This window comes from Macaca nemestrina, chromosome 6, assembly GCF_043159975.1.
Source record: "Macaca nemestrina isolate mMacNem1 chromosome 6, mMacNem.hap1, whole genome shotgun sequence".
Classification (NCBI taxonomy): Eukaryota; Metazoa; Chordata; class Mammalia; order Primates; family Cercopithecidae; genus Macaca; species Macaca nemestrina.
In genome coordinates this window covers 141688845-141751483 of record NC_092130.1, presented here as the reverse complement: position 1 = coordinate 141751483, position 62639 = coordinate 141688845, and the positions used below count along the sequence as shown (strand labels likewise).

At 40.0% G+C, this 62639-nt stretch overlaps 1 protein-coding gene across 1 annotated transcript; it reads right to left on the bottom strand.

The window, feature by feature from the left end:
• Positions 1-3329: 3329 nt before the first annotated feature.
• On the bottom strand, positions 3330-55651 carry LOC105473110 (DAB adaptor protein 2). The gene is made up of 15 exons (XM_011726751.3): positions 55291-55651; positions 24970-25162; positions 24012-24151; positions 23133-23231; positions 21238-21369; positions 20643-20723; positions 19878-19904; positions 19579-19632; positions 19083-19145; positions 13077-13730; positions 11910-12072; positions 7471-8103; positions 6819-6928; positions 5848-5918; positions 3330-4315 (listed from the first exon to the last, which is right to left on the bottom strand). Exons 2-14 carry the CDS (start codon positions 25058-25060, stop codon positions 5853-5855), a joined length of 2313 nt encoding a protein of 770 aa, XP_011725053.2. The 5' UTR covers positions 25061-25162; positions 55291-55651; the 3' UTR covers positions 3330-4315; positions 5848-5852.
• Between the last annotated feature and the right edge of the window lie 6988 nt (positions 55652-62639).

The following is a 62639-nucleotide window of genomic DNA, read 5'->3' as shown; positions in this document are numbered from 1 at the left end:
CCAAGTGAATAAAGAGTTGAGAGAAAATTCCACAACCAATATCACAAGGAAAACTTAGTCATAAAGAATTTCAGAGTTGGGCTTTTTTTTTTTTTTCCTTCCATTTTTAACAACCTCATCTTTCATCTCTGCAGAAGGCCAGCTTCTTTGTCACTGAGCAGCCCACACCATGGTCTTGCTGGAGACAAGCACTTGTATGATTTCAGTACGTGGTAGAGGTTTAGTAATTAAATACAGGACACAATTTCAAGCAAGGGCAAATGAGGGGCTTGGCCACTCATCAGGTGAGATGACAAATGGCTGGCCCTTGTCCATCAGCATTGCTATAATTACGACGTGTTAACAGAGCTGCTGCCAGTACATAGCCTTGTACATGTCCCTGTTGGTCATATCGGCCTAGAACATGAGTTTTAATTATTTTTAGCAGAAGGGAATTAGCTCAAAACATATCATTTCTCAGCAATAATTATTTGTTTTGTTATTTAGCAACCTCCTCAAATGGTAATAGCTTAAATATTTACCAGGGGCTTTGGGGCAGCTCCCATCTTTTCCTGGATTTTGTATTAAACCTATTCCGGGAATATGGGTCAGAGTCCTCACTCATCAGGTTATTCCACGGCCAACCAAACTCCTGAGTTAGCTACATCCTCTGTTCCCCCCGCCCCCTGCCTTTTTTTTTTTTTTTTTTTTTTTTTTTTTGCTTCCACCTCAGGAAAGACACAAAATTACCCTCTGGCTCTCTCTAGACACCACAGTTAATATTTTGATGGTAAAGTCTGAGATCAATGGATGAAAGGATCTCTCTACTACAACACACACTGTTATAATAAAATACTGTGAAAAACACTCCCTTAAGAGTTGGGGTAGAGTGCAGCTTTTTTTAAAGCATGGATGCCAGTCTTGCCTGAGTAAGACTTACACCAACAGATCCCACCTCAAAGGATTATGAATGGCATCAATGGAATAACGTTATCTTGCATAAATGGTAAAGTACTTCACAGATGCAAGATTATCTTGGGAAAGTCTATACTTCAGCCCTTTGTATTGCTTTTATGTGAGAAATTTAGGGGTATGCTGGCTGTTAAAGTTCAGCTTTTAGCTTAGATATATTTGATATGTAAAGGAAACTCTCTTTCCAAGATAATAGGGTCACCATGAAAAGCGGAACTTCTGGCACACAGGTGTGAATACCACTGCTTATTAAATAAATTAGTTATCCCTTGGTATCTGTGGAGGATTAGTTCCTGCAGATACCAAAATCTGTGGATACTCAGGTCCCTCATATAAAATGGCATATAACCTAGGTACATTTTCTCATACACTTCAAATTATTTATAGATTACTTATAATAACTAATATAAATGCTGTGTAAATAGTTGTTACACTGGATTGTTTTTATTTGTATTATTTTAATTGCTGCATTATTTTTATTTTATTGTATTTTCGATTCACATACTTTCCAGCTGTGGCTGGTTGAATCTGCAGATGCGAAATCTGAGGTTAGGCGAGCCGACTGTATAAGGAACAGGTGTGTTTCCACTTTGCAGGGACACTTCAGTAACTGCCGCTCTCTGCTTGATCAACAGTAGTTCGTACTGCACTGAAAGGAATGTCCTCCTCTTGTACACACCAGCAAGTTAACCTCTGGCAAGATCTCACAGATTAAGCCACGTGGAGATAACACACAGGCTCAATGGGTTAGACGCACTGCAGAGCACCTGGATAAGCTAGATAATTTGTGCAACATGTTCTTATCAGCAGCCTTCTCTAGCTCATCTGTGGCTTACTTTTCAGTTCTCCTGGAACCTGCTTTTGTATGGAGTGTATTTCTACTCCACCTCACTATTGTTAGAAAGAGATCAAATGTTTCGGTCAAGGAGAAAGGTAAGGCAGAAATAAGGAACATTCCAAAATATTATACACCGATAATCCTTCCCCAAAATGTTGTCTTATTCCTCAGAGAAGTTAGGTTTAACACCAAGACTTCTACATCCAAGCAAAGCCCACCTTGGGATTCTCTTTCTTGTAGTGGCAGGTCTTTTTCAAATGAATGAGCACCTTGAACTTTTATACTAGGTGAGAGAGTTTAAGAGTGTCCTAATGCTAAAAACATCTGTTCATCAGCCCGCTCATCTCATGCAACAGCTCTCCAGAGGGGCCTATGCCAGCCTAGAGCAGTCCACACAGTTGTGTCTTGGTGAGGTCAAACATGACTGAATAAAAAACAAGAGGCAGCCAAGGGTAAAAGGCATGAACCAATAGTGCACTAATGAGTGATTTTATAGTGGATGTCAGCTGAGGTTGTTCTGGTACAGGTCTACTAGTCTTCCTTACACTCCCAGAAAGGGAGTGTGTGTAGGTTTGAGACAGAAGAAGGTGCTGAAATAGATCAGATGGTAATTTACCCATGGTCCTATTTCATGGATTTCCACTTTCTCTTCATTGTTGTGACAATCCAGAATGTATTATAGCTAACATTTTCTCCACTTCAGACTGGTTTATAGCTTGCCTCTAATATCAACTCAAAGCAGGTAGAATAAACCGATGGTACCACATGATATTCTGCCACTCCAGTTTATTGAAATGAGTAAATTTATAGCTTTATTTGCATACAGAAAAGTGCATGAGAAAATAAGTATGTACAAAACAGTTGTGTGGCTGATCATGACTTTCAAAAATTGAACTACCTAGAAATAGTTACCTCCAGTTTACCACATTTAGGTATTTGGACATTTAAAGTACTATTTCAAGTCTGTGTTTATAGTGACTGAGTAGGAAGCTGATAGAAAATTATGCCATATATGATCAGCTATTACCATTAAACATAAAACCACAGGACTTTCTACTTGGGGCTAGTCAATAGAGGGTCATGTGGCCACTGTCTTGTTTAGCTTCTGAGCATCACCCTCTTCTTCCCCCTCAAGGTAACATTGGATGTGGTTGATGAACTCCCACAAGAACCTGAGCATTAAGGGTCAAGAGACAACATTAAAAACCCAACATAAACAAAACAAAACAAACTTATTTTGACAAGAATAAACCCTTCAGAACTGTGCTCACAACAGGACTGAAAATGAACTGGGAACGTTTCCAAGTTACGAGGAGAAAAATATTGTAGACATTAGATTTTCAATGGTGACCCCAAACATTTGTTCAACTTTTTCCTCCCCACTTATCTTCCTACTAACGATGATGAGATTGTGGCTGCAAGAAGGTTTTCCAGTTACTTGTTAAAGGCCTAGCACGACCCCAAATAAGCACCTAATGTGTTTGGCACAATCACATTTAGCTGATATGTTGCTCTGCAAAATAGAGTCCTTTGTTGCTGAGTTGAGTTCAATTTCTCTTGAACATTAACTGCTCTTCTGGAACTTCAGCTCAAGAGAAAGGCCTCCTCTTCCACAGGAAGGATATAGGTTGTGCCCATTTGCAATTCTAGTTCTTGGGACTAGCAATTACCGAGAATGAAGAGAGGCTCCAGAGCTGTCTGTGAATCATTAGATTTTTTTTTTTTTTTTTTTTTTTTTTTTTGCCCTGTGAAAATCTCTGTTGCTTGTGAAAGAGTGGTAATGCTACTTGAACCCAGGAGCAAAACTGACTGAAAAAAGAATCAGGAAGAAAACGAGAGGAGAGATGAATAATGCTCTTCCCTCATTTGCAATGGCTAGCAGGAGATGGGAGAAAAGGACAATCTTGGCCTTGGGAGAAATTGATCTTCAGAAAGAAGAGAAGCTATCTTTTTAAAAAGGTCCTTCAGTGGTTAGATTCCAAAGTGTCTAAGGAGAAGTTGTAGTTGCTTCAATTTTACTTTAGAAATTCTCTGTAACTGACAGTCTAAAGCAAGATTTCTTTTAAGAAGGTGCCTTGTTCTACTATAACCTTTAGGTTTTATGCTCTGAAACAGAACCCCCGAACAACTTTGAACAATAAGGATTTGAAAATTTATTCAAAACACTATGAGATGAAGGGATGTGGTGGCTGCGTCTCCCAACCAGAGGGTAGAAGGCAGGTGTTCTAGAATGTTCCAGGGACACAATAGGCAGGGTTCAGTAGGAAAATTACTGTACTTCATTTACACTTAAGCTAGAGAGTTTAGGATCTTAATTTAATTAAAGCCATAGATTCAGTTTAGCTTTAACCTAGACAGAAAGTGAAAAGCATTTTACAGGTAGAAGAGGCAACAAGAAATAAGGCAACAGATAATATGTCAAAGCTGGAACAAAGGCAGAAATCAGGGCATGTCTGGCTATCAGCTTTGTTTTTGACTACTAAGGCCAACCTTTTTATTCCTCCGGATGGTCTGCAGACCAAGTTCCTAGAGAGGTATGGAGAAGAAAGAAACCCGTGGTTAGAATTTTTGAACTGAATATCAATGTATTAAATATCAAGTCATTATTAAAGATGTCAGTAATAGTATCTCCTAGGGCTGATGTGAGGATTGACGAAGATGATAAATGTAGAGCATCTAATAAAATGATTAGCGCAAGTGCTCAACAATGTTAGTTATTTTATCCCATGAGAGTTCCCCTTACCCAATCTATTGATGTAGCAGGTTGACCTAAACTATCCTTCCTTCATGACCTAAAGAAGAAAGGACTGCCAAAGAGAAGTCTAGTTCATTCAATTTAGTCCATACAATCCATCTTGACTCCGAGTGTTGTTTACTCCTTCCATAGGTTTGGGTGTATCTCCCCTTGAGTGGAAGGTGAGAATGAGTCTCTAGTAAGACTTCTAGCTCTTAAATATCTACTCTACTGCGTTATTACCTTTAGAATCACCTGCACTCTTGTTAAAATGAAGCATTTCCTTGGCACCAAAGAGAAATTCCTTAGGGCTGCGGTAGGACCCAGGAATTTGCATTTTTAATGATTTACCCAGTTCTCTGAAGCAGTTTATGGAAAGGTACTATAGGAAACACAGACATTGTAGAACTGGAGTTGAGGGAAAATGATCCAAATGCCTATAAGCTCAATCTTATTGTTCTTACCACATTTAAGATATTTATCTATTAAAAATAATTACATTCTAGATGGGCCAAATCATAGTTTAGTAGTCCTGTTTGGATGAGACAAGATTGGAAAAAAAAGGGGTTTTTTTTTTTTTTTTTCATTATTCCTATTGTTCTACCCCTACCAGCTGCCCTACCTGCTCTAAAATGGGGAGCACCTTCTTTTCCCTACTAAATTCAGTCTTTTGAGATGAGAACAAAGTTGCTGTCACCTTCTGTTGAGAAAGAGCTACACTGAGCCCTTCCAGGGTTTCAGCTGAGGGTGATTCAACCTAATCACTTTCTAAGATTAAGTAGAATCTTAGACAGAAGAATCAACCTTCAGACTCATTTTGAGCTCCTACTGCCTATGAAGGAGATCTTTAACAGTTGTTAAAACTTTTAGATTTAATACCATCAAGAGGAGTAATGATCATAATCTGTTTTGCTGACTTGTATGGTGGCTTCAGAAGATCTTCAGAATCTGAACCCTTTATAGGAAACCAAATTATTACTAGGTTGTTTTGCAATCACTTCAATATGAAAGTTAAAAGGTTAGAAACCTGTGATGTGTTGAGTTTTACTTCCCACACAGAACTGAAAAACCAAAAATGGGATAAGATAAAAATCCACATCCCCAAGGGTTTATTACTATTTTTTGATGTGTTTAGGAATTCTATTCTTAAGTGCCCAGCCTAGTCATTATTGAATGATCTAAGTATAGATTTCCATGTTGATTATTCTTAAATTATAGATATTTACCCTCTTTCCAATTCTAAAATTAAAATTTCACTCTTTACTCCATGTCACCCTTTCTCACAAAAACCCCTGAGATAGACTTATTAGGATCTTCTACTTACAGAATTTAGGCAAAAGGATTTCCAAATGGATCCCTATATATCTCAGAAGATACAGGTTGAGGAGAAGCCACCTAAGAAGATAAATCATCTAGTCAATAAATACAGTTACAGTCATAAGAAAAAAAATTTACAATGAAGACTTCCAAAATTCTTTTAAAACTCGCTTAGGCCATAGGCCAATCGGCCAATCAAACATTATACGGGGCTTACAGTGATTTGTTTCCATCTGCTTGCACGTGGCAGTGTATATTATTTACGTGAAAATCAAGGTTCAGATGCATTTCATTTGCCTCCCCCAAATGGGAAGTATTATTTTTATAAACTATAGAAATATTATTGGAAAATTAAGAACTTACATTTTTGAAAGGTTTTCAAGATGGTATTTTGGCTCAATTTTCTCCCGAAATGCTTTCATGGGTCAGGTTAAGTGAGATATGAAGAATGTTTTCTATGTGATATTTCTCAAATTCAGAAGATAATAGTTCTTGTGCAAATAATCCTTCTCCAGTTTACATCAATGTTTATACTGTGAAGGTTCTTGGTGACAAATCTTAGCCAAACATGTTTTACCATCAAAAAGTTATTATAGCCAGGTGCGGTGGCTCATGACTGTAATCCCAGCACTGAGGGAGGCCAAGGCAGATGGATCACTTGAGGTCAGGAGTTTGAGACCAGCCTGGCCAACATGGCGAGACCCCATCTCTACAAAAAAAATACAAAAATTAGCCAGGTGTGGTGGCATGTGCCTATAGTCCCAGCTACTCAGGAGGTTGAGTCAGGAGAATTGCTTGAACCCAGGAGGTGGAGGTCGCAGTGAGCTGAGATTGCACCACTGCGCTCCAGCCTGGCCGACAGAGGAAGACTGTCTCAAAAAAAAAAAAAAAGCTATTATAAAAGCAAGGTTAATTCAGGAGGCCAGAGCTCTATGTGGCATGTACTTTGGAGAACAGCTTCTAGTGGTTGATACTTACAGAGGCTTGTGATGAACCAAAAGAGTCTTTAAAGAAAGGGTTCTCAAATGCATTGTCAGCAGATTTGGTAACTGGCAGGGAAACTTGTCTGGGTGCTGGCTTTGGTGGTTCTAGAAGGCAAAAAATCCAGGCAATCAGTAGACAAGCTTTCCCCAAATACAGGCCAGTCCCTGAGTCAGCTTATCTTTGAAATTTAGTTCCATACTTTTGAAATTTACATCAGTGGAACAAAAATCAACACCAAATACTAGGTATCCCAATAATTATTATCCCTCTCAGAAGAGAAAGCTATGCATATTTATCTGAAGTGGGAGAGATTCAGAATCCCCTCACTTAAAGTTTTGGAACATGGATGACGCCTTATTATACAGCCCTCCAAGAGCCACCAGTCATCACATTTCAATAGCTCATGGCAGCCCTCTTAAGATTTATCACTAGAGGGCAGCATTGGATCAGTCCTCAGAAATGACTAAGGTAAACAGTTATCACCAAAAGGTAAATGGTTAAGTTGTCTCCATAACCCTTGATTGCCAACAGAAGCAAAAGCAAGGCTATTGATGGGTGGGAGAGGGTTCATTTGGGGGACTCATTTAGGTTCATGTGGCAGTGGAGATAGTTGTTGGAACAGTAGGCAGAGTGGTGAGTGGCTTACCATTGATCTTATTCAATAGTTGATTAGCATCAAAGTCATCATGGTCTGCATTCTCCTGAGGAATGCCAACCTTGCTGTTGAAATAACTGGAAAAGGCACTCGAAGTCCCAGAAGGAGTCTGCTCTCCCTTCCGGGCAGGCACAGCAGGTGGCTGCCGCAGTTGGAAATCCTTAAACATTTCTTTCACATCCTTGATCTCTTTATCCCCAAGTGGGTCTAAGGCAGTGAAGGCATCACTGGAGATGTCCTTGGGAGGGCCAGCTCTGGGAGGTGGCTGAGGAGGAGTGGCCAGGAGAGAAGAGTGCATGGACTGGGGCTGAGTGGACACAGCAGGAGCTGGAAAAATATTGCTCTGAAAAGGATTCCCCAAAGGGCTTGTTGTTGACCAAGCATTGGGTGCCGCAGATGCAGAAGGGCCCCAGACAACAGGCATTGGAGGGGGAGTTGAGGCTGCAAAGGGTGAAGGCTGATTCCAACCTGGAACAGCTGGACTTGTACCAAAAATGACAGGCTGACCAAAACCTGAAGGTTGACCACCCATCATGGCTCCCGGAACAATTGAAGGGGACTGATTGAAGACTAAAGATGCTGTGTTCCATGGTCCTGCCTGAGGGAGTGTGACAGTTACACCACCTGAAGTAAGAGGAAGAAAAATACTTATCAGGAGCCAAGCTTGAAGAAGATTCTTGAATTTCAGAGAGCACAACTCTCTGGGAAGTCTCGATGCAGCTAACACCTCCACTGAGTCCTGAGGCTGATGTGGGAAGAAGAAAGACTCTGAGCGATTAATCACTGTAAAAGTTAGCCAGCTAATCTATATAGTGAGCATTCAAATGCTGGTTGCATTTTGAGGCCCATGTTCTTCCTACCATGTCTTTTTAACTTTCCTCATTAGAGGTACCTACTCATCAAAAAAATAAGCCTTTATCATACAGACACTAGTTGTCTGATACATCACAAACAACTAGAACAGAGCCTGTTAATAGCAGGGACTTATTTGTTAAGTGAATATATTTTTATGCACAAACCATGCTGATTATGATGTAGTTAATTAAGATAATCCATTGGACTCTCTGAGTCATGGATTTGATCTTTTCATTTGGCAACTGGCTCATGTCTGGAGTCTTATGGAAACCAGCGGTCACACATGTGCAGAAGATCTCAACATGCTTGCATCCTGAAGAAACCATTTCAAAGTTTCTCCACTTTTTAATGCTGCCAACGCTGATACAGCTATATACATAAAGGGAAGATAAAGTTTGGCCGATGCCAAGGGAGTTTTAGGTGTTTATATATAAAAATGGAGGAAACGATGTTATCCTAGGAGGACTGAAACCTACTTGCTTTGAGCGTTGGAGCATGGCATTCTTTAGTTATGGAAGTTTTCTTCAGACCTGGGTTAGGGATGTTACATTTCCAAGAGGGAATACTTTGAAAATGGTGTTTAGGAGTGATGGAGCACGAGATTCTATCTTTGAGCTTCTTAGTCTGAGACATTGGTATTACCTGACTCCATTTTCATCAAGCACGCTGGCCATCTGGCCGTGGGCACACATGGTATATTCACAGAGAGTGGTGGGTTTCAGAACAGGACATTTCACTTAATCAGCATGCTTTTTGGAGGTGAGGAAACTGGGTGCAAGGATATTAATTAAAATTCAGAAGGTCATAGTCTGGTGGTAGAGACTGAAAATCAGGCGCACTGGCTCGAAATCCGACACCCCATTCTCCTGTTCTGCCTACTTGGCAGCAAGACATGGGGCAATTTTAATTTTCAAATGCTATGTTAATTCAAACACTTATTTCACAGATACAGAAATCAGACTTCATTTTCACTGAAGAATATACCCTTTCATAACAAATGAAGAGAAAGTTCTCTTTTATTCTACAATACAGGCTCTAAAAATGGGTTTAGTTTGAACAAAGTTATTGCTCATATTTTAAAACACGCTCAGTTAAATTGTATTAACGGAAGCCAGATCATTCACTAATAATTTCCACCAGTTAGATGTGCAAAAAGGAAGGTAGAATTTTGTCATCTTTCATGTTGGATAACTTGTCTTCACTTAGGAAAATATCGTATTAGTGAGAATGGTATTCGTAAAAGAGAAAAATATTAGGGCTGGGGGCAGTGGCTTACTCCTGTAAACCCAGCACTTTGGGAGGCCAAAGTGGGAGGATCACTTGAGCCCAGGAGTTCAGAACCAATCTAGCTAACTTGGAGAAACCCTGTCTCTACTAAAAATACAAAAATTAGCTGAGTGTGGTGGTGCACGCCTGTAATCCCAGCTACTAGAGATGCTGAGGCACAAGAATGGCTTAAACGTGGGAGACAGAGGTTGCAGTGAGCTGAGACAGCACTGCTGCACTCCAGCCTGGGTGACAGAGTGAGACTCTGTCTCAAAAAAAAAAAAAAAAAAAAAAGAGAGAGAGAGAGGGAAATATTACATTTGCCAGGAATTCAAGGCTTTCTCAGTATATACTTATACCAGTCTTCATTCCTACCCACCAAATTCCCCACATTGTGTTTCAACACATTTAAGGCCCAGCTGGACAAAGTAGGGGCAAGGACTAAGGAAAAAGGGGACATGGGTATAGAACATTAATTTTATTACCTTCTGAAGCTAGATTAAAATACAAGCAAGTTGAAACTGAGGGCTCAGCTTTCTACAATACCCTCTCCCCACCCCCCAGATCTCCAGGGGAGACAGTCCCCCAGCTGGTTCTAGCGGAAGCCAGACCTACAACCTTCCATGGTTTGGCTGAGGATCCCTGCTAGTGGACAGGGACTATACTGTAGAGCTCAGTTTGAGTCCCATGTCCAAACTTGGAACAATCATCAGTATTCTGCAGTTGTATACCCCAAGGCCTCCACAGGGGCACCTAGCCAAAAAGCTTCACTTCGTCTGAATAAATAAACAGTTATAGGGTCCAGCTGTATTTTCAGGCTGACTTGTTAAATATTGGCTGCAAAAATTCTTAAGGGCATTGATATTAGATACAAAGCTCTGTGATGTGATCTCGCTGCAGACATTGCATTGCAAGTACTCTGGTCTTCTGTGAAGGAAGGGTACCAACCAGCTCCACTTGGGGGTGCAGGGAAAAGAGCAACGCAGAAAAGGAGAAGCCCCCAAGAGACATGAAGTCTTTAGAGAGAGCCTCTTGATGGGGTAAATGCGAACAGAGACCTGGGACAAGCTGGCTTTTCATACCCTCGCTGATTTCAGCCACTCAGCAGTTGAGTAACAGTCCTCCTCTGGCCACCCTATTCTAGATATGATTAAACAGACTTCTTGTAAAAGAACCAAAATATTTTCCTTTGTAGGAAAACAACAGAGACAGAGAGGAAAACAAAACAAAACAAAAGAAGGATCCTGATGACTGACTGCAGGAGGCAGAGAAAGCCAGGATCCCTGGTCAGATTTTATCAAAGGAGAGGAGAGTCCTTCCTCATCTACAGTCCTCCACCTCCCAAGCCAGAGTCCATTTGAAGTTTGTAGACGTGCCAAGAGCAGAAAAATAAAGAGTCCACAGCAGGACAGCAAAAACTATTATCAGGGTTTCTGAAAACTGTACCATGGAGTCTGAAAAGAAGTATAGGCTATGGACAAAGAATAGCAAGGCTAGCCCTCAGTCAAATGGACTTTCTCACTGTCCTACCATAGAGTGATCAGCAGCTCACACAAGCTAATGACACATTTAGGAATTAAGAGCATCAATGCATCCTAGATGTCTGATAAAATTCCACATCTTCCCTTATTTCCCTGCTTTTTTCAACTTTGGCTTTCTAGGACTTATGTTCTAGCTTCAGTAAAACACTCAAGCTAGCCAAAATATTGGCAAGGAGCTCCTATGGCAGAAGCGTTCAGAGACTGATTAGGATGTGTGCCTGATCTACCCTTACCATATGCCTAGGAACACAGCTGGGCCCAGAATCTAGAACTTTCACTCTATGACTTATTCTTGCTTCAGACTTAACTTATATCCTTCTTTGGCATATATTCCTGCTAAGAGGGCTATGTGTTGAAAGGGCATAGGCCTTCGATCTATTATGGTAAAAGACATGGAAGACATGCATGTTGCTACAGTTGACAGACAAACCTCTCTTATGTCAACCCTGTTTTGTTACTGAAGCTGGTCTGAGTTTAGGATCCCTTACAATTGTCTCTCAGGAAACCATGACCAGTTGGTTCAAGTAATTACAATATTGAAAATGAATGTATTGTCTCATGCTGCCTTGAGGAGCCAAATGTGAGTACAAGTCAAGAATATCAAATGGGTGTGGGGTTGTATAGGAGTAGAAGTGAGAGAAGGGCTCCCTGGGATGCTCAAATCTTATGCTGTAGAACCCTCTAGGAGTATGAAATGTCTTCCGATGCATCATCATTTTATGAGCAAAAGCAAAAGAGTCATACTTAATTTTATCTCTAGGCACCTACCTAGACCCGCCAGGGGCCCCACTGGGGCAGGAGCACTTGTTTTGAAGAGATCCAGAGGGTTGGGCTGCAGGGCTGTAGGTTGTCCTGTGGGTGACGCCTGGCCTGAAGGTTCTGAGACGGGAGGAGCAAAGATGTCTGATGCAAGCAAGTCATTGGCTGAAGACTGACAGGACAGGGAGGGAGGGAGAAGCCTTAGTTACTCACTAACAGTGAAATACAGCTTCATTTTGTCTCCTACTCTATACCCCAATTTGAGAGCCACAAAAAGGAAAACTTTTTTCTTGACAGACAAACAACAACAACACCTACTACTACAGAAAAAGAGTCCTCCAAAAAGACACAGATTCCTACAACGGATGGACTACTGAGTCTTGGTGTCTGATACTACCTAGGGCTTGCAAAGTGAAATCTACTATACTCATTTACACAGTCACATTGGTCTGGTCTCATCAGCTAAATGCTTGAAGCTGGGGAAGCAAGTGTGTAAAAGGGGCAACCACCAATAAGCGTCCTAAATATTTTTGATAATTCCATTGGATTTTAAGTCAGTCTACATAGAAATCATAGGGTCTTAATCCAGGCAAGCCTTCATATTCTTAGAAGAGGTAAAAAAAAGACATCTATGGGAACTGCATTTTAAGCTGCTCTTAAATAAAGCTGAGATCATAGTGGTAACAGTAAATACATAAGCTTTTTCTAAACTTATGTATTTAGTCAGTATTTAAAAGAGGAGATAAGCTCGAGAATTTTACACCACCACCATGGACATTAATGTAATATGATGGGTGTGCAGGGCGTGCGTTAGTGTCAGGGAAGTACAAAGGGAATCACAAGGACTCTCACCCTCCCAACCCAGAGCATGATGATCAAACTTACCAGAGGTATAGAAGCATAGCAGCATTAAAAATGGAAAAACTTGTGTTTAGTTTAATCATAAGTGACAAGACATGCACACGGAAAGCAGGGTGTGACAAACACTGCTGAGAAGTTTAAACACAGTGGCAGTTAGAGGAAAGTACTCCTGGAGAACCAAAGTGCCTTATCCCACCTTCTATTTCACAGCCACACAGGAAACTACGAGAGCAGCAGGAAAGAGAGCTTGCATCACACCACCCTTTGGTACCGAACATGCACTCTGCTAATGGATATGTGGAGAAGACAATTCACCTTAGCAGTCCTTCTGCCTCTTCCTGGTTTGGTACTTTGTGGAGGTGGGATAATGGCTATGGAGTCATGTGGTGAGGACTGGACAGAGCTTTCCAAGTCCTGCTTTACGCCATTCTGTATGGACAGTCCTTTGGGAGGGCTTCCCACAAAAGGGTTCGGGGAGGATTTGACAGAGAAGCCATTCTGTTCTCTTTCAGACACCCCATTTTGAGTTCTCACTGCTGGCTGGGTTTGCGAACTCGAAAAGGGCCATGGGCCTGCCTGAGCTTCCTGTTTGCCAGTCCGGTTAGAGATCTGGTCAAATTGCTGACCAAAGTAGTCAACATCACCATTCAGGGGCCCATTACTCAGTGGAGTAGATGAGCTACTCAAATTCTCTTTCTTCTGATCTGGAGATTTGAGAGAATCAAACGAAGAAGGTGTCGATTGGTCTGGCTGTGTGAAAGGATCATCACGGAAAGGATCAGGATTAGGGGTGGGAAAGAAGTTGAGATTGGCAGAAAAGGCATTTTCAGGCAAGAAGGATGCCTGAGGTTTTGGTCGAGGAAGAGAACAGGAGGTGATGCCGTTTGTTAAGAATGGATTTTCTCTTAAAGAATTCTGATTGGTGTCGATTTCAGAGTTTAGATCCACTAACAGGATATCTTTGCTTTCCTATCACATTTGGAAAGAAAAAAAAAAGAAAGTGTTAGTTCATGTTGTGACTTCAAATGAGAAAATTACATAAGATGACTAGGATTATCAGAATTTCTATTTGAATTTGGTCTTGATAAACCAGTTGATCATTACCTCCTTCCATCAACCCCTGTAGTCCATTACTCCCTAGCTATAGCCTGGGTCCTTTCTATTACTCCCCAGTATCATGCCCTTTTATTTAAGTCTCAACATCATTAGGTGAAGTCTTACTGTTGCTTACTTCATGTCTCTGCTCACCCTGGTTCACACATACTGACTGGCTTAATTCATTATGAGCATTGTTTCAATTTGTGACTTTGAAAGTCTTGAAGGGAATTGATTGTGAGTTACTCTAAATGATTATCAAAGTATGTTGAGCTTGAAAGTAAGTGGTTTCAGAAGCCTAGCTCAGCTTCCTACCTGATACACACACAGTCCTCCTCTATTGTAACCCCCAGAGTCATGTAGGATCATCTCTCTAAATGAGAACATTCATCAACTAATACATTCATATTTTATAGTTCTGGCTGTAATGAAATTTAAGGTCAAATGCATTTCCCTAAAATCAGTCCAGTTCTTTCCTCTAGAGGTGGGAGAGAGGCTTTTCCTTTATGTCACGGCCTTCAGGTATGCCTCTTAATATTAAGGCTCTTGCTGAAGCTGATAGCCAAGTAGGATCTCATCCTCATCATCCCAGTCTCTCCTCTGGACTTACCCTTTTTGTCTATGTCCTCTGAAAGAGCTGAAAGAGACACTCAATACTGACCTAATTTAGTCAATCACACATTAAGATCTCCTATTTGTACATCTTTTCATAACATTGCTTAGAGTTGCCTGTGTTGTGACAGTAATCTCATTTATTTAGTGGTTAAAGTCAACCAAAAACTGATCTTTAATTTATATACAGTAGTCCCTCCTTATCCTCAGGGAGTATGTTCCAAAGCCCACAGTGGATGTCTGAAACGGCACATAGTGCCAAAACCTATATACAGTATATTTTTCATATACATACACATGATAAAGTTTAATTTATCAGTTAGGCACAATAAGAGATTAACAACAACAATTAATAATAAAATAAAACAATTATAACAATATGCTGTAATAAAAGTTATATGAATGTGGTCTCTCTGTCTCTCTTCTCTCAAAATATCATATTGTACTGTACTCACTTATTTTCAGACCAAGGTTGACCACGGACTTATTTTCAGAAAGTGAAACTGCAGATAAAGGGGAACGATTGTACAAGGTAGACACATGGGTTTAAGAGTTAATTTGAAAGACATATCGAATATATAGCTCTACTAATTCTATCCCCTCTCTATCATTTCTCTGGTGTGTCAATTTTTTGAATTTTCAACTGTTCAATAGAAATTTCTCAGCTTAAAAGCAGTAAATTTGATGAATCCGACATGTCTTTATTCCAGTAAAAGACAGAATTGTAACTCACCCTAGGATAGAACTTTCATACTGATATCACTTCCTTCTGCTTGACTTTGATCCATTAAATACTTAACTATGCTACCCAGAGAAGAATATAAATGATAAAAAATGCCTCGCTGAAGTAGAAGTTATAGTAGTTACCTTGCATTATCGTGGGCAGAATACTAAATATTTTGATCATTGTGGAAAAAAACAACTTCAAAGGAATATAAAATTTGCAAATTAGTGAATACAAAAGAGTTCACATAGAATTCCTTGGCTTTTAAAAGAAAAAAAATACCCAATTTTTTAGAAAATTTAAGTCCTTGGCCGGGCGCAGTGGCTCAAGCCTGTAATCCCAGCACTTTGGGAGGCCGAGACGGGTGGATCACGAGGTCAGGAGATCGAGACCATCCTGGCTAACACGGTGAAACCCCGTCTCTACTAAAAAATACAAAAAACTAGCCGGGCGAGGTGGCGGGCGCCTGTAGTCCCAGCTACTCGGGAGGCTGAGGCCGGAGAATGGCGTAAACCCCGGAGGCGGAGCTTGCAGTGAGCCGAGATCCGGCCACTGCACTCCAGCCCGGGCGACATAGCGAGACCCCGTCTCAAAAAAAAAAAAAAAAAAAAAAAGAAAATTTAAGTCCTATTTCATGGCCACAAAAGAGGCAGCAAAATCAGACCTAAATGGCACTTTACCTTTTGGATTTTTTACTCTGAGGCATAAAAACACAGTTTTTATAAGCCAAAGCCAGGCTTTCTCTTTATAAAAGAAGAATTTGTCACAAGAAAGAGCTTATAATTAAAAAAAAATTTAATCAGAGAAATGGTTTGGAAGAGCTATTAATCTAGGGATCTTTATACAATCTAAAGGTAGGATAAAATTTATTACAAAAGCTTGTGATTTCAATATTTATTTATTTGTTTTGAGCCACCTCTGGGTTAGAACAGTTGACTGTTCACAGCTGTTCTCCTTTTCAAATACTTCAGAAGAAGTCCTTAGGACACCAAACAGGAGCCACAATGTTAGACTTCTGAATAGTCACCCTATAAGTAAAATGTATAAGGCTCTCCTCAGGCTGGGTTTGTTATTAATCCAAGATTAAAAGTGTAGTTCACAGACTACAACTGAGAGGCCAAAGACTCCTCATCCACCTCCTTGGTCAGAGCCTCATTCATTCTTTGTCAGACTGTCAACACTGCATCCAGTTGGCCACTGTTTGAGCACCTGAGCCTCAGGCACTGGAGATAGGCAGTAGGTTACAGAACCTACTCGTAGGGAGCTCCAGTAAGTGGGCATAAATCCTGAGTTCCATAGCCTAGCTCTTCTCTGGGTGGCTAATCTCACCTAACCATTCCAGTTTGTCAGACTGAGGACTTCCCTACTCAAAGCCTTAAGTGGCCTCCTGCTGCTCCCTATATTAAAATAAGCCTCCTTAGGCCAAATTTTCATCATCCACAATAAGACCCACGTTGTTTCTAGCCCAACTACGAACCTACTTTCCTACATATATCAAAGACCCAACTCAATTCAGATTCTTTACAAAGCTTTTAGCATTGATTTTTCTGTCTGCACATTCCCTGTTGCCACCCATGTTATCTTAATGGCATGTATACAAGGACATAAGTGACACTCTTGCTTTGTATCCTGATCCCATCCCTTGTACCAGATTTAATTTCCTTGATCATAGGTCATGTCTTATATTCTTCCCATAGTAACTGTGCTTTCAAGTGGTTAAGTTGTTAAAGTTACAGAATATGGGTTTTTATGTTTTTCTTTTTCTTTTCTTCTTTTGAGATGCAGTGTGGAAGGAAAATGCTCAAGGGGCTTGCCAATAAAAATTCTGTTCTAGGGGATACCACATAGCTTGCAACATGAGCATTATTTCAAATTCATAAAACTTTTCTGTATAAATTTGAGGGGAGTGACAACCATCTAGGACCAATAATAAAGTCTAGGCAATTTAGATTTCTTTCTCTCTTTACATGTTTCAAAGCAATTGTTGAAAGAGTTGAATATTTTTAAACATGCTGGCTTTGCCAAGTAGAGATAAATCTATTTTTGACCTATGACTATAGAGTCAATAGATAAGAACATGTTGTCAAAGCTTAACCAGCACATTAATTAGATCTGTTAGCCTTCCTTTGGTTATCAGAGTATATATTTTGATGGTATTTTACTTTATTGTTAGTTTAGCTAAAACTTGAATTCCTATAAATAAAAAATTTTTAGACTGCATAAAGTCTAATGAAAATGAGACTGAAGTTTATCCATATTGTTTTCCATTTCCGTTTTTAGAACATTCTGGAAGTCTACAGAAGTAGATTATAAGGCAGTACTTCCTTGCCTGTTCCACTGGAATTCCACTTCATATCTTGAGTGCTTTGCTCTCTTTGAATATTACTGATTTATTTTGAAGAAAGCATCACTGATGGAGGAAAGGGCAAAGTTGACTACAAATCAAAAGGACCTCAGAGTTAGGATGGATCTGTCAGGATAATCTAGTCTAGTATTTTAAAAAGTTTATCCTCAGAACTATAGCAAACATTATGAAGAATGTAAGGTTCTATAGGCAAGTGAGTTAGGGCTCACTGCTAAAATGAATATTAAACAGGCTTCTCTCTTACAGGTATTTTAGAACATTACCATGCATTGTGATTCTCATTTGGTTAGGGTCAGAGAAGAATGCTTGAAGTCCCTGCTCCTCTCCATCTCATTTGACCTGAAAGTTTTATGCAGTGAGGATTCACAGGCCTCAAATTCTTTGCAGAACTCCGAAGTGAGAATTTTACCCAATCTTTGATCTGTTGCTTGAACTCCTGTAACCTTGGTCACGTAGGCTTCCATGTTAATTTCCTGATGCAAGGGAGTCCTTTCTAGACATTGCCCCCCATTATTCTATACTAATTCTCTTTTTGTGTTTATTGCCTTCTCATCTTTTATGTTCAATTCTAGAAACTCACTTCCTCAGAAGCATTATCTGAATTTCTGAACTAGATAAATACCCTGTAAGTAACATCAATTGCTAATGATGTGATTAGTTTTAGTGTTGGTCTCCCTGCCAGAGAGTAAATTCCATGATGTCATTGATGTTGTGCATTTTACTGCTATGCCTTGCAAATAGCGGGTGCTCAGGAAACTGTTATATAAATAAAAGAAGTTGCAAGAAGTAATTCAAAATGTCATGGACATGAGGTATGTTTTGGAAGGTCTGAAGACTTAGGCTTAAGCCTTGAATCTGGACCTCTTTCCTGTTTTTTTTCTTCTTCTACTTCTTCTTCTTCTTCTTTTTCCCTGAACCACCATTTTTTTTTTTTTTTTTTTTTTTTTTTAATTTGTAAAGGAAAATACTGTTCTATTCTTATAGGGTTGTTACAGATCATTCAATATTGAGCAGACTGGATATGGTATAAAATCCTGTGAGAATGGGGAGCTTTCTAACAAGGACAAGCTTTGGTGGAATATAACTGAACCTCTTGTTTGTTTTAAATCTTACTTCACACCAAATTTATGCTGCTAAATTGCAACTGACAGAATGCAAAAGAAATGAAGAGGACAGGAGGCTTTATGATTACCCATCTAACAATCATACTTTCTTCAAGTAGGCTTATTCAAGGGCTATTATTCAGCTCCTCCTTCTAATCCTAAGTGATACCATGAAGGACTACATTGCTGACCTATTGTTCAGGTTTAACCTGTAAGCAATATTAATATAACTGAATTAGTGTGGATAGGTTCCCATGGTGACTTAAGATTCACATTTATTCTAAAAACCATTGACACTTCATTTGCAAAAATCAACAGTCACCTTCCAAGTTTCAATGAAATGCTTAGGATTTCTGGTTATTGCCAATTTGAGTTATAGATGTCATTTTTATTACATTGCAAATTTAAAAACAAACACTTACTGTTGGACTATTTAGGTCAGGAGGTGTAGACATGTCCCCAAACAAATCCATCTGGTCAACACCCTTAAAAAAGTATTTGAATTAGATTCAGATGTGTCTACTAAAAAAGATTACTTCGTATATTGTTGTGATCATTTGTTTCCTAAAGTTTAGGAAAGTAGTTGTCACAATTTAATTTCCATTTAATTAATAGATTTCATATTAAGCTATTTAGGTCAAGAAGTGTAGACATTTCTCAAAGCAAATCTATCTTGTCCACATCCTTAAAAATGTTAGATTAGATTCAGGTGTGGCTACTAGAAAGATTACTTTTCTAATCTTTTTTTGACTACTTTTGTATATTGACATAGATGTTACACTAACATTTTGAAAAATAGTTGTCTCAATTGAATTTTCATACAGATTCAATGCAGATTTGGTATCAGCAACATCTACAGGAAGTAGAAACCACGTTCAGATAAATAAGAGCTGTCAAACATCACATATTAATACATACCAATTTCAGTTTGTTAGTTTGGTCATCTAGAATCATTAGGGCTTCGCTCCCATTCTGAAAAGATAGCAAATATTTAAGGATTTAGTTGAGCTTTCTCTATAAAATGTATTTGTCCACTGTATTACCTTACTAAGCAGCAATGGTTTTGGTATTCATCTTTTAACTAAACATCTTTCATGATCAAAGTGGTCATAAACACATAGGAATAAGCGAGGTGGTAAGAGTGGTTGGGCAGGTAGCAAACAGGGGCTTACGCGCATCACACACATGATTAACAAGAAGTAAAGATGCAATTTTACCTCAACTGCTTTGTTGGCTTCCTCTATCTAAAAAGAAAGATACATATTCAGTGATCTTCGTATTCATAGTGAAAGGGAGTTAAATACAAAAACAAGTATGCCTGAGGTTCACAGACATAAGGCAAGAATAAGTCTCATATATTATTTCTGCCCTCCATTCCCCTCCCCTTTTCATGTCAATATTAGGTTTGAGTAGAGGTACTGGATTTAAACTTGGTTGTCCTGTATATTTCCTAGAATTAATATGAATCTTGTAGAGAGAGAAAAAATAAAAGCCAGGGGGACTGGAGATTAGAAGTGCCTAACCATAAAAATCTATCCATTTCCCTACTGGGAAGAATAGACAATACATATAGAAGCCAAATTTTCAGATAGATCATATTTATACATAATATTAAACACAGTCCTGAATACAATTTTAAGCTCGTTTGTTTGTTTTTGTGAGACAGACTCTCGCTCTGTCGCCCAGGCTGGAGTGCAGTGGCACAATCTTGGCTGACTGCAACCTCTGCCCCTCGGGTTCAAGCAATTCTCCTTGCCTCAGACTCCCGAGTAGCTGATATTACAGGCGCCTGCCACCACCCCTGGCTAATTTTTGTAGTTTCAGTAGCGATGAGGTTTTGCCATGTTGGCCAGACTGGTCTCGAACTCCTGACCTCAGGTGATCCACCTGCCTCTGCCTCCCGAAGTGCTGGGATTACAGGTATGAGCCACTGCACCAGGCCAGCTTTAAATTTAATGGAGCATTAATCAGGTAGTACTTGCCTTTTTCTTTTCTTCTTCCTTTTTCTTTACATTATAGATAACTTGAAAAAGGTCTTTAAGATCAACAACTAATGGTTCAGCCTGCAGCAAGGGAAAGCACTGTTATCAGTATTTTAATTTTAGTATTTTATTTCCTTTGTCTCACATCAGTTATAATTCATACTGGGATTTTTTTTAATCTTAAAACTCCTTACTTCCCTCCCCTGGCTTATTTATAGGGGATCACCACCAACCCAATCCTCACCCTTAGGTACATAAAGGACAGCAGGGTTAATAAGTATTTAGACAAAATAAGAGGTATCATGATCATTTTCAAAGTCCTTTAAGGTTTCTGAGAATAATTCACCATTGTTCTGAAATCGATATTCACTTTATAAGAAGGTCCGTTCTCACAATCCTGTGGCACACAGTAGTACATGGCTATCGATGACATTTTTTAAAGATTCCACAGGCCAATAAAAATAGTCATTATCTGAATCATTATTTAGCCCTCCTACATCCAATTATTTCCAGTAAATTTTCTAGTTGAGTGACAGACACTCCAATGTCCAACAGAGGACAAGTCCCCAGGTCTATGGCAAGACTTAGAGCTCACCTGTTGCCCGGTTTTTATGGCAAAAAACTGATGTTGGCCCTCTCCTCCACACACGTAACCAAATGCCCGGTTGTCTGTCACGTCACGGGCAATGAAAGAAATCTTATTTACTGGATGTTCATGCTCTATTACCTTTAAAAAGAACATAAAGAGTAATTTATTAAGAAAACCAGAATCTATTTGCAGGCTAGCACACCTAAGCCTCAGACACATATATGAAGACATATATGAAAAGGTTAAACCATTTGGAGAAAGGTTAAAGAACTAAAAAGTTTCTGGTTGAAGGCTAGAGCATTACTCTTGCTAGAAAGGACTTCAAAAGAAAGAAGAATAGAAAACAAAAGTGGGAAGAATGTTCCTTCTGAAAATATTGATACTTTACTCTCCCTGCTTTAAAGACATGATGCCATATAGCAAGGAATGACTGAGGATTAGAAGACCAAGTGAAGAGGAGACATTTAGCCCTTAAGCCAAGTCAAATAGGCCGACTTTCCCAATTCAAACACAAACTTAAATGAACAGCATAACTAAGCTAGAGGAGTGTTCACAGGGATTCATTGACGATGACTCAGAGTGGCCAAGGAACCATCCTATGTGTTATTGGAACAGTATTCCCAGTATATTCTGCAGGATACCAAATACTGTCACCGAGTATTTCTCAGCCCCACCTAGACAGCCTAATACATAGTAACATAATGTAGTAATAACTACATTATGTTAATGACATAATGACTATGTCATTAACCAGGAATTATAAGGGGTGGGGACTTAATTGGCTTAGCAGTGTCTTTTCTTCTATTTTTCCCTCCTTTCTCTTGATCCTTTTAAGCAGGTAACAAGGTTCAACTCTTCAGGGATATTTGTAGGTGGCAGAGTGTGTCTCGGCTTTTGGTCCTGAATGTCTAAGGCCACTGAAAAATTTTTAATATCTTAGAAAGTTTGAGGAGAGAAAGAAGGGTGAGAGAAACATGCCACCTTTCTCTGATGGGCTTGGGAAAATAAGAGTTGAGAGATAAGGGCGACTGATGAAGAGAGTGGTGCCTGAGGACCCCAGCACCAGCAGGCTGAGTGGGGTCCACTAGGGTGCCAGGGCCCTAGGTTTGCATAGTAGATAATGGGCACTCTAGAAAGGGATGAACAGTAACTGGAGGTCTCCCCACAGTATTGTGATGCAAGAGAGTATTTTATAGCAATGGTAATGAGCCACACACATTTTAAAATAAATCACAGAAAGCTTGACGTATGATAAATAGCTTTCTGATAAGGCTTAAAAACAAAGCAAAATAAGTAAGACTGTTCATAAGTGATAGAACAACAGGAACCAACAAAAAATAAACAAGGTTACATCTGTGAGGTGAGAAGACAGGGAAAAAATAAATGAAAAAGAGGTAGATGTGTTACGGGTGAGGTTCTAGCTTTAGGTTAGCTGGTAAGTTCACATGTAACCAATACATAAAAGTGTCATAAACTAGGGGTTAAAATTAATCTAGTTCTGTATACCTGAGGGCAAAAAAATATATATATAAAGTTTTACTTTATAAATTATATATATTTATTTATATTTTAATATATATTTAAATATTTATATTGTATAAATTATATATATTTATATTTAATTTCAAATATATATATATTATAGACATAATGTGTAGCTAAGCCTATTAACAGACTTAATAGACTTAGATTCACATTTATTATAGAACACAAATTCAAAATAAAGTATCTTGACTTTCACCCCCATTCTGTTTTCTGCCTGTTCCTTCTGAAGATGTAATATCTGCTGTATTTTTTCCCTACAGAACTTTGAGAAAGAAGAAGGGGAGCCGAAATTCAAGCAGCAAATTGTTGGTCAGACTCAGGTGGTCAGAGAGGTATCAGCAAATGTGAATTCTTACCCCAGTTTTCTCATCAATTATTTTTATCCCAGAAAGGGAAATGTTGACCCAGATCCTTTGTTTGTGTTGTCCCTGAGACCGACCAGCTGCCGCCATTCCCTGATGAGGGTGGAAAAGCAAGAGAAGTTGAATTTTTAAAAACATCCTACAATGCTTTTAATATCAAAATTTTCCAAGTCAGTCAGCTTTGTTTTCAAGCTGGTTTGCCATCGATGAAAGAATTTTGCACTTTTCATCAGGGACAGCAGGACGGCACGGAAGACGTTGAACCAGCGCATCCCTTAGTTAGCTGTGCGAACTCAGACAAGTCACTCTAAATCTCTTGGCCTCACAATAGTCATTGGTAAAGATCAACTAGAAGATCTTTAGAGATGTTTCTTCTAGGCCTTGAACTACTGAACAAGTATTATTTATTTAGTCAGTTTCACATAGTGCCATAATACTAAATTTTAAAATTCAAAAAACGGAAAGGCTGACACTACGGAACACCAGTGTCTAAACAGAATTCTAAATTTTATCATAACAATTCCCAGGTCTAAAACAGGATAGTCCGTGCTCTCCACATATAGTAAGAGAAACAACGTACACATTTGCACATAGCTTTTATAGGAATAGAAATAGGAATAGGTTTAGTTCGTCCCAATGTTGAGTTTGCCAGGCATCTAGAATCCTGTTATACTTGATAAAATTAGGTCTCTAGGACATCCCTCCAAATATGCAAACACTCACGGCGTCTCAGAAAATGGGGCACTACTGATGGATAATGTGATTAAAAGGGGTTTTCAAGTAACTGAACATAGGTCAACAAGAGCTTCTAATATAATTCCCTCTCTTGGACTTTCGCTTAACATACAGATAAAGCATTCATTTCCTTTTTACCTTTAGTTTCATCATAGAGTCTTGGCTCATTTTATCCCCTCTTGCGTCTGGCACATCATCAATACCAATGAGCTTGGCCTTATATTTTACACCATCACCTTTGAACCTTGCTAAGAGATATTCGTCTGTCTTTTCAGGGCCTGAGAAAAGAAAGGAATACAGGATAAAGAATGCCAGTTCTAATTATGACCAAATATGCTCTAGGCTCTCCAAAATTTAAGTGGTATAAATCCTAATTATACTACAACTGATCATGTATATAATATTCTATCCTGTCGTATTCTTACTTCCCTTGAGCAAAATCATGTTCCACAATCAACTGTGTATGGAGTTGGGGTGGGGAGAAACTAAACTCTTAGAAGTACAAAATTGACAGCATTATGGGAAACTTATGGGAATATGGGAGGTGGGAGTTGGGGACATTGTTCATCATAGCTTTTTTTAAGTCTTTAAAAGAATATAAGGATGATAATATACGTATTTTTAATGTAAGAAAAATAAGGTGCCAAACAATTGACCAACATTTTAAACTATCAATAAGGCAGAAAGGAATTATGCCTAAGTTCTCTTAAAAATTATTAAGATAATTATCCCATCTTTATATTGTCCTTTGCTCCTTTTACAAGGTCTGTGTAGTCCCATTCCCAAAGAGTTCAGTAAAACCAAATGGTAAATAAAAAATAATGAATGATTGCATTATTAACTGAACAAGATGCCTATGAGTATTTCCCAGCTGGACCTAAGTGGGTGTAATCGCAGGTTTCCAGAGATGTCTTATTACAAGTGGGATGAACCAGTCTCTTCTCCCAAAGTACAACTTTCCTATTAGGAGAACTTGAGACTAAGCTGAGGTTGAAGGAAGATAAGAGCCAGCCCTTACTTTATTCTGAATCTCACATTTCTCCAGCAATAACCACCTTTAGCTCCCTTCCGTGGCTTCAAGAGGATTTCTCCATACCTTTCTTTTTTTCCTTCTTTGAGGGTGCTTTTGGTGCGGCCTGTTGGTCGGGCTGACCGTTGGTGGCACCGGTCTCCACTTCGTTAGACATGGCAAGAAGGCAGGCAGCAAACCCCAGTACCAGTGAACACTTGGTGACACCAGGCGATCCCCGATGGAGAAGTCTCAAATAAACATAACCTCCCACAGACGCCTGTAGGCAGAATTTAGAGGCATATTGAGATCAGAACACAGCAGACCCAGACTTTATGCCAGAATAGGCTTACAACTAGTGACTTTCTTTTGTAGTTCTTTGGACTCATTTTGTTCCTTCTCCTGCTGTATTAGACTGAAGACTGAAAGCAGGGGAGTGGGTAGGGCCGTTTCCTTTGTAGTTTCCAAAATGGAATATGTGTGCCTATTAGGTTTTTCTTTAAGCACTTGGTATCTGGTAACGTTTAATGATTATCTAGCTAAGCAGTTTTTATTAGAACTTTGGCATAAATATCAAGTATTAAAGATAGGGATCGAAAACTTGCTAGGTTTTATTGCAAAACAGAAATAAATTGAATGCTGAGCCTGGTGAGATTGCAAATGCCATTTGAGATTGGGCATTATAAATTTCAGTTCTTCACAAAACTGCTTAACTGTAAAGGCGGTGACTAGAGTTATGAACTGTATCTTATTCACATTGATAAATTTGTTTTAAGTATTAGGATTCTGCATATGATCCCCAGGGCTATCCAAGCACTATAAAAGACATCCTTTTTTGCCATTAACACTTATTTGTACCAGGGAAATAATGGATTGAGGGGGTGCCAATTGTGCAACTCATCTAGTACATTTTTATGCGATTATTCAGCATCACCATCCTCCAAACAGTCTGTCCTGCGCTCTCATAACCTCTGCCCTACCCACAATGTATCATAGTAGGAGAAACAGGAAAACGCAGTCATTGTAAACCACACAGAAGTGAGCTAACTTTCCAAAAGGTTCTCTCACTTCCCAGGAGCCAATGTTTCCATATAGCTGTAGAGAGATCTAGAGTGAGTAGATTAACTTTCTACATTAACTGATGACCAAAGGCAAAGAAAAGTCATTCATTGTTTTGTAATCGTTTTAAGACAACATGTGGGCTGGTACACTAACCCCTTCACAACCCAGCCTTCACTAAAAGCCCTCTTCATTCTGTGCCTATACTACCCATTTAAGTGAACATTTTAATTGAAGGACTAAGCCCACCACATGAGAATACCTGTCGTTTGTTAGATACTTAAAGAGTATCTAAATAAAAAGTAAGTCTCAAGTTTTCACTCAATTTAAATTGCACTTAGCTTGTTTACAAATGTCAACATGTTTTCATAGGGGTCAGTACTTAATTTCTCCCACCGTGAGTTTTAAAATAGTCTTTATAATCTGAACAGTCTTTAAATATATACATTCATGCAATCTATGTATGAGTAATGTTATCTGAATTGTTTCATTTGGAGATTTAGTAGTTAATTTTGCTCAAAGACACCTGGCTGGTTGGCAATCAGGGAGACAGTCTGTTTATAGATCAAAGTCTTACACAGCAGAAGACTCAAAGTTATACTTAACTCAGGACTTAGGTGGGAACCAGGCACTACTAACCTTTTACTTGTATTAACTCTAAAAGATTCATAGTAGTCCTGTGAGTATTACTGTATCACAATATTTCATTTTCCAGAGGAAGGCCAAGGCACAGATATATTTTTTTTCTTTTTCCTTTTCCTTTTCTTTTCTTTTCTTTCTTTTTTTTTTTTTTTTTTTTGAGACAAAGTCTCACTCTGTTACCCAGGGTGGAGTACAGTGGCACCGTTTTGGCTCACTGCAACCTCCACCTCCCGGGTTCAAGTGATTCTCCTGCCTCAGCCTCCTGAGTAGCTGGGATTACAGGTGTGCGGCACTACGCCCGGCTAAGTTTTGTATTTTCAGTAGAGACGGAGTTTCAACCATGTTAGTCAGGCCGGTCTCAAGCTCCTGACCTCGTGATCCACCCAACTCGGCCTCCCAAAGTGAAGGCACAGATATTTTAAACGACATACCTGCTAAGTGATATAACCAGGTTTGTAACCCAGACTGTCTGGCCCCAAACCAGAGCTCCTCAACACTGCAGTGACAAATCTCAGCTGAGAAGCTGTATTCCAGCACAGCTTCACGTAGTCCTCTTGAAATACACACGTCCATTGCATGGTTTACACACAAGTCTATTTGCTTGTCTGTCCATACACTGGACTATAATCTCCTTGAAGGTAGGAGACTCATTTCTCAATGTCTGGGATATAGATGGCATTCGTGTAGATGGTAATGAGGACAGTGGTAGCTATGCACATTTTCTTCCTTGCTTGTTATGTGTATACACTGGTATGTATTACCTGTTTTCTTATCTCTCTATCTTCTCTTTTAATGCAAGTATTTTTGAAGTTAAATGTACAATTTTGTCTTTAGGCAGTGCATTATTCGGATGGGACTGTGACTGAAGTCTAGGAGTGGTTAATGTAGCCCAAAGACACTAACCGTTTTCCAGAAATGAATGTGATGCCTGCTGGATCTTTGCAGCTTCCCAGTTTGGGGAGAAGGTGAGATCATCTTTCTCGGAATGAAAGACAGTTGCACCTTTTTAGATGGAAACATTTGTGTGGCTGTCAGGGGGAAAGTTGAAAGGTGTGGAAGGGTGTATGTGGATGCTGAGTAGCTAGAGGGGTGATCTGTGCCATTTATTAAGTTGTCTCAGCTTCAGAACTACCTCTATCCCTGGTTAGTGAAGCTGGAGCTAGACTGTGCAAACATTCCTGCTTTGCCTGCTTTGCCTGCTGGCTGCATGGCGGCTCTGCCAGTAAGGGGCGCTGGAGGGAAACTGCCAAGCTGGAGAAGGGACACGGACATGTCTGCTTGCTCCACATGGACTTCCTTATGGCTTGAGGCTCCTGGGAGTGTGACTCTAGTAGAGCTTCTTCACCCCAGCAGCAAGAGTTTCTTCCTACAACAGCCCCTGAATCCAGTTTTAACACTTGCAGAACTAGCCTCATCATGCCCATCTTGGAGACACCAGCATTAGTCCTCTGGTGTACTCTCTCCAGGCCAACAGGTCCCAGGTCCTCAGATACAGGGACTCCAGTCCTAGCTGAGCAGTACTCCCTTCTCACAGGCCTCAGTAGCAGCACCATGAGATCCCCTCCTGCAAGCTTTATAAACTTTGACGGTTCCAATGTCTTACCTTTGTCCACTCAGCCCTAAAGGTGGTAGCTGCTTTCTGTAGTTTACTTAACCAGTGATGACTTGGTCTTCTCTTCTTACTCTCTCAGTTTTCTAGCTAACAACTTTATACCTAGTTAACACTTAATATCTGCAGTCATACAACCACGAACAAGCCTGATTTTGGAAGCTAAGCAGGGTCAGGCCTGATTAGTATTTGAATGGGAATTAATGCTTAACATTAAAATCTTTTAAAATAACTGATGTGGACTGAACTCCAGCTGACACAATGGTAAGGCTAATCTGTTTTGATTTTCCAGATCAAAAAACTATTCTTTAAGGATACCCTAAATGTGGCAGATTCAAGTGTTTCATCTGAATATTAATCCTTATATGCTTTTAAAAACCATATTATTTTGGCTTTCAAGGCTATATTTATATACTTCAATATCTACTTTTTACTTCCTAGGCCCAGAACAAGAACTGTAACAATATATTCCAAAAGAGAATACATTCTATTTTCTTCATGGGAGGCCACTGAAGTGTATGTGACTATACCTTCAGGTCTGTCTTGCTTAGTTCAGTATTACGCTGAGTTCATCAATGCATGTGTTGATAGCAGCGGCAAGATGGCCCAGAACTGGGTTAGAATCGCTGGCTGAAAAAGTGATCTGGGCTTAAGAGTTTGTTGCCCATCTTTGAAGCTGGATATGATACTTTACTGCAGGGTATTATTTCTGACATGAAAAGACTTAGCTCATTAAATTTGGCTATTTGTATTCTAACATGAGTCTATTTTAAAAGAATTTGAGAAGTGCCACAAAGAACTTTGAGGGGTTTGGGGGGAGGGAACGGTGGCATGTGGGTTTAGTCATGAAAGTAATACAAGACATAGCTTAAGACCACATATCAAATCTAGCACTGGCAGACTGGGCCAAATGGAAGCGTTCTAAGGTGAGTGGTGTTACCTTGCTATAAGTTTTTATAGCAAAAATTTCTCTGTTCAGATACTTAAATATAGCTTTTCATAGCATTGGAGTTGTTTTAAAGGTATTTGTTTTCCTTTGACTATATCCTTTCGCCATTTGGGTATGAGCAATTCCAAGGGACAAGGAAGAAAAACATGAGGAAAAGTTTAATAATATAAATTCCCTGAAGAAAATGGATGTGTATGTTGAGTTGCAATAGCCAAGGGTAAGTCTCATTGTAGGCCATACAATTGAAAATGTATCTATCTTTACTTCCTGAAATGATCAGAAGGTAGACTCTGCCCATAGACCTCAAGACTACAAACCCCTTTACAAAAAAAATGTTCAAGACGTATTGCAAGATTTTAACAAAAGTGTACATCCAGTTATGCACATACCAGAGTGATAATTTACCTTTTTCCCAAGGTTTAAAGAGCAAGTCCCCATCACAGACTTGTCAAATAGGCGAGTTATCATCTAACATGCAGTAGATAGAAGGCAGCTCGCTTATAGACTTAGATCCCTCAGTAGAGAATAATTGGTTTAAACTTAATATTCAATATTCAAATGCATTACATTTGATTACCCTTCCAAACTGGGGCTCTGTTGAAGAAAGTGTCTAGCTTATGTTAAGCAACGAGGTCTGTTTGAAAGCTCTAGGATGGTAATAATCTCTTATAAATGGAAGCAAGCGAGTGTAGCACAAGGAGGAAGTATACAATTTTCTCACTTGTTGGGTGTAGTCTCAGGTCCCTTCAGTTCAAAAAGTGCAAAATTAGTCAGGAAATACACCCAAGGGGTGTTATCACAAGGCAAGGATTACAAATTAAAGCTCAAAAACACATAAAAAGGCTCACAAGCACAGTTCCCCATCTAAAAATAGGTAGTTTGTTATCCTGGTTCTCAGGGACAGGCTGTTTCCTTCATTGGAAGATTGAAAAGAGAAGTAAGATGACACATGTAAAAACAAAGGAGGATCTAAAGTTACCCTATAATCCTGACTCCTTTTTAAGGCCTCAGATAGAACAGAATGCTGTAAAGGAAACTCTGCTATATTAATAAAATTAGCTTCCATTTAAGTGAAGATCTCTAACTTGGATTTTGGACTTAATACAAATCTCCCTGAAAGAATGCAGAGAATTCCCCCTTCTGTGGTACTAGCATCAGATGACTACGAGAGATTCTGGAGCTTGCAACATCTCTCCTGGTTTCTGAGAAGGCGCTGAGAAATTTATTCTGGAAGACTGCATGAGTCATCTTAGAATGACTATGGACTTTGCAATAATAAAAATCAGCTATTACTTAGTCCTTAGTGATTCATATAAAATGTCTAGTGCTTTCAATCCTTGAATTGCCAGCATGGTGGACAATGATTAGTCTAGGCTTTGTGGGGGTAAAGTTAGCTGACACTTCTTATATATCCTTACCCTTTCTACCAGTAGGAATGTGTTGGCATCAGCAATGGTACTGCTTAATGATTCCAAGGTTTTGAAGCAATATCACAATACAAGTGTCAACCATCCTCCCCTGTGATACCCCAAGCCTACCTTCTTACCCTAATTATACAGAGCAGGCAGGAAAAGTGCTTTGTCAGTCTCAAAATGCTGGTCAAAGGAATAACTTGAGTTAAGGACTTAGTGGTAGCTCCATTGCAGAGATGGTGGGGAATTTATTTTTAACATTAAGAGGAATGGTACAAACACCTAGTATACCAACCATTAAGAACACTTATCCCAAAAGGCCTATGAAACAGAATGTCTCTCTTCTTGTTTTGTTTTTTTTTGAGATGGAGTCTTGCTTTGTTGTCCAGGCTGGAATGCAGTGGCACAATCTTGGCTTACTGCAACCTCTGCCTCCCAGGTTCAAGCCATTCTCCTGCCTCAGCCTCCCGAGTAGCTGCGATTACAGCTACCCGCCACCATGCCCAGCTATTTTTTTGTATTTTTAGTAGAGACAGGGTTTCACCATGTTGGCCAGGCTGGTCTCGAACTCCTGACCTCAGGTGATCCACCTGCCTCAGACTCCCAGAGTGCAGGGATTACAGGTGTGAGCCACTGCACCCGGCCGAATGTGTCTCTATTTTATGGATAATGAAATGGACACAGCAACACAAAATCAATCCCTCATAAGTCACTGGGTTCAAAGTGAGCATAGTCTGTGTTTCCTCTTCTCTTACATACACTGTCTCTCTTGCCTTTTCTTGAATCTCACTGATTTTAACCTGTATTTTATAAGCTACTTTCAAAAAGTCATCATCCCGCTGACATTAACATACCATTAATTTTTCAGAACAAGCCACATAAAATAGACACAGGGAAAGGAATTAAGGAGACTCAAGAAGAAAGCAACATGAACTTATTTGTTTAGAATGTCCAGTACTTTGTACTGGACAGAGAATGTGCTTCCTTGTTTCTTTGAACTTTCTGCCTGCCTCAGCTAAAGTGCAGAATTAGGGTGACATGTGAAATATTAACCTCTAAGACAGACCTCGGGGTCCAAGAGGGCAGCAAACAGCCTTCACCGCTATCTTCAAAGTGGCCCTTTAAGAATAGGGGTCATTACCAGCGATGCTGTAGCAAAGTTAGACTGTTTCTGACACTTTATGCAAATCCTTCCTCCTTTAACTGCTTGTTTGGATTCTTATGCTTTTAGGAAGGCTCTTCTACTTTGCAAAGACCAAATTGAGCAGACAGGAAGATTTTTACAGCCTGTTTCACTGAGGAATGAGACTATGCTAATGTATACTGAAAAGGAGTCCTTAGAAGATTTTCTTGTAAATGCTGACACTGCTGTAGGGGCCTCACTAACAGAACAAGCCCGAGTCAATGAGCTATACACAAGTTATGCATTTACAGCAAGGAGGCATCGTTGCCTTTAACCTTTGAAAATGATATGGCAGGACTTAGAGGACTTATTAAACCTTGAACCAAGATGCTTTCCCTGTTTTTCGAACCAAGTCAGACCAGAGTTAAGATTCTCTTATACAGTTAATTTTGGGTAAAGGTGGGATAGCATAGCAGCTAATAGCTCAGGCTTGGGAGTCCCACCCACCCAGGATTCATCATTTCCTTGCTCTGTGGCTTGAGGCAATTTATCTAATGTTTATTTCTTCACCTGTAAAATAAGAATATAGTTTGCTGAGCCGTTAGGAAAAAAATCAGAAAGAACTCACGTAGAGACATCTGCACCTGGCTTAGAAAGTGCTTAACAAATGGTAGTTGTATTAGTCTGTTCTCACACTGCTGTTAAAGACATACCTGAAACTGGGTAATTTATAAAGAAAAAGAGGTTTAATGGACTCACAGTTCCACATAGCTGGGGAGGCCTCACAATCATGGTGGCAGACAAGAATGACAGCCAATTGAAAACGGGAAACCCCTTTGAAAACCATCAATCTCATGAGACTTATTCACTACCAAGAGAACAGTATGGGGAAAACTGCCCCCATGATTTAATGACCTCCTACTAGGTCCCTCCCACAATACATGGGAATTATGGGAGCCACAATTCAAGATGAGATTTGGGTGGAGACAAAGCCGAACCATATCAGTAGCTACTATTAAACCAAAGCTAGGTCACAGAAGCTATGTGCTGTGCAGTCTTGTGCTCTTTCCAACATTGCATTTCCAGAGTAAGTGTTTAAACACTTTTAGAACAATAAGAACCTATACTCAAATTACTAATAAGTGGAAACGTGGAATGGTGTGATAGTTTATTTATTTATTTATTTTAAGACAGAGTCTTGCTCTTGTTGCCCAGGCTGGAGTGCAGTGGTGCGATCTCAGCTCACTACAACCTCCACCCCCTGGGTTCAAGTGATTCTCCTGCCTCACCCTCCCAAGTAGCTGGGTTTACAGGCATCAGCCACCACGCCTGGCTAATTTTTTGTATTTTCAGTAGAGACAGGGTTTCACTATGTTGACCAGGCTGGTCTTGAACTCCTGACCTCAGGTGATCCACCAGCCTTGGCCTCTCAAAATGTTGGGATTTCAGGCATGACCCACTGCACCCAGTCTAGCACTTTAATTAGTAAAGCCCAGGTGGAAAAGTGAGAGGGTTTGCCAATGTAAGAGCCACCTCCTGCCCAGCTCTGCCTTCTGAGCCTACAAAAGTTGGGTTCTGATGGGAACAGACTCTGGGAACAAAATCTACTCTAAGTTACCCGGAGAGCCCTGTTCCAATGAATCCTGAGTCAAAATTCATACCTACATCATTATCACGGACAGTTTAGGAGATCTGCTTCACATCATCTGGGAAAATTTTACTGTGGAGCTCTTAAAACATGATATTCATATCATACCCAGATAAATTAGATCACAGTCTCTGGGCACAGAGTCCCAGGTATCAATATATTTTAAAGATTCCTAGATCATTCCAATGTACTGACCTATGTGAGGTCCAACAGTCTATTTTAACAGCCCTTTGTCTGCTTAAAGAAATACCAAGTGCGTTAGACTTGAGCTGGAAGAAAACTAGGGAATAATTTGGCCACGTCATCTTATTATAACAATTAGAAAACGGAGGGCAAGAAAGAGAGTTTGACTTGTCTAATTGTGAAACAGCTGGAGGGGACAAAGCTGGCACCAGGAAAGATCTAGCATGAGACTCTAATGCCTTATTCCTAGAGATTACATGTGTCTGTTTTTAAAAACCATTTTTTAAAAACAGGATGTACAAAGCCCATTGCATGGGGACTGAACCAAGAATGCCTTCCATTTAGTAGATATACCAAGCAAAAGAACAAGAAGATAGCTTAGCAGGGTAATTTGAACATGGTATTTGATAGATGTTTTCTAAATCAAAATAGAAAAAGGATTTTACATGCACTAATTATACATTGTCACTAGATTCCTTTTTGCCTAGGTAGCAAGAGCTACTTAGTCAAACTGCCTCATTAATACTGATTTGGATGTTTTGCCTAGGTCTGAGACTTGCATATCAAAGCATTTAAATTTATTTCAGTACATTCTCTACTATTCAGTGCTTGGCCTTTAAGTTTTAGTTTTTTCTATTTTTGTTTGTTTGTTAGTTTGTTTTTTGAGCATGACAGGAAGTCTAAGCTCTTGAATTGGCAACTTTCAATACTCTGGACTCATAACCCGTCCTAATTTTGTACCCGCCCCCCATTTTGTTTTTTTAAATAACTTGTTATTAGGAATGTATCTTATTGGAGCATAATAAACAGTCCTCACCATAAAGAAAGTTTAGGAGAGTTTAAACTTTAAAGAAGCTTCATGCATCCAAATAGGGGTACATTCTTTGTTTTTTGTTTTTTGAGACAGAGTCCTGCTCTGTCGCCCAGGCTGGAGTGCAGTGGCGTGATCTCAGCTCACTGCAACCTCCACCTCCCGGGTTCAAGTGATTCTCCTGCCTCAACTTCCCTAGTAGCTGGGACTACAGGGGCCCGCCACTAGGCCCAGCTAATTTTTGCATTTTTAGTAGAGACAGGGTCTCACTATGTTGGTCAGGCTGGTCTCGAACTCCTAGCCTCAGGCAATCCACCCGCCTCAGCCTCCCAAAGTGCTGGGATTACAGGCATGAGCCACCGTGCCTGGCCTTTAGACTGGGCAGTGCCGCCCAATTCACTGCAAGTGTCTGAAAGTGTTCATAAGTTGAACAGAAGTATTAAGGTTATGATCAGTTTTGCAATTGTATTTTTGCTTTGTTGTTTCAGCACAAGGGCTATTAGTTTGAGTGCTTAACTGCACTAGAGTTGGAAAAAATAGAAAGTGTAGTCTTCACAGTGAGAACATGTTCTGGCCTCTCGGCAAAGCTGGCTGTAAGTTAATATGCTTGTATGAACACAGACATGCAGAGATGATTGATTCTAGAATCCCTCTTTACACTTATTCAGGTTCTAAGAAAGATAGCAGTGTCAGAATGTCCTTTTCGTCTTTTGATCATGTGGAATTTTTGTGAATATGGACATATGAGGCTTGAGCTTGAATTAATTGGCATTAGAGAGTATATACCCATTTCAGCTTTAATGTCCCATTTCAGCTTTAATGTGGGAGAAGAAACATATTCCACTCCAGTTCTCAAGTATAACCTCCTCTGGCTTAAATTAAACAGAACAGGAATCCAACTTTCTCCTTTAACTCACTTCTACAAAGGGAAGGAAGTGACATTGAAACTTTAGGGAAACTACAGAGGGTAAAAATCACACTTCTGTCATTGTCTTACATTGCTGGCACTGAATCATTTGGGCTGTCATCTGCTTTACATCAGGGACCATTTGGTATGTGAGCTTCGTATATCTCAAGCGAGCTAGGTAGGACAATGTTGTGGGCACAACTTGACATGGAAATGGGGAATTATGGTCTAGTGCACAGCATGCTGCAGCATAGCTTTTGCAGAGTTCTGTATTTGGAGGCTGCTAGTCACCGATGCCCCTGCATAATTCTTTCATTATATGGTATGTCTTTCCTTATATGCTGTTCTCCCTTTTGTACTTGTCCCTGGGAAGTGATGTAGAGAAGAGAGATTGACAAGGTAATGACTATATCCTTGAGCCCAGAGTTGTGATATTAAATGTCATCTCGAATGAATGAAATATAATGTCCTACTTTACCATCAAATGATACAAAATAAAGTCCTTCAAAATTCAAATTTTAAAACTGGTTTATTCTATTGACCCATTCCAGTTGCCTATGAACACTTTAGCTTTCTAAAATCTTCTTCCAAAAGTGCTTTCTTGGTATATGTTCTGATTGATATCACTTCAAAACTAGAAATACCAAGCCCTCCTGCTCTTGGGGTCTCCTATGAGGAGGAGACCCCCTCTGGCTGCTTCTCTTTCTACTTAGAGAAATATCAAGTCACCTATGGAAGGAGCCATGAGTGATTCCCATTACTTCTGATGAAAAGCTATCATGAAACCATTGTTCTGGGAAAAAGGATAATATGGCATTATTAGGGGGTTGGAGGAGTTTGGCAAAGGCTACTCTTTCCCATATACTTCAGGCTTTAGAACTCAAAGGTATCTGGGAACCTGGTGAACAAGTCTGTAGAGTAGGCTAAGGTGCTTCTGGGAAATGGTTAATGGGCTGAAGTGGTCTGACACAGTGGGGAGGGCCCAAGGGAAGAATCCCCACAACAGGAAGGTGGGTAGTCTTAACTAAAGACCTGGGACAAGGTGTCCAATCTGACCCAGCCAAGCAGACCCGGGCAGCATGGGCATGCCTTGGTACAGTGGCTGGTGGGTGGCATGCATTATCACACTGAAAGAGCTGTGTGACCAGTGGGCCTGTAGGGACATGGCGGAACTCTACTGAGCACTTCCCATACCTGGAGATGCTACTGCAGGACCAGAGATGGTCACACCTACCCCGGTCGCCAGAGCACTTTCTTCAGTGGCTAAAACCCACCAGGTTTTGGTGGTAGCCCAGTCACTTGCACTAGGTGACTGTGTTGAGGCTGAAGACATCACACCGTGGTGACCACAGCAGGAGGGCACCCTCATAGGAGACCCCAAGAGCAGGAGGGCTTGGTATTTCTAGTTTTGAAGTGATATCAATCAGAACATATACCAAGAAAGCACTTTTGGAAGAAGATTTTAGAAAGCTAAAGTGTTCAGAGGCAACTGGAATGGGTCAATAGAATAAACCAGTTTTAAAATCTGAATTTTGAAGAACTTTATTTTGTATCATTTGATGGTAAAGTAGGACATTATATTTCATTCTGCTTCCCTCTAACCCTAAATCCAAGGGCACAGAATATTCTAAAGAACGAATAACTTACATGAAAAATATTAGAGTTTTAATGTTAAAAAAAATACTACTGACATAGAAACCTCTAGAATTTTTCTATTGCAGTGTCTTTGGGGCAGTGACTTGACAGAAAGCACTCTGGAACTGATACAAAACACAGTAAATGCATGAGTTTTACTTTAAATTTGGCACCTAAATATACAATGTATTATGCTTGATCCTGGCAGGAAAAGGTAGTCAAAAAGTTAAGACTCAGAGGCAACACACTCACATCATTCATAGCTTTTACTACAATCCTCCCTCATCATACACTTACCCAAACTAACCCAGCAAATGTTTTACTGTTTTCATGTCTGTCCTTTCTAAGCTAGGTTAGATATTTCTACCAAAGATAACTTCTTTTCGTATTTCTGTGCTAGGTTTTTTGTTTGGTTGGTTGGTTTGTTGAGTCTCGCTCTGTCGCCCAGGCTGGAGTGCAGTGGCGGGATCTCAGCTCACTGCAACCTCCGCCTCCCAGGTTCAAGCGATTTTCCTGCCTCAGCCTCCTGAGAAGCTGGGACTACAGGTGCTAATTTTTGTATTTTTAGTAGAGACAGGGTTTCACCATTTTGGCCAGGCTGGTCTCAAACTCCTGCCTCAGCCTCCCAAAGTGCTGGGATTACAGGTGTGAGCCACCATGCCTGGCCCACCATGCCAGTTTTAAAATGAATGATACAAATAATCTTGGCAGTTTGTTTCCTAGAATATACAACATTAAGTTGTGCATTCTCATCCCCGTATGAAATCATCCTGAATTCAGTCAACATAGATGTGCAGCATACCCCACTTGTGGACTTCAAGGTACAATCATTTCTTCATCCACGTCCCTCTGTGAATTCACCTATGATGCATATGCATATAAATCCTCATTGTTAAACACTTCCCACTTTCTATTCAAGTGCCATGACAGTAGTCAGCTTGAAAGTCTATGCTGATGTTAGAAGAGTTTTTAAAAAGCATGTTATTTAGAAGCATCTGTGCTATCAACATTAAGCGATAAATGAAGGGCCACATACACTAGTACAATTATTTTATGATACATACCACACCAGGGCACTTTAAAACAAGTAGGTAATCTTAAACTTCTCCACTTCCAAAAACCAGTGCAAGAAATACTGCCTGATATTTGGTTTCTTCTTTAATAGCCTGGCTAAATTATATAAAATCCCAATGTGGTTTCCCTTTCCAGGCAAAGCCCCACATTTATATAATCCTCAAAGCCATTGCTTGAGTGTTGCTGTACCCTTTCTGCAACTCATGTTTCAAGGATACGCTGTTTAAAGAGTTTGAAGGAAGAAGAATCCAGCTGCCTTGTAAATCTGCACAGAGAAAACTAGGGCGTACATAGTGACTGTATATGGACAGTGGAACTTATTTTTTGTTGCATAGAGAGCAAAACCATGAAAACACTTCTTACAGTTATGCTGACTCAAAACAAGATCAGTTTAGCTTATCTAATTCTAATATGTTGTCTCGAGGTTCCAGGTGGCATGCCCTTTGTTTTGATGTTCAACCTACCCGTAGAGTTGGCATTAACCTTCCATGAGAGACTTGCCACTGGGTCACATTTCCACATCTGGTATGATCTATTCGAGTTGGGGAAGACATCCACAACCAACATGGCAGTTAGGCTTCATCTCCAGGAATACTGGTGGCCTTGCTAATCCCAGTGGCTATGAATAGCTATGTTTGTTTTGATTTGAAACTGCTTACTATTTACTGTCATCTGCTGTGCTCAAAATATTATCATTTAAAAAATGGTTCTTCCATGATTTAGTTAATTTCCTTTAGACAAGACGTGGTTGCTTTCAAATTAGATGAAGGAAAAAGCAGTCATTTAAAAATAAAAAGTGACTTGGTATTTATTTGTCAAATTTCCGGTTTACAGAGAACCAGCAACCTGACAACCAGCCATCTCTCCTCTTGATACCAGTGTTCAAGCAGGCTGAAGGTCAGAATCTTGGCAGTTTGCTTCCTAGAATGTGCAACATTAGACTGTGCTTCCTAAAAGGCCAGGAGAGCTCTTCTACAAGTAAGAATATATTCTTCATTTACTTATTTCTTGGTTACTGGGCAAATTAGATAGGTTAATGGATAAGAAACCCCTGGGTAATTTTAGGTTTTTGTATACAAGGGAGAGAGGTGAATCTGTCAAATTGGTGTCTTGCTTTTTGTGATCATATAGTAATACCACATGAGTTGAATTCCAGATCCAAAAGAAGGTCTCCCAATGGTTAGCCTACCTGCTTGAAATTGTGCTTATGATTATTCAAAAAAAAAAAAAAAACCTCTAAAAAGCTGCTGCAGATTGAGTACAAGATGAACAAAACTGGCAGAAATGCACAAGTATTCTTGAGCTAAAGTTCACATCTGTCATTATTCTCTCATCTGTTGGGAAATAGTATTGGAACAAATACGTTTTGTGGGAATAAATAAATGCACTTTTAAACTGAGGGATGTGAAAATTCCAAATGACAGTATTCTAGTTTCTGCTGAATTAAACAGATTAGCTGTTGCACAATTGGAGCAATGACACTGAACAACAAAGTGTTCTAATGTATTGAAATATCTGTATACAGTTCAGCAACTACAGAAACAGATGAGCATAGAAAGGTTCAATTATTAATACAATAAAACACCTACCACTAAATATCAGAATTTTGCTTATAAAGTCTGTGAGACAGGTTTTGTTTCATAACTTCTTTATATAAATCCAAGTTTACATACCTAAAATCACACCTGTTAGTTTCATGTAAGTAATCACCATTGATTGGTCTATGCTTTCACAAACATGGCTAGACATCTATCTTTGGGATCAGGAAGCACACTCAGCAAGTTTGGAAGCATAATTCAAGGAACCTTGTATCTAGTAGAGATTTCAGAAAAGAACCACTCCTTGGTGACCCCAACCATTAAACATTGTTCCTAATCCAGAGAAGACCTCAGGAATTCAATTTCTATACGACTTTTGACAAGTCATTTAAATGACCTCTACAGATGAGATTAAAATGAATGATAGTGTTTCGGAGAACTAAGACATCTTAAGAATGAACATATATTAAATAGCTCACACATCTTCTTTCTTGGTTGTAATAGTCCAAGAACACAAGGACAGATCTCAAGTTTCACCTTAATCTGTACAGATTTCAGAAAGTTTATTCTAGGATTTATAGAGGGACTTTGAAGATTTTCTAATGTGTATACTCCACTGGATTGTTTTCTTTAGTCATCTCTTTTAGTCATCTCTAATTAATTCAGGGCTAGGGATGGGGAAAAAATAAACTTTGTATGAGTTGCATAAAAATAAGATATCCTGGAAAAGCTACCTGGTTATGTCATTAGGCAACAGCTTCAAAGGCTCAAGTCTGGACTACTCCATTTACATTTTTTAAGATAAGCTCTTGAGATGGTATTAACCATTTTGGTATTAACAAATTTTGAGGATCGTAGAAAAATCTAGTTTTCTTCCCCAAAGGCAACATCGTATTCTTCTTACTTTTGATCTAGACATAATCTGTAAGATTGAAGTAATTAGTATCTTAACTTTATATTAATATGAAGTATTAGCCCATGCACGATGTTCGTTTCTTATAAACCTTATACTACTGGCCTGATAAACAACTCTGCTGGGATATTTTAAAAGGCAATGCATTAATTAAACAAATCTTCAAATCATAGGGCACCAAATACACTGCTACTTCCCTAGGGGCTTAACTTATTTGACATGAAAAATTTATATACTAGGACAATTTAGGTTTTCTGGTTTTCTAAGCTATGAAGACTCATTTATCAGATCTGTGTGTGTATCTTTTAATATGTGTTATTCAGAATCATCTCCAGCTGTAGATAGTTTTACAGTGCATCTAGTCGTGGCCAACTCTCTACTCCTTCTGTGTTAAATGAGTTTGGTTTAGGTTAATGGTGAGATTACTATCTAACTATCCTGCTTAAAAAAAAAATGAACTATATTGTTTTCTAGTTTGCAGAGTATTGACTAGAAATTGTATTATTTTTCCTTTTCACTAAAATTTATCATTTACAAACCTGCCTCGCCCTCAGTGTCACACATACCTCATTAAAGGTGCAGGTTTGACTTTATGGCAAAAGGTTGGTTTAAAAATCTGACTTACCACTGGGAGACTTTCCCAGAGTAAGCAGATGAGATGAAGGTTCTTTCTCCAGGCCTGTTGAATACACACCAGTCTTTAAGATAACTAATCATGGGGGTACCACTCTGGTGTCTAGTTCTAGCATGAGGTGAACTAATAGGAACGGTTCTTTATCAAATGACACTTAGCTGAGTGACAGCAGAGACCTCTTGGCCCTTTATGAAATATTCATATTTATATTGAACTAAAAAAAGGTTTCTGGTTAGTCTACCCGGGAATGTCAACATCAATGAGTCATAATAAAGGAAGTTTGCTTGGTTCATAAAAAATGTAATACTTAAGCAAGATGTTTCATTAGCTTTTATTTTCTTCCAGAGCATTTCTCTGAACCACTAATGACCTGTTGCAAAACTCTGTACCTATTAGCAATTGCCATTTTAATACTTAAGGGAAATGTGGGATGGACACAAGTGATTAGCTGGGGGCTCCATTTGTAGCCTGTCTGTATGATTCTTATTATGGTCATTAAATAAAAGTAACTTGATTTGGTCCTTGAAGTCTTAGAGGATCCACTTGATGGTAGCATCTGCTATTTTCTAGTCCTCCTATGCAGGCATTTTTAGCATCAGAGAATGCAATTAGATCATTTGTTTCCTTAGCTGAACTCTATAGCCCTATGCAAAGACAAGTCTTCTTTGAAAGCCACTATTAAGTTCCTAATCCAATCTTTATTAAAAAGACTCAATATTACAGACAAGCAAGTTAAGACAAATCCTCCAAAAGTAATGACCAAGCCCTTCCACACTCCACAGAAACCTTTTAGTATAGCAAACTGTGAAATTAGAAAAATATTTATAGTTGCAGTGTTTTTTTTTTTAACTAGCAATGTTCCTTAATTAACATACTACAGAAGCATATAAACAATTAGTTCCACCAAGTAAAACAGTGAAAGAAACACCACCACCAAGTTTGCATAGTTCCTCTAAAATAAGCAAAGTTCTGCTTTTAGAGTTAATTATCAGAGGTGAGATGTGAATAAAGTTCCCTTCTCCAAGTCTGTCATTCGCTGTCAGAGCTGAGGCGGTTTCCTACCCTAAATGCTATTTTATATTTGCACCTGGGTCCAAAACATTCTCTTAAGGGGAAAAAAAACAAATATCTTTTGACTCTTAAGAGTATGTCATTTCCCTTATATTGTGCTTGGCCAGAGAGATGACGCAAATGGTAGGCCACTAGCTACCCTAGATTTTGCTGTGAAGCCATGATTATGCAGTGACTGCCTGTAGACACGGACAGTCTTTTTTCTTGTTGTTGTTTAGAGCACATGGGGGTCTGGTGATTGATCCCAACTCAAAGCCATTACAATTTAGACTGGAAACCAAGTTTACCCCTGAATTCCAGTGATCTTTAATAGCAAGTTAATTCATGTAATCAAAACTGCATCCCTACTAAGTGCCAGGCATTCTTCTAGAGCTTGGGATATACCAATGAGCAAAATAAAGATCTGTTCCCTTATAGGGTTTACTATCTAACAGGGAGCAAAACATAAGTGGAGTATAGACTTTCGGAAGATGAAAAATGCTCTGGGGAAAAAGGAGAGTAGAGGAAAGTAGATTTGGGAATCCAGGACTGAGAATGTCCTGGACATGTTCCTTAGAAACACAGAATATGGGCCGGGCGCGGTGGCTCAAGCCTGTAATCCCAGCACTTTGGGAGGCCGAAACGGGTGGATCGCGAGGTCAGGAGATAGAGACCATCCTGGCTAACACGGTGAAACCCCGTCTCTAATAAAAAATACAAAAAACTAGCCGGGTGAGGTGGCGGGCGCCTGTAGTCCCAGCTACTCGGGAGGCTGAGGCAGGAGAATGGCGTGAACCCGGGAGGCGGAGCTTGCAGTGAGTTGAGATCCGGCCACTGCACTCCAGCCTGGGCCACACAGCGAGGCTCCGTCTCAAAAAAACAAAACAAAACAAAACAAAAAGAACAAAACACACACACACACAGAATATTAGATTTTTAAAAGTTAAATTTACTGAATGTTTATTATATACCAGATGTGATGCTAAGACATTCTCATTTAATCCTGGACATTACCATCCCTATTTGACAGGAGAGGAGGCTGAAGCGCAGGAGTGGAGCAACAATCTGCAAGTCACACCAGCCTGATACATATGCTTTAATGTCGTTGCTTTACAACAAAAGAGATAATTAAGTTAGTTCTTCAAAGACTGGGGCAACGTGCACTTTCGGGAAAGACGAACTTTCGGGAAAGACGAACTTTCGGGAAAGACGAACTAATAGCAATGAGTAAAAGATATTCATGTCTGCTTGGCTATATAGGGCCTGTGGATTATACCAGGGGAAAGGTGAAAAGGTAGGTCAAGCTGGATCAGGGTGGGCGGTAGCACTCTGTTTTGTCTGGATGGGACTGGGAGGACTTTCAGGTTTTGAGTGATGGTGTGGAGGTTGGGGTGGTGACAAATCCGAGTACAGGGACACAGCATCAAAGAGTCAGAGAGCTCTGCAGTATGACCGTTGCATGGACTTGCCCTTTGGAGTGATTCAACATTGCCGGTTTCTTTCAAATATTTGGCTAATCTTCTGGAAACAAAGGCTTTTAATTGAAAGGTTAAGGACTAACAATCTCAAACATTAGATTCAAGGTTATCCCATCTTGCCAAGCTCTGATGCTTAGTGACCCTCAAACTTCAAATCAACATAATGTCTTAAAGGTGGCTTTTTAAAAAGTCAAAGGCCATTATGTCTTACACCCTACATTCTAAGATGATTTCATCATACAAAAGGGCTCCCCTAATGTCTGCTTTATAGAAATGTATATGAAGTGAAATGAGATTTTGAAATGTGAGCTCCTTAAAAACAAAAAAAGAGCATCTTTTGTAAATGGCAGCTATTAACTAAGATAGTCATGTATTTATAGTCTCTTGTTTGAAGCAGAATATATTAATATGATATTTTCCCAATGTATATATGTTTTTCCATAAAAGTGTTGAAAATCTGGAAAGACCAGTGCCAAGAAAATGCTCGTTAAGAAGGGTAGTAGGAAGGAAAAAGACAGATTTCTGTTTCTTATACATTTAGAATAAGTGACATTGGGGTGACGTGCTTTTCTGTATTTTAAAAATTAAATTCCTTAAAGATGCACTAATTTGGTAGACAGCAAAGTTTAAAATGTAAGCATAAGTCTATAGTCTAACTTGGGCTAAAGACAGAATCATGAAGATGTTCTAGCGTTCAGTCACTCTCAATTAAACTCAAAAGTGAAGGGAGACCACACAGATAACATAAGCATATCTGAAATCACATAGAACGCTGCCCATAGTCAGCTGTCAACACTTTCATCTTAGGCATCATTAAATGATACCTAACCAGAGTCGTTGGTGAAGGCTCCTGACATATTAAAAATTCAACAGTAAGTTTTCAGTCAAATGATAAGTAGAAGTCAAAAAACTCTTATGCTAGGATTTTGAAAGTTGGTCAGTGGATGGCCTATAGTTGGTTTCCAGCCTGGAGTTCTTGGAAATGCTGGGGTCTGTGCAGACAATAATGAGTTTGTGACCTAATTTTAGCATTTTAAAGAGCCTAATGGATATCTTAATTCACAATACAGCTGCACAGGGAAATAAAAAACATAACAAAACAAGTTTCTTTGATTTGGGCGGAAATTGTGTTAAGTCAAAACAATAGCCTTAATTATCCAGTGCTAAGCCAAAGGTCTCATCTATTTTCTCAAATTTTATTAGTAATTTTATAAACAATTTGGTGGACACTTTTAAAAGGAGCAACAGAAGGAGAATAAGAAGTTGTTTGTGGGTGAAATATCAGGCTGAAATCTATTCACCACAATTCTTATTAGCCAGGTGATTACATCCATCAGGTCAGACAGATATATGAGCAACAATGAATACTCCATTGGTAGAAGTTAAACTAGCAACTTGGAAAGACCACACCATCTGGAGAATTTCAGTAACAGCTTGTCTGCCTTCCTTAGGCCCTAAGCAGATATAAACTAGAAGAACATATGGATATTGCTCATTATAAATAACCTTAAAGTTAAAAAAAAGGTGTGGGGGGGGGAGCTCAGAACTGTTTTACTTATACCAAGAGATGATAAGACAAGCTAAAGTTTTCCATTTTGCTCACTCTATAATAAATTGCAATTGATGTTGTAAATGAAAGTGGCTTGAGTTACTCACTCACCTGGCCATCTGGTTATTGTTTATTAAACACCTACTGTGTGCCAAGCACTGCATTATCCTATGTATACAGTGACAAAATAGACATGGTCTCTACTCTCAAGGGGCTTAGAGGATAGGTGGGGAGAAAAACAAGCAGGTCACAGTTATGTGTTTTGGAGGAATTGTTTCTGATTAGGGTAGAAAGCTTCATTGCTATTAATACTTCATAACAGGAAGAAAAAGTAGTATTACTTAAAGGAATTATATATAAATTGCTGTATTGATATCAATTATGGAAAGATGCAAATGTTGTCTGAAAGGTTAATAACGCTCCTCAACAATTTTTTTAAATTATGACACGAATTGAGGGGATAGTTACATTTAATATTGGTGAGTCTCCTATAACCACATTACAATCTAAAGGAGCATCTGTATGGCAGTACCAGAAGGGAGCAATTCTGTTACACCTGAGGGTATTGAAGAATATCAGTGATGTTTCCTTCAGTGTTGTCATAAAATCCAAAGTTCTAAATCAACACTGTCTTCATAAACACCAGAAGGAAACACTACGCTCATTTGGCGTTCAATCTGGCAATCACTTAAGAAGTACAAGCAATTCAGGGAACTTCTGTATTCTAGAACCAGACATGTTCTGTGGCACTTTTAATTACCAGATTTTCTAAGAATACAAGAGTGTCACTTTCAGATCAGGCCAAATATTGAATCTCAGATTTCAATGAAACAATCTTATGAAAATGTAACCAATGGTCCCTACAGCTGGCTTTGGTTATTTAAAGAGCACTACCAAGTCACAAGAGCATTATCAAGGGGCTACCAGGTAGCACTTGGTCAATGTCAGTCTTCAAGGAAATGGACTTGATGATCACTACAAGTAGTGAGCCCTCCACAAATGTTAGCTGCATGAAGTGTAAGAGTCCAGATCCTAATACAGAACATGGTTGTGCCCACCATTTCTAGGAAACAGCTCTTGTGCAGAAAACGGAACATCTGCATCACTATACACTAAGTGGGAACAACATTACAGAATGTATGTTGTGTGCAGATATACCTAAAAGATCCACAACAGTACTGTCTGCAGCTTACAATGAAGCTAAGATTTTATCCTAAACTGTTCATGTTTAATGAATGCGTCAAACCTCTGAAACTCTACTTTTCATAATTACCCTTTATTTTCATACCTCTCCTCCCTCCCCATCATATTTTTTTTCTTTTTTTACTGAGTTCCAGCATTTCTTCTCAACATTGCCTCACCGCCGCCCTGAGTTCCTCCTCCCTAAAAGGCTATGCCACGTTGTATCATACATGTTCCTCATGATTAGCAGACTTATATTACGGTGTTCGTTGATCTTTTCTACATACATGGCATAGGTACTCCTTAATATATTTAAAACACTTAAAGTGAAAAACAAACAAAAAAACAAACAACTCCTTATGGGATGAGCTCTTTCTTCCATTTTCTCCAAAGGGCTTCAGTGAGAGTCTAAGGTGTGTAAGAGACTCTGGTTGTAACTGATCTCCCTTTATGGCTAAATTTTTGTAGGAGTATTTACTGTCCTCCTAGCTTTCCTGATTTTGTATTAATTAGGTATCAGTGTTCAATTCCTCCATTCGCATTCAAGTTGAGATTTAAAGCCCTTCTAATCAGGCTGCAGACTATACATATACATGGCCACCTGCTCTCTGAAAAGGCCGTTGTCTTCCGTTTCCTCTGAACAGACACACCAGACTTTCTTGTGTGGCCTGCTAGCCTGTAATATGTACTGCCTTCACCTTCTGGAATTTCATGGAAACCTTCATTCCAAGGCCACTCAAGATGTGTGGTCTCAGGGAAGTCTTCACCAGCCTCCCACCAGCCATTTCCCCACGTTTGCCATGACCTATCATTGCCCTCTGATTCATGTAGAGCTCTTCCCTCAATTCAAAAAAGCTTTTGGGATCCGAAAATTATTTGCCCTACTCTTCTAGGCTCCACGCAGTCTTTTAATGAGCAGTGCACTTAAAACATTAGGGGTAATGAATATTTCTCTTTGCACCTTAATCTTAGGTTAGGCAACTCTTTTCTCTACTTTGATGATTTTTAAAGAAATATAGGCTTTTCTTCAACTACTAAGCAATCTCCACTCAAACGCATTCTGCCAATAGAGTCAGGTTAAGTTATCCTAATCAGCATTTGGTTTTCCTGCTTTAATGACAAGATCTGCTTGGCAAACACCGCATGTTCTCACTCATAAGTGGGAGTTGAACAATGAGAACACATGAACACAGGGAGGGGAACATCACACACCCACGCCTGTCAGGGGTTAGGGGGCTAGGGGAGGGATGGCATTAGAAGAAATACCTAATGTACGTGACGGGTTGATGGGTGCAGCAAACCACCATGGCACATGTATACCTATGTAACAAAACTGCACATTCTGCACATGTACCCCAGAGCCTAAAGTATAATAACAATAATTTAAAAAGATCAAAATTCTTATCCTGACATCCATGGCTCAGTACAATTCATCCCTACTTTTCAAACTCAAACATTTCTCAGCCCTATGCCACCTGTACTGTCTCTTGGCCAAACTGGCCAGTCAGAGTTCTTTAGGCATACCCTAAGTTCATCCAACTACATGATTTGCATATGTGCTGCTGCCTAAAATGCATTTTCTCTTCTTACCTTTGCTTATTTGACTTCCACTGTTCCTTTAAAAGCCAAATCCATTAACACACCAATGGCCTTTTTCTCCCTCTGGACCCACACAACACTCTGTACCACTTAATTATAATAAAATCGTATGTTAGTTGAGTAGTTACTATTTTCTCTAACTATCTTATAGGCAGCTCTCATCATCTATGTGTCCCCCTAAAGTAAATATTTGCATCCAACTTTCAATTACTATCAGCTGTTAGTCATTGGGGACTTTAGACCAGTTAGACAAACCAGAAATCACAAAAAACAAGTTTTCAGGCAGTTAAGCAAGCATCTCTGCATCAAGCTATCCTTTAGAAGACAGCGTGGACATGAAATGTAACTATCTATCATTTCAATTCTAGTACATGTATGTTTTCTGAAAAGCCTCAGCTGTAGTTGAACCTTAGCCCAGGCAGAAATCAGTATTAACCCTCCTTACTAGCAACCAACTATTGATGGAAAAGCCTGTTCTATCAGCACATACTTGTTTTCTACTTCAAAAATGAATTGCATTTAAGTCGTTTAATTTTAGAGGTAAAGTGGGCAGGAAGCAACACAAAACAAAATCAAGTAACAACAATAACAACAAAACCCAATGCTGATATAATTAAAGCACAGCTGACACTTCCCTTTAAAGGATGGATATTTGAGCACCTACCGTGTGTAGCCACTGTAACTTCTGATCTTCTGACTCAGAGGGCAATTGTATGTTTCCCTAGTAGATTCACATTTTGTCCCAAAGCCAAACTGGTTGAGCATTCTTCATACGATTATGCCAGCCCTCTGACATATGTTCAAACACACTTGGTTTATTTCTGTTGCATTAAATGGTAACAAAAAGCACTTTAGCATCTGAATTACATATTACAGAAGACTAGACCAGGTCTTGGCTCCCTAATAGGACACTTAAAATATAAAAAAATAAGTGAGATCATTTGGATGCAATGTTTAGAACAGAGAGGGCAGCTGTCTTCAATATGGACACAATTAGGGATGAAGTTATTCGCTTTCCAGTTCTTTGGGTATGGATTAACTATAGACCTTAACAGGACTTAACTGCTCTGCTCAGATGAGGTTTAAGTGGTACCTTAAAGTTAATATCTGTGCGCCTCTACTAATTTATGAAGCATTGCCGCATTCTCCTCCTTGATTATTCACATTTAACAGTTTAAAGATATATAGGAAAGACAGTCTTCTAATTTTCAGCCTGAATGTGTGGATCTCTAGAATTTAGCTTGCCTGATACTCAAAAACAATGAGAACAAGACCATTTAAAAAATATCAGCTTAGTTATTGCGTTGAGAATTGTATTTCTAGGACAGGTACATTTCAGAAGCAACTGCAGGAGTTCTGAGGAGTTTTTAATTTTAAAATCAAGGCAACTCATTTCCTTATGGAGAAATGAAGCTCAGGCCTTATATAGCTTGTCTTATATGGCAAAGCAAGGCTGTGGGCACAGTCATTTGCAGCTTAGAACCCAAGCTCTTAACCATGAATCCGTGTTGGCTTTTCAAAACCAGAGTTCCAATTATATACTTGTACATTACACCCTTGTATTTTTCAGTTTGAGATGTGATCTCTGTTTAACATCAGGCATTCTTAGGACTGTTTTTTGCAAGATAAGTGACACAACTAAGGGCCAGAGACATTGAATAGCATGCCCAAGAAATGGCAGCACTGCCATTCCCATGCAAGTCTGTTTAACTCTCTATCCTGTCCTTTGTCACACATGAGGAAGACTTTTGTTTTGATTTCTGCTCACTGCGAGTTTTTCCATTGCTAACCTAGCGTCAGACTTCACGTAGTAGGTAATTGCTAAGCACTCAGATAAACGCCAAGATGCAAATCATAAAGATTCATAATTGAATCCTGGCTCTACCACTTACTGATAACACCTCGGGCAAGATACTCATCATATTGGAGCCAAGAAATAGAGGTATCTTTTCTATTTCAGGTTACTTAAAGTGAAAGTCGAATGGGAGAAAGGAGCAGTGCTTCATTAGCCATTAAACTTTACAAACACTAAATGAAGTAGCTTCATGTATGGAGAGGCCTTCATCTGCACTTCTAGACATGGCATAAAAACCAAATACAGAGTTTTATAGGTTAGAGAAAACCATCTGGTTGAAGGGTAATGATCTAGTTTACTGGAATCTTTTTTAAAAGAGGTAACTGGGACAGTCTCCTAATAAATGGAGATTAATTATACTCTAAAAACCCCAGCAGAGGGGAAAGGATTTGGAAGTGAGGTGATAATATCAAACCAAAAGTATATTGGATTTCCTAGGATTAAGAAAGCCATACTTCGTATATGGGAAGAATGTCCAAAGCCCATGCTTTTTCATCTTTCTGCATCCTAAGGTTCAGTTAAACTGCACTGTGTTTAAATGCTTTTTCTTTATTGTCTCCATGACTGAAGGAATTCAAATACTTTGTTATGATTTCCACTGAACAACTGAATCCTAAAACCACTGAATTATGAAAGTTACTCTTAGATTACATGGTGGAGAGCTAGTTTAGATACAGCTGGATGGGCCCTGCTGCCAGAATTTAGTTCAGGAGACCTGGGGTGGGGACTGAGAGTTTGCAGTTCTGACAGGTCCCCAGCTGATGTTGATGCTGCTGGTTTGGGAATCAACTCTGAGAACTATTGTCTTAGATGAGTTCTCTCAAGCTGTGAAATACACATCAAGCTAAATGTCCAATTTTGAAAGACTGAATTAATTTGTCAAATGCAAACTTGTAGTATGGCAGCTCATTTTTCACATAAACATCAAAGTCTTTTTGGGAGTAACATTTTGCGTCATACTGCTAGATAGAAATAGGGTAGTTTTTTACCAAGAGACAACATTAAACCATATTTCCCTCACCCAAATTTCTTCTAGGTTGAATGGTGCTTCAAATCCAGCATTCTAGGATTGTTGCTTCCTATTTACCTGCTCTCTTTACTCTATGGTTACCAGAAAATCTAAGTGACAGGCCTCATACATTCTGTTTACCTTCAACTTAACACTCACTCAGCCTGCCCCATTCACTTAGATTTTTTACCCGTTGAACTTAGTTGAAAATCACTTGCCCCTAGCTAGCTAGGATAAATGTAGTAGGGAAAACTTGCCAGGCTGCTTCTGTATTGCAGTAGTAACTTTTAGGTTCCAGAAATTTCATAAGCTTTTACATTTTGCTATCTAGATGATGCAAGAATTAGGAAGGTTAGAAAATCAAGTATGGGGATTAAAATAAGTTTGGAGGGGGTCACATAAGTAGAGAGGAGATTCTACTTCACTTAGTAACTTCCATTTTTAGACCAGGAAGCAATTTGTTCAGATTCTACTTACCCTAGAGAGGCAGGCTTCCTTCCAGGGTAGAAGGATGCGAGAAGGGGAGTAACCATGGCAACCTGCCCAGCTATGTGGGCAAGGATAGTATGGGGCCTGCACACACTCGGAAGAACTTTTATTTCTAGCCTAGTCATTCAGTTTAGTCCGGGTGGTCCCTCCCTTCCCACTTCCTTCTGTGATAATGCTGACTTCAGGGGGAAGGATTGTTCCTTCTCTGTCGGGAGTCTGCGAGGGTATGGGGAGGACTTAACTGAGACCAGCGAGGTCAGCCTGACCAAACCAAAGTGCAGGCTTCCAGGACGAGAACAGAGAGTAACTCCCTCTCTGTTCTAGTGTGAGCACAAGCAAACACACTTGCTTTATTAAAATCAAGTGCTTGAATAATTAACCTTTTTCAGGTAAGTGAGGGGTATTTAATTTTCATGAAGACATTTTCCATTTGCTTTCAGTTTTCAAAAAGACACTTAATTCAATTGTTCAGGGGGGAGCAATAACAAACAAACAAAACCTTCAAAATCAGATGGAAAAAAGTATTCCAAGTATATTAGATGAACTGTGTTCCCAGCAGTCCTGGGGTACTATTATTCTCCCCAGAGAAGCAAGCTGAAGTACAGAGAGGTTATGGAATGTGCCCAGAGCCATGTAACCTGCAACCCTGTAGCTAGGATTTGAACCCAGGCAATGGTACTTCAGAAGGTAGTTCTCAACTACTATCCACTTGTGCCCTGCCGGAGGCAGCTAGTGTTGAATGTTAGCCCTCTGTGTCCATACCAGCCATCATTTGTTCCCTTAATCAGGAATCTGCTTGTTTTTTGCCTTTAAGTAAAGACCGAGGAGTCTGCTTTCCTTCTGATTTCTACCAGTTAATCCAGTCAGGATATGTTGACATCATGAGTTGAGTCTCCTTTAAAGACACATATCTGATGTTAAATCTGATTCATCTGGCTGGATTTGGTGGCTTATGCCTGTAATTCCAGCACTTTGGGAGGCTGAGATGGGTGGATCACTTGAGGTCAGGAGTTCGAGACCAGCCTGGCCAACATGGTGAAATCCCGTCTCTACTACAAAAAAAAAAAAACAAAAAAACAAAAAAAACAAATTAGCCAGGCATGGTGGCGGGTACCTCTAATCCCAACTACTCAGGGGGCTGAGGTCAGAGAATCTCTTGAACCCAGGAGGCAGAGGCTGCAGTGGGCCAAGATCACGCCACTGTACTCCAGCGTGGGCAACAGAGGCAGACTCTGACAAAACAAACCAAAAATCTGTTTCATCTAAATATGATTTTGGCCAACCTTTGTGCAATTCAGCGGCACAGCTTCAACTTGAGCATTACATAGCAGTGCCAGGGAGAATTTTAAAATACCACATCCTGTTACTCAGGTGTTTCATATTGCTAATCTGGTTCCCATTCTGGTTCTATCTAAAGGGTAAAAAACCTTATGTGTCCGGTTAGTTACCTAAACCTTCCTGGCCAGTAAGCTTTCGAGTCTGTCCAGCTGGGGAGGTATGTTCTGATGAGCATTAGGACAACTTCAAACCCCAGGAGGGCTAACTCTCAGCAGCTTTCCCAAGCATTTCAACGTCTTGGCTCTGTCTTTAAGAAGAACAATAATTAAATCCTCAGGCTAAGGGAATGAGGAAGAGAAACACGCAGAGCCTTCAAAATTATCCAGGTGAAATATCAGCGGTAGCAAACTTAGGTTTATGGACATACGAAGGTAGAGTTAGAAATGAAGCAGCATAAAAGCCCATGTCGCAGCAAAGCTTCCTGCTTGGCCAGGAGCACTCAGCAAGGACGATATCTTCTTGCTCCTTTAACCTTCAGGTAATCGAGGACTGGTTGAGCAGGCCAGTAAATATCATTCTCAAACAGCTGGTCAGCAGCTGCTAGAGGTCCCTGTTCTACCTTCATGCCAACAAGCGCCTTAAAAGCAGTGCCCTTCAACCCAAACAAGGCGACTGAAATCCGTTCAACCTTTGGAGAGAGACAACAAACAGGCCTAATGCACAGGAATTTGGACTTTCAGTTTAATCTAAAACTATAAAAGTCTTCAGTAGAAATGCAAACTCTGGATTTTGCCCTTCACAAATTAGACAAGGTTTTTAACAAGTGCTTTCTTCCCTCACTTACATCCTCAGGTAAAGATCAACCATCAAGATCAAAGATCCCCAGAATGGCAAATACATGTGTGTATGGGCTCAAAGTTGGAAGACATTCCTCTACCATCTACTTATTCTGGTTATAGGGTAAAGTATAGAAGGGTACAGCTGAAAAAGAACTGGTTTCTAGGTCAGTCATTTGGATAAGAAGGGATCCATCGAGCTGGGAGTGGGAAAAGAAGGGGGAAGTTATTCACCAGCAACAGCAAAAAGAATTCAGTTGGCCTTAGGAGGAAACTGATTAAGGATTTGGAAAAAGTGGTCTGTCCCGGAAACACACATTGGCAAAGACCACCAGGTCTTCTTCATGCTTTCTCTAGAAGACTTTCCCATTGTACTCTCCTTGTTAAGTGTGGCATTATTTCCACATGTCCAGCACTCCACCAGAAAGGTCCTTTTCTAAAGATTTCAAAGGGCTCAAGCCTCGAATACTCCTGAATTCTCAAGGCAATAAACTTTCTTACAGTGTCACTGAGGGCCATCTCCCTTCCGAGAGGGGAGACACAGAACCTGGAGTGGGCGGGGCACCTGGCCCAGAGAACAGCAGCCTCCCAAAGTCTGGCTGCTGGGGTAAGAAGCATGGTGACAATCCATTTGGTAGCTGCAAGCTCCCTCCTCCCCAGCTACTTCTTCCCTCCCCAACAGCCAGTACGTGCATTTGTGTGAGAAGCCAACCTCAAGATTGTAAGGACAATCAAGTATACATCACATCAAAGCCATTCCAAGAGGCTTATCAGACATCTCAAAGGCATTTTTTGTAACTGCCTTCTTTCCACTCCCATTACTTCTGTTTGCATTCGTTATATCATACCTCCTTTTCCCCTATGCCCCTGCTTTGCCTGACTAAGGCCAGAAATTTTTTCATTAAGTCGCTTTATAGAGCAATAGCAACATTTACTATTCGTGAAGTCGCCCCTCCATAATTTTTAAGTCTTTCCATGTGTCTGGAAGCTTGTTTCTGCTCTTCTCAGTTTACAGAGTGGCTCTCTTCCTTCCAAACAAAAACTAAAAAAAAAGGAGAAAAGGTGGGGGGTGGCTGGGGTGGAGATAACATCCAGATTCCTTAAGTGTTTTTAATCCAGTTAAATTTCCCTTTGGACTCAAACAGCTCCCCTGCTGAAACTGACTGCGGACCTGAATTCCAGGCTCAGAATTAAGTCAAGAGGGAAAGACGGCAGAAACAAATAACAGAGTCAGCTCTATGCTATGAAAACCGCTATGTTGACTGAGGCTCCATGGTTTTAACCCATTCATTCCCCCCCCCCCCCCCGTTTTAGAATTCTTACTTAATCTTTTTAACCGGCTTACAACAGGCAGACAAGCGCCATATAAACCCTGCTCCCTGCTCCGGGGGATATAAAACAAGTTTCTTAAGTCCCTTGGGTAGATACTTCCTTGGGAATGCCGGTGTAAGACAAAGTTCACATTTTAATGCCATATGTTGTCAGTCACCAGGAAAAAGCTTCTTGTGGGCACAAGCCAGGTCCCCAGCCTTTGTCACACAGCAAAAATAAACACCCTTCGAGGAGTTAATTAGGCGGTCAGCAGCCACCTCAGTGTCCTAGGAGGGCTGCCAGCAGACCTTTCACACACACACACACACACACACACACACACACACACACACACACGACACAAAAGGAGGCGTTTGTTAAATGTCACAAGCTGGACATCTGGAGTCGGATTCAAAAGGTAAATACATTCCGTGGAAGCATTCCTCAGATGTCAGGCCACAAAACTGCTGGTTTCCCCTAGCACACGGTCTCATTTCTAAGATTCCCCACAGCCCAAGGTCTGTACCTAAAGACGGGTAGCGGGGGACGAGAGAGGGGGAGCAAAGGAGAGAAGGAGATCTTTAAAAAAAAAAAAAAATGGAGCCAGAGGGAAGAAGGGTTTCGAAGCTACTCACCGGCTAGCTATTGCCTCCACGAAGCGAGCATGACTTCCCCGCGCCCGGAGCCTCCAGGCTGCAGCGCAGCGGATGCGGCGGGCCTCGCTTAAATAGCCGCCGGCCGGGAGCTTCGGAGCCGCGCGGCCACTCCCGGCGAGAGATATGGTTCTAATCAGATGCTGGCAGCTGAGGACTCCCCAGGAATGTGCCAGGATGTTTTTGCTGCCTGGGCTTGGTAACTCCCCCTCAACGTGTCTGCAGAGTCTTTCAAACTTAACTGTTTATTAACTCGCGCTGCAGCGGCACAGAGGACCCGGCTCCCCTGGGTTCCGCGAGCCCCACCAGCTGGGGGCGATCGCAGGGACCCAGCGACGGGAGTGGAAATGTGTTCGGGACGAAGTCAAAAGTCCCAGACCGACGCGGGCGGGGGGCGGGTGCAAATAAGGACAGGAAAGGGAAGCTCTGGAGGAAAGGGGTGGGATCCACCGAGCTTCGTTTCACAGATCCGCTCCCTGGATTGCCACTGAGAGTGATGTGGCACACGGAGTCATCCTAACCAACCCGTTGGGGCCCTTTGAACAAAGGGCTGCCTTTACTCCTGACTTTCCTGACAAGGGACAACGGATCCTGCGCAGATCTGCAGTTTCTAAAGTTGATCGCGCGATTGGATTTGCCCCCCTTAGAAGAAATTAGCGTCTCCCTCACTGCGGATGCAAATGCGCTTAAATTAGTGGGAAATCTATGTGTGCATATGTAAAACATACTGTATTTACATATGAAATATAATCATGTATATGTGGATATAAAAATAACATTCTCTCTATGAAATCGATATGAGCAAAATATGTTCACGACTATGTAGCCTATTAAATAAGTTATAATTGTGATACAATCAGAGATTCTATATAGGCTTCTCTTACAGTGTATATACACCCATACGTAGACACACAACATGACTTTATCTGCATGAATTTCCATAACACTTCCTGTACCTCTAGGAAAAACATGAACTGCAAGAAATAAAATATTTAAAAATGTTAAGGTAGAGTGCTGAGCGGTAGAAGGTACTCCGCAGCTAATCTTAATGGGTGTAAACAAGCTGAGAATTCATTTTCTCCATATTTTAAAATCAAGAACTATTGTAAAACATCCACAGAAGCTCTGCTGCTTTTTGGAGAATTCTGAAATTACTCTTGTGAAAGACGTGTCTCTTTTCCCTTTAAAAAAAAAATTAATTGTTTAAAGTCAGAGGCAGCAGGTAGTAAATGTGAAAATGCTAAATTGTATCTCGGATGGGAGGGGGTTATTGATTTTATCAAGTAAGCAACACAGTGGATTTGCATTTTACCTCTGGAAACTGAGGGTTCAAATAGGGCTCGTGGGACACCAAGGATATATTTTGTGGTCCATGCCTAGCCTCGACTGCGAAGCCACTGTGTAATTTGGGGTAGCTCAATGTGAGTGGCAATGTCTGCTCTCAAGTAGGTCAGGCTTGAAACAACCGGTGTTCGGGGAGACTGAGGGGTGCAGAGCAGCCCAGCTGGCCCGGAATTCTACCTCCCCAAACTCTACTATTTCTCATCCCCTGACACACCTAGGGGTGCAGAGGCAGGGAGGGACACGCTGGCAGTTTTCAATATTCCTCAGAGGTAATTTGCTATTAAAAAAATGACTTTGTATGAATGACAGGAAGTATACAAATTTTAGTCCTAGGATAGTATTCTATTTATAACATTTATGCAGAGAAATTTAATTCTAGTACATTGTAGAACACAAGACTTTGTTTCTAAAATCTAGAAGTCCAGTTTCACTCTGTTGGCTAGGTAGTTGGAAAAAGGGCTGCTGATTTCAGGCAAATGGGGACTTTGATAATTAGAAAGACATGGGTGTCTCTTTTAACCTCAACACGTAATATTTTCTAGACTAAGAAGTGCCCATTCAAATATATTTTTTTAATTGAAAGACTCTTACCAAGAAATACTAACTTATGTTTGCTCTACCCCACCAAATGGAAGGGATTTGTCTAAGAAGCCAGAGGAAGAAAATGATTTCATTTGCTATGAGTTGTAGTTTCAAGAGAAGACTTTGATGAAAACAGTTCATTTAAGAGCAGTGGGCTCACACTTACAACTTAAAATAGGCACCTCTTATTTTGCACAGAAATCTGAAGAGTTGACAGTGGAGAATTCTGGTTCGAACTGTGTTTTTATATCTCTAGGGCACTGATACTGCTTCTGGCAGTAAGTCAATGTCCTGCTCACATTAAGAAAAAAAAAAGAAATTTAACTCTTTTTATCCCCAGTGAAACATTGTCTCCGTCACATCTAAGTTGTTCACTTTTCAACAAGTCTAAAATGAACATCCTTCCCTTTGGAGAATCGCACCTAAGCCCACCCAGATGTTCACCCTGCCTAAATAATGCTCTTTTTTTTAATCACCACTGAAATTTATGTTTAGAAAATTAAAGTAAGGAAAAGTCAGTGCAATGTTTGAAAAACAATAGCCTTTGAATGGCAATTGTCCCTTGCAGAAAACCTGCCTGTGAGAGAGAAGGAAAAAATAAAATAAAACAAATGACTGTGCTCCCAGCCTAGGAAAGGGTAGTTAATCCCGTGATGGCTTGCTGAAGAATGCATGGTTTATTATTAAAGTAATCTCTTAAGATTTTCCTGGAATGTGCTTCCACAGCAACTCTGCCTGTTCGAACTATCCTATGCCTGTGTCTTTTCTTCCATAATTAAGCTGTTTTCCCCTGTTAGCTCACAGACCTAATCCTTTCTCTCCTCCTTCTCCATCGCTTCTTCTATCCCCCTCTCTACTGCTCTTGTCTTCCTTAAACTGCCCCTTTTGAATCCTGTCATTTCCCATGAATTGTAAATGGCACTTTGGAACTGGTTGTAAGGTAAACTGCCTGTGTACCTTTGATGGCTTGCTGGACACTTAGAGATGTTAAAATCAAACAAGGATTTGTTGAAGTGGACCTAGCAAGGTCACATCTCTCTCTCTCTCTCTTTTTTTTCTTCTTCATGTCATTAAGAAAACAATGAAGAGAATGGCTATTGTTCCCAGAAAATGTTCTTTGACCTTGACCAGTCTTGCATATTTAAAATTACAGAAAAACTGACCCTACCAGATTTGGTGGCTGGCAAGTCAAAACAAATACCAGAGGTTTTTTTCGTATCTCTGTCTATCCATCTACCTGTCTATCTATCTGATCTAAAATATTTGGAGGATAGTTTCATAGAAGGCAGCCTGTTTGTGTTTTGTTTTCTTGCTTATACCCCAATAGCACCTCAGAACTAACATGTATTTTTCTGTTTTGTGCAATTTTAACGAAACTCAGGTGGTAGACCACAAGGGTACTTGGAAAAATTGGTACTTGTAAAATGAAGAACATTTAAAATTCAATAATATAAATGTATATAACTAATTACACTTCACTTCTCAATATAAATTTTTATAATGAGAAATTGTGAAAGGGAAGTAAATACTCTTATAAAAATTACCATTCAAATAAATACTGTCTTACTTGGAAAGAAACTTAGCAGGAGTTATCAAAAATGAAAATATATAAAACCCTGCAGGAATACTAATATTAATTGTTATTGTAGCAAACACATACAATTCTCTATCCTAGGAGTAAGAATCGATCCACTAGAAATAAAGTTCATGTGTAATATGCAAGGATTTTTTTTTTTTTTTTTTTGAGACAGAGTCTTGCTTTGTGACCCAGTCTAGAGTTCAGTGGCGAGATCTCGGCGGGTTCGAGCAATTCTCTGCCTCAGCCTCCTGAGTAGCTGGGATTACGGGTGCCCGCCACCATGCCCATTTAATTTTTTTATTTTTAGTAGAGATGGGTTTCACCATCTTGGCCAGGCTGGTCTCGACCTCCTGACCTAGTGATCTACCCGCCTCGGCCTCCCAAATTGCTGGGATTACAGGCATGAGCCACCACGACCTGCCCCAAGATTGTTAATTGTACAGCTAATAGCAGCAGGAAGCTAGGACAAAGTATGCCTGTCAATGGGGAATGACTGAATATGTTATGACTCATCCATACTGGTGAAGTCATGTGTAACCATTCAGAAGAATAAATGAGTCAAATTTTGTAATATGGGAAATATTTCTATTAGGTTTTTTTGAATGAGAAAGGCAAGGTACAGAAAAGCATGGAAAAGATGTTTCTATTTTAGTAATATAAAAGGCAACACCTATTTATATATATTTGGGTGTATATGTTTGTGTGCGTATATGAAGGATTATAAAGGAGGTTCCAGAACAGATTACTAGGGGCCTGGTGGAGACAAGGGCAGAGAAAAGGTGTGGGAGCCACGCAAAAATGAAAAAACTGAAAATAGTCTTTATGCAGATATAGGTCCCATTTATGCATCGAAGTGAAATGATATATGTACAGGTTGTGTGTGTGTGTGTGTGTGTGTGTGTGTGTGTGTGTGTTTAAAGATTATATCATTTTAAGATAAGGAAAGGAAGAAAGGAAATCTTACAAATAGTTTTCATGGAGGTCTACCTTTAGGCTTTTCAAAAGTGAGTATTCATCAGTATGCTCATTGCTTAATTCAGCCTCCAGAGCAATAGTTCTCAAATTGTAATATTTACGACAGTCATCCCGGAAGCTGGCTACCAGGGTAAATTCCTGGGCTCAGCCTCAGAGACTTATCTGGAAAGGGTACCGGGGAATCTGGTTGTTGTCTTTTTTTTGTTTTGTTTTGTTTTTTTTTTTGAGACCGAGACTTGCTCTGTCGCCAGGCTAGAGTACAGTGGCGTGATCTCTGCTCACTCAAGCTCCGCCTCCCGGGTTCACGCCATTCGCCATTCTCCTGTCTCAGCCTCCTGAGTAGCTGAGACTACAGACGCCCATCACCACACCCGGCTAATTTTTTGTGTGTTTAGTAAAGACGGGGTTTCACCGTGTTAGCCAGAATGGTCTCCATTTCCTGACCTCGTGATCCGCCAGCCTCGGCCTCCCAAAGTGCTAGGATTACAGGCGTGAGCCACCGCGTCCGGCACAGAATCCGTGTTTTAATCAGCACTTCCAGGCCATTCTGATGCAGTGGTCTTGGGGACCACACTTTGAGAGTTGCTGCTTTTCTCCTGAGAGAAATGGTGAAACCCCGTCTCTACTAAAAAACAACACACACACACACACACACACACACACACACACACACACACACACACAAATTAGCCAGGCGTGGTGGCGCACATCTATAGTTGCAGCTACTCAGGAGGCTGAGGCAGGAGAATTGCTTCAACCCAGGAGGCAGAGGTTGCAGTGAGTGGAGATCGCACCAATGCACTCCAGACTGGGGTGACAGACTGAGACTCCGTCTCAAAAAAAAAAAAAAAAAAAAAAAAAAAAAAAAATCACAAAGAAGAAAAAAAAAGAAAACAGGTCTAACCATTCAAAGACATTTGATTCTGTCCCTAAACACTTCTGCTCCACTCCAAGCATGCTCATGTGATGTGCTTAGGTTTCTGGGCTGGTTGAATAGCCTCAGTTTTAAAGTGGAATGGTCACTTGTGAATGAAGAAGGAATACCATTTGCCGTACTCGTTTAGTGCTCATGTTCAAAGTCATGTCTTCATTAGAGAATGGAGGGAAGCTGTGTCTGGACTCCAGGATGATTTAACTCTCTAATGAGTGTGAACCACATGTACATGCATATGCTTCACACAAGCGTTTGTGCGCCTGTTCATATGTGCATTTTCTGGAGAGGCGCACTATAGATTTCCCTGGATGATCAAAGGACCCCATAGCATAAAACAAGGTTAAATTCTGGCCGGGAGCGGTGGCTCACGCCTGTAATCACAGCACTTTGGGAGGCCGAGACGGGCGGATCACGAGGTCAGGAGATCGAGACCATCCTGGCTAACACGGTGAAACTCCGTCTCTACTAAAAATACAAAAATTAGCCGGGCGCGGTGGCGGGCGCCTGTAGTCCCAGCTATTCGGGAGGCTGAGGCATGAGAACGGTGTGAACCTGGGAGGCGGAGCTTGCAGTGATTGGAGATCCCACCACTACACTCCAGCCTGGGCAACAGAGCGAGACTCGTCTCAAAAAAAAAAAAAAAAAAAAAAAAGGTTAAATTCCATTGCATTGTGGTTTTATGGCCATTCCACATTCTTTCTATTTTTTTTTATCTGAGGATTTTGTCTAATCTTTTGTACCAATCTTATACTTATCCTCACAACATCATTGACAAACAGGTTAGGCAAGTAATCTGGTTTCTAAAGGTTAAGAAATGTTGGTGCAGGAACCTTGATTTACTTCTGTTCACAGAGTGAGAGACAGAGCTAGAACTACTACCCAAGTCTTCTGAAAGATCTAGAACTGCACAGGTCACACAGCCTGACTTAACCATAATTCTAGTGGCTAGTAACAACTCTTCGGGTCCACTGTACCCTGTAGTGGTCTGTCCACACCTGAAAAAGCATTTTCTGTTATGCATACTATTTCATGAGAAATACACTGACAAATGGAAGTGTGTCCAGAGCAGGACCACTTGAACAGTGAGGGGACCTTTCCGGGAATCAGAACTGCTGAGGGCTCCCAATGTGGCCTCACTGAAATGGGCACGTACAGCCAGGGCAAGACAGCCTTTATGCTGCAGGGTGGGGAGGAAGGGGACATCTGTGACTAGCAGAACTCTTCAAATATTCAAAGGCTTGTCATAAGAAAAGTGGTTAGACTCCTCTCCTTGGCCACATATGGTAGAAGGGGATCCCTGTACTGGGTTGAGTAATGCCCTTCCAAAATTCATGTCTACCTAAACCTCAGAACGTGCCTGCCTTGGAAATAGGGTCCTTACAGATATAATTATTTAAATGGGGTCATACTGGATTATTTGGAGTCCCATCCCCTTCAATGAAACCTTTTTTCGGTCTTATAATGCTTTTTTGGCCAAAATACCTTGGCTTTTTATTATATTCTATTTCGCATTTAGCATGATTCTGGAAATAGTGCCTCTAGGTATGAATTCTAACTCTGTGGCTTTCCAGCTGTGTATCTGAGGAATATTGCTGAACTTCTATAAAGCAAGGGAAATAGTAGAACTTCCCTCATGGTGTTGTTATCAGAATGAAATAAGTTAGATGTGTCAAGGGTTGACAGTAGTAGTTAGCACATAGCACAGTGCTGATGACAATGCAAAATAATGATAATGCGAAATAATGTAAATTTTTCCAAACATCTTAAATGAATAATTTTAAAAATATTAAGTAAATTTTAAAATAAGCTTACCTTAAAACTCATTTTACTTCTAAAACAGCCTGCAGTAACTCGCACTTGTTTGCTAAGAAATGTGTCTAAGAATGTTTAGAATAGCCAAAAGTGGAAATAACGTAA

Coding starts and splice junctions, on each gene's coding strand:
- LOC105473110 (XM_011726751.3), bottom strand. CDS start 25,060: ATGTCTAACGAAGTGGAGACCGGTGCCACCAACGGTCAGCCCGACCAA. Junction 8,104..11,909: donor GGGGCCCCTGGCGGGTCTAG/GTAGGTGCCTAG, acceptor CTCTTACTTCAG/GTGGTGTAACTGTCACACTC. Junction 6,929..7,470: donor ACTATTGAATAAGATCAATG/GTAAGCCACTCA, acceptor TTTGCCTTCTAG/AACCACCAAAGCCAGCACCC.